The sequence below is a fragment of the Perognathus longimembris genome, chromosome 28 (genome assembly GCF_023159225.1).
Source record: "Perognathus longimembris pacificus isolate PPM17 chromosome 28, ASM2315922v1, whole genome shotgun sequence".
NCBI lineage: Eukaryota > Metazoa > Chordata > Mammalia > Rodentia > Heteromyidae > Perognathus > Perognathus longimembris.
Window position 1 is genome coordinate 18737750 of NC_063188.1, and position 72089 is coordinate 18809838.

At 35.4% G+C, this 72089-nt stretch overlaps 1 protein-coding gene across 1 annotated transcript; it reads left to right on the forward strand.

The window, feature by feature from the left end:
* The first annotated feature begins 26848 nt into the window (after positions 1-26848).
* Positions 26849-27982, forward strand: LOC125343839 (actin-related protein T1-like). The gene has a single exon (XM_048336409.1). It carries the CDS (start codon positions 26849-26851, stop codon positions 27980-27982), a length of 1134 nt encoding a protein of 377 aa, XP_048192366.1.
* The last annotated feature ends 44107 nt before the right edge of the window (positions 27983-72089 follow it).

A 72089-nucleotide genomic window follows, 5' to 3' on the forward strand; every position in this document is an offset into this window, starting at 1 on the left:
CATTGAATCTGTAAATAACTTTTGGCAGTACTGTTATTTTCGCATTTGCCATAGCTGAAGATTCGGAACCAACCCAGATGTGCCTCAGTAGATGAATGGATCAAGAAGATGTGGTATATATACACATCAGAGTTCTGTGACTCCACCAGAAAAGAATGACATTACCCCATTCATAAGGAAATGGAAAGACCTGGAAAAAATTGTATTAGGTGAAGTAAGCTAAATCCAAAGAAAAGTAGATTGCATTTGTTCCCTCATCTGTAAGAGGTAGACGATGTCTATGTTTTTCTTACCATGGGATCTCAATAAACCACTTGCTTAATGCATAGAACCACATGTAAAGAAGTGTAATTAACATGAATTTCAAGATATGGAAGCAAGAGGTTCTTATTATGTCCTGTATGTAGTTTTTTAATTTTATTTTTTTCTTTCATTTCTCTTTATTTTCTTGGACTTATGTCTTGTATATAATATCATTTGACCAGGGGAAAGGAAAGGGAATCACAGAAATAGCAGGTCAAAGGATTAATTAATGCAACAATGACACTTACTTAGCACTAGGTTGGATATCAACTTCACAATTTGTGGGGAGGGCAGTAGGGAGGGGTAAGAGGGAGAAAATGAAGGATGGGGTAACAGTGTTTAAAAATAAACATAATCTTTACTTATGTAGCTGTAATCCTCCTTTCATCATCCTTTCAATAAAGATTTTTAAAATCCGTTAAAAAAGAGTACCAGAAATAAAGGAAAAGAATAAAATTAAAATAAACAGAAAGGAAAACAGAAAAACAATACAAAAATAAAGGAGAGAAAACAAAAGACTAAAAAATAAAAACTAAAAAATGAACAATAAAAATATAGCCACTCTTAAGTATGCACACTAATGAACAGGGTTTTCAATCACCATAGACTAAGCAAAGCAACAACAATAAAACAAAACAAGAAAAAATACACAAAAGGAGTTTAAAAAATGAGACTCCCCCATTTTGTTAAGGAGCCTTGTGTCCAGTATTCAGTCCCTTAGTAGAGTATCACTTTTAGTTGCTGTAATCTGTAGTGTCATTTAGCCAAGATCTGGGCAGCACCAGATGGAGGGGGGCAGGGTCCCTTATACAAGTAGGAAGTGTCTCTGTTGCTTTTATGTTGAGATCCACCCTTCTTAAGTGCATAAGGTTGGTATAGCTTCTTAAATTGCATAGGTTGATATGGTGGTATAGCTGTCACCTAGATTCCCACGCGTAGTACAATTGGGAAATAGCTAGGATTTTAAATCCTGTCTGTACATTGCTAATTATGAATGCATTTACTTGACACTAACATCAACGAATGGCCAGAAAAATGTACTGCCTTTATAACATTGGAGTCTCGGTAGCTCTCCTCCCAATCTAGACTAGGCAGCAGTTGGGAGGTGGCTTGGCTCTGTGAACGAAAACTGGTAGGATATGTCTCTTATCTGCAACCTAGAGTCTACAAAGAATTTGGTTTTAGATGTCGCTGTGGCATATCTGGAATCTGTATCATTCCTCCATATGGACAGGTAGCTAGTAACTGAGTTCCTGCTCTTAACACAGCCTGGAAACACACTCAACTTTTAAGACCTGTCTGTTTGTTTCTTTCACAGAGATTTTAGAGACTTTTGGCTTTGTAATTCCAAGCTTCTCAGCTGGCCATGAATTGTGCTGGAATTTGGCAGGAACACTGCCCTTGACCTTGCTCACTGCTGTGAAGCAGAGCTGCTTCTTACTTGTTGACCACCAGAGTGGAGTGGTGACAGGGTATTATACTCTGCTGCCCTTTTCAAAAATGGTGCTATTTCTTCAGTAAGTGGAACCATTTACTGAAGTAAGTGGAACCACAGAACTGTTTAGGTGCTTTGGCAGCCTCTTTGTCAGTTTCAAAACTGGCATTCTTCTCAGGTAGGGGGTGAGTTTTCTTTGCAGATGCTAATCTCTGCAAGGGAGAGTATATCTTTTATGAGGTACTCACAATTCCTGGTGATGTATGGACTTTTCTTGTGGCCAATTGTTTCTGTGGCCAACTCAGCTAAGGGCTCCGTTTCTTCATTTTCCAATGCAGGCTATTTAAATCCAGTGGTGAAGTTAATGCACAAACTGCAGGTTTGGCAACTGCCACCAGGGCTGTCTGTGTGCCCTGGTTTCTGTCTTCTTATGCAATCAATTTATAATCTTCTTTGGTGTATATCTCTGTATAATTATAGCTTACTTGATGTGACTATCTAGATCTGGAGTACCTGATGGGACCCTAAAACTCTGCTTCTTCAAAGACATCTTAAGTTGTTCCCTATTCTCTTTCCGCCATCCTCCTCCCAATGTACCTATTTTAAATTACATAACTTGTACTTTTTGTGTCACAGCTAGGGAACTCGTATGGTACAAGATTTGAAGAAAACATATCAGTATTTATTACCCAGATTTATATAGGTCTAGATATTGTATTTTCATCCATTTGTATTTTTTTGTGTGATATAGGTTTTGAGTGCAATTTCAGATTTTTATGTTGCTGCCTACATGTCAAAGCAGTTTTGTTGAGACTACCTTCCCCCCAATGTATTTGTCCTAATATCCATGTTTAAAATCAGTTACAATGATCATGAAAGTTTAATTCTAAATGCCTGATTCTTTTCCATTAATATATGAATATATTGTTATGGAGTTACTCTTGTACTGGTTAATAGAGGTTTCTGGTAAATTTTGAAATAAAAAATTAAGAGTTCTCCATGGCAGGGATTTCCACTCTCTCCCCTGGTCTTCAACATAGTACTAGAATTCCTAGCCAGAGCAATCAGGCAAGAAGAAAATATAAAGGGGATCCAAATAGGAAAAGATGAAGTTAAACTTTCTCTCTTCGAAGATGACATGGTCCTATACCTAAAGAATCCCATAGACTCTACCCCCAAGCTACTAGAGCTGATCCAAAACTTTGGCAAAGTTTCAGGATATAAAATAAACCCTCAAAAATCAACGGCCTTTCTCTATGCTAACGACCCAAAGACCAAGGCTGATATAAGGAAAGCAACTCCTTTTGCAATAGCCCCCCGAAACATGAAATACCTAGGAATAACCTTAACCAAAGAAGTGAAAGACCTCTTTGAGGAGAACTTTAAAAGCTTGAAAAATGAAATTATGCCAGAACTAAGGAAATGGAAAAACCTCCCATGCTCCTGGATTGGGAGGATTAATATAATCAAAATGGCAATATTGCCAAAGGCTATCTACAAATTCAATGCAATACCCATTAATATCCCAACACCATTTTTTGATGAAATAGAGGAAGCAATCCAGAAATTCATATGGAATAATAAAAGACCTAGGATAGCAAAAACAATCCTAAACAGAAAAAACAGTGCTGGAGGAATTACAATACCCAACTTCAAGCTGTATTATAAAGCTATAGTTATAAAAACAGCTTGGTATTGGCACTAAAACAGGCCTGAAGACCAATGGAACAGAATTGAAGACCCAGAAATTAACCCGCAGAACTACGCCTACTTAATCTTTGATAAAGGAGCTAAAAGTAGTTTGGAAGAAAGATAGCCTCTTTAACAAATGGTGCTGGCAAAACTGGCTCAACACATGCAACAAACTAAAACTAGATCCTTATATATCACCCTGCACCAAAATCAATTCCAAATGGATTAAAGACCTCAAAATCAAAACAGACACCCTGAAAACACTAAAGGAAGGAGTAGGAGAAACACTTAGGCTCCTTGTCGCAGGATGGAACTTCCTTAACAATGACCCAGAAAGGCTACAAATCAAAGAAAGGTTGGAGAAATGGGACTGCATCAAAGTGCAGAGCTTTTGCACGGCAAAGGACATATCTCGCACGATAAACAGAAAGCCCACAGACTGGGAGAAGATCTTTACCGGCCATTCGATGGGCAAAGGCCTCATCTCTAAAATACATGCAGAACTAAAAAATTACCTTCCTCCAAAACAAAACCGCAAAGAACTAATAGCCCTCTCATCAAGTGGGCTAAAGACCTACAAAGAGACTTCTCTGATGAGGAAATGAGAATGGCCAAGAGACATATGAAAAAGTGCTCTACATCACTGGCCATAAAAGAAATGCAAATCAAAACAACATTGAGATTCCATCTCACCCCAGTAAGAATGTCCTATATCAAAGAAAACTAACAATAACAATTGTTGGAGGGGATATGGCCAAAAGGGAACCCTACTTCATTGTTGGTGGGAATGTAAACTGGTTCAGCCACTCTGGCAAGCAGTATGGAGATTCCTCAGAAGGCTAAATATAGAACTCTCCTATGACCCAGCAGCCCCACTTTTGGCTATCCAAAAGACCACAAACAATATCACAGTAATGCCACCAGCACAACAATGCTCATCGCGGCACAATTTGTCATAGCTAGAATCTGGAACCAACCCAGATGCCCCTAAGTAGACGAATGGATCAGGAAAATGTGGTACATATACACAATGGAATTTTATGCCTCTATCAGAAAGGATGACACTGCCCCATTTGTAAGGAAATGGAAGGACTTGGAAAAAATTATACTAAGTGAAGTGAGCCAGACCCAAAGAAACATGGACTCTATGGTCTCCCTTATTGGGAATAATTAGTACAGGTTTAGGCAAGTCATAGCAGAGCATCACAAGAGCCCAATAGCTATACCCTTATGAACACATAAGATGATGCTAAGTGAAATGAACTCCATGTTATGGAAACGATTGTTATATCACAGTTGTAACTACTTTTAACATCCCATATGTATCTGTAGCTTCTATTATTATTTTTTTTTTGGCCAGTCCTGGGGCTTGGACTCAGGGCCTGAGCACTGTCCCTGGCTTCTTTTTGATCAAGGCTAGCACTCTGCCACTTGAGCCACAGCGCCACTTCTGGCCATTTTCTGTATATGTGGTGCTGGTGAATCGAAACCAGGTCTTCATGTATATGAAGCAGGCACTCTTGCCACTAGGCCATATCCCCAGCCCCTGTAGCTTCTATTATTGATGATGTTTTTGTATCACCTTCCTGTGGTTGTACCTACACTATCTCTGTAATCTTATTTGAGTATATTGGAAACCGTGTATACTGGTATTAGAACTAGGAAATTGAAAGGGAATACCAAAATTGAGAGACACAGGGTAAAAAAAGACAAACAACTGCAAAAGCAATACTTGCAAAACTGTTTGGTGTAAGTGAACTGAACACCTCAGGGGAGGAAAGTGAAAGGGGGAGGAAGGAGGGGGGTATGAGGGACAAGGTAACAAACAGTACAAGAAATGTATCCAATGCCTAATGTATGAAACTGTAACCTCTTTGTACATCAGTTTGATAATAAAAATTTGAAAAAAAATTAAGAGTTCTCAAAATTTATTCCTCCTTTTTTGAAAATTGATTGTGCTTTTATGTATTGTTTGGAGTTTTGTATAAAATTTTACATCAGATTAACCAATTTACTTTAAAAAGTAGTTAATATTTTGATGGTGATTATATTTACAGTATTAATCAGATTTTCCATTTTGTTTTGTAATAGAATATTCAATAGATTGAGGAAGTAATATCCATTTTGAAGTTGGCATCGTACTGTCTTTAAATGACTCTGTACATTCCTTCTCCAAGCTACTGGAACTGGTTCAAAATTTCAGTAAAGTACCACAATATAAAATCAAACCATAAACTTCAGTAGCTTTTCTGCATGCCAACTATGAGGAGATTGATGCTGAAATCAAGAAAACAAGAAAATTAGAGTAACCTCAAAATATAAAACACTTAGTTATTAACTTAGCCATAGGTATAAAACGATCTCTATAGTGAAACCTTTGAAAAGTTAAGGTAGAAAATTGGGGACAATTTAAAGAAATAGACTTTCCATAATTTTTAGTTGGAAGAATTAACATTGTAAGAATGGCAACAGAGTCAAAGATAATCTACAAATTCAGTGCAGTACTCATCAATATCCCAGCATCATCCTTCAGTGAGATAAAGCAATACAAAAATTCACACAGTATAAAAACATAAACAACAACAAACTTGAATAGCAAAAGCAATCTGTAACAGGCAGAACAGTGATAGAAGAATAACAATACAAAACTTCAGTCTCTATTACAAAGCCATAGTAATGGAAACAGATTGTTACAGAAACAAAAGGAAGAATGAAGGCCAATGGAACAGAAGACCCAGAAATGAACTCACAGATCTACAGCCATTTAATATTCTATAATAAGCTGCCAAAAAGACAGCTTCTTCAACAAATGGCACTGACAAAACTGCATATACACATGCAGAAAAATGAAACTAGATCCTTATATATCACCTTGTACCTGCATCAACTCAAAATGGATCAGAGACATCAATGTTAGACTTGAAAACCTGAAACTATTATAGGAAAAAGTAGAGGAAATATTAACACTCCTTTACATAGGTAGAGACTTTCTGAATAAAGATCGAAAAGAACAACAAATCAAAAGAGAACTTGATTGTGGTATTTTGGGTTGATGCCCAAAAGTGGGGCTGCTGGGTCATAGGAGAGCTCTATGTTTAGCCTTCTGAGGGATCTCCATACCGCTTTCCAGAGTGGCTGAACCAGCTTACATTCCCACCAACAATGAAGTAGGGTTCCCTTTTGGCCACATCCCCTACAACATTTGTTATTGTTAGTTTTCTCACTAAAGCCACCAGCACACCAATGTTCATCACAGCACAATTTGTCATAGCTAGAATATGGAAACAATCCAGATGCCCCTCAGTAGACGAATGGATCTGGAAAATGTGGTACATATACACAATGGAATTTTATACCTCTATCAGAAAGAATTACATTGCCCCATTCGTAAGGAAATGGAAGGACTTGGAAAAAATTATACTAAGTGAAGTGAGCCAGACCCAAAGAAACATGGACTCTATGGTCTCCCTTATTGGGAATAATTAGCACAGGTTTAGGGAAGTCACAGCAGAGGATCACAAGAGCCCAATAGCTATACCCGTATGAACACATAAGATGATGCTAAGTGAAATGAACTCCAGGTTATGAAAATGATTGTTATATTACTGTTGTAACTACCTTCAACATGCTATGTGTAACCATAGCTTCTATTATTGATTATCTTCTTTTATCCCCTTCCTGTGGTTGTACCTGCACTATCTCTGTATCTTATCTGAGTACAATGGAAAATGTGTATACTGTTATTAGAACTAGGAAACTGAAACGGAATACTAAAATTGAGAGACACAGGGTAAAAAAGAGAAACGACTACAAAAGCAATACTTCCAAAACTGTTGTAAATGAATGGAACAACTCATTGGGGGGAAGGGAAAGGGGGAGGGGGAAGGGGGGAATGAGGGAGGAGGTAACAAACAGTACAAGAAATGTATCCAATGCCTAACGTATGAAACGGTAACCTCTCTGTACATCAGTTTGACAATAAAATTTAAAAAAAAACAAAAACAAAAGAGGACTTGATAAGTGGGACTACATCAAATAAAAAAGTTTCTTCATGGCAAAGGACATTAACAAAAGCTAAAAAAAAACCCTGTAAACATGGGCAAAGATTTTTGTTAGGTACACGTCAGATGCTGACCTGATATCTAGAATATACAGATAACTTAAAACAAACTCTCAAAGAAACAACACCCCAATAGGCCAATGGGCTATTGACTTAAAGAGAGATGTCTCAGAAAAAGTAGTAAAATTGGCTGATAAACACATGAAGAAATGCTCAACACTTCTGTCCATAAAAGAAATGCAAAAACTTGAGATTCCACCTCACCCATTATCAGGAATTCATACCATAACTGATGAGTATCGGGCCCAAAGGGTTCCTAATACATTGTTGGTGGGAATGTTAAACTTGTTCACCCACTGTAAAATGCAGTGTGAAGACTTTTTAAAAAATCAAATATAGAATTGCCCTATGATCTAGCAATTCCAGTCCTTGGCATTTCTCAAAATGTCTACATACCAGGGTACAGTAATGCCACTAGTACAATCATGTTTATTAGAGCACAATTCACCATATCCAAGGTATAGAGTCAGTCCTGATTCCCCTCAATGGACTAATGGATCAAGAAATTTTCACAAGATATACTAAAAGCATTACTGAAAAAATTAATTAATGAATCGATCAAATAAATTCTTGAGCATGATGAGTGTAACAAAAGAATAATGGAAGAATTCAGGGCGACCACAAACAAGAAGTTAAATGAAATCCAAGAGGTGACAAAGCAGTCCAATGAAAAACCAGCCACCCAGTTAAAGGAGATTAATGAAAATACAAACAAATAAATAATAGAAAGAGGTTCTTAGAAATCAGAAAACAAGACTTCACAAAAGAGGTAGAAGATCTCAGAAATGACCAAATGGAAGACACAGAATAAAGTACTAAAGTGGAAATCCTCTGTGGCCAAATAGATGAAGCAGAAGACATAGTCTCAGATCTCCAAAAGAGAGCAGATCATATTTCATGACAGGTTATTATATAGAAAAAAATCCAAGCAAGAAACATTCAAGAATTGCAGGAGTCAGTCTGAAGGCCTAATTTAAAGCTATTAAGTGTCCAGGAAAGGGAAGAAGAGATAGTCAAGGGGATAAGAAACATTTCACAAAATTCTGGCACAGAACTTCCCAAATACCTAAAAAGAAAATACAAGAGGCATTTAGAGTACCCAACAAGCCGGATCAGAACAGAAAATCCTACCTCTACATTATAATTTGCACAGGATCATTTGACACCAAGGAAAGGATCCTAAAAGCCATCAGATATAAAAAAGGATGATTATTTGGAAAGGAACATTAGTCAGAATAAGCACAGACTTCTTAGCTGAGACCATGAAAGCAAGAAGACACTGGCATGATGTTTTCCAAACTCTAAAATCAAACAATTATTAACCCAGAATACTGCATGCAGAAAAATTCTCCTTCGTAACCGAAGGACAAATTAAAACCTTCCATAAGAAAGAAAAATCAGAACCAATTATATCTACCAAACCAGCACTTCAAAAAATACTTAAAGATGTCCTCCATACAGAAAATCAACAACAATATTATGTTCTCAGAGAAAATGCCACTCACCAGAGAACCATGTAGACAAAATAACTGAGGAGTCACAGCCCCTAAAGAGGGAAATGACAAGGCAGGCATTACCAGGAACCTCTCAGTTTTAGCCATATTAAGACTTAACTCTCTAAAGAAAATATATAGATTAACTACTAGGATCAAAAAAGCAAGATCCATCCATCTGTTGTTTACAAGACATATATTACTGACAAAAGCAGACACATTCTCAAAGTGAAGGGGTGTGATAAAATGTTTCATGTAAATGACACCAATAAAGAGGCTCAAGCAGCAATTCTAGTATCAGATAAAATAGACTTCAAATTAAACTCTGTAAAGAAAGACACACAAGGCTGGGAATGTGGTTTAGTGGTAGAGTGCTTTGCCTAGTGTGAACAAAGCCCTGGGTTCTATTCCTCAGTACCACATTCACACAAAAAGCCAGAAGTGGTGCTATGGCTCAAGTGGTAGAGCGCTAGCCTTGAGCAAAAAGAAGCTCAGGGACAGTGCCCAGGCAGTTCTACACCAAGGTCTGGCAAAATAAAAAAGAAAGATAAAAGAGGGCATTACATACTTAAAAATTAAACTATACTACAGGCAGGTATGACAATTCTAAATATCTACACACCAAATTCTGGACCACCCAACTTCATCAGACACATACTACTTGAATTAAAAGTACACACAGATCAAAATACATTGACTGTTGGTGACCTCTGCATAGATCATCTAAACAAATATGCACCAAAGAAAACTCAGACCTAATAACTACATGGACCAACTAGATTTCACAGACATCTACAGACTCTTTCAACCAACAGTATCAGAATATAGACTCTGCTCAGCAGTCCATGGCACATTCTCCAAAATAGATAATATGTTAGGTCACCAAGCAAACCTGTGCAAATTTTTTTTAAATGCATCCTATCAGACCACAATGGAATAAAATTAGAGCTCAAGAGCTAAAGTCATTACAAAAATCTCTTGATCTCATGGAGACTGAACAACAAATTTTTTGAATGATCAATGGATCATCAAGGAGATTAGAAGGGAAATTCAAACATTTATGGAATTTAATAAAACAAACACTCAAAGTACCAGCTCCTCTGGGACACAGCAAAAGCAGTACTCTGGGGAAAATATCTCTAGGCACTTACATAAAAATATTGTAGAAAACTCATTCCAACACTTCAATGATGCACCTTAACGTCCTGGAAAAAGCAGGAACAAACCAAACCCCAAATTACTAGGTAGGAACAAATAATTAAATCAGAAATTTAAAAAATAGAGAATAGTAAAACCATAGAACGAATCAACAAAACAAAAATATGTTTCTTTGAAAAACATTAACAATTTTGACAGACCCTTAGTAAACTTGACTCAGAAAAAGGAAATATGAAAAATTCAGAATATTGGAATACTGCCAACAAGTTTGAGAATCTGGGAAAAATGGAAGTATTCCCAGATAGGATTGATATCACCAAAATGAAGCAATAAGACTTAATTAAACAGATCTGTAACAAGTAATGAAATTGAAATGGCAATAAAAGACCTCCCATCCAAAAAGAGCCCAGGAACAGATGGATTCACAGCTCAATTGTATAAGGACTTCAAAGGAGAACTCACTCTTATACTCCTCAGATTCTTCAATGAAATAAAAGAGATCACTAAAAAACTCATTTTATGAAGCCAGAATAATGCTCATTCCAAAACCAAATGGGGACTCATCTAAGAAAGACAACTGTAGACCCATTTCTTTGATGAACACTGATGCAAAACTTCTCAACAAAATTCTGGCCAACTGAAACCAACAACTAACCAAAAATTTATACATTATGAGCAAACAAGATTCATTCCAGGCTTGCAAATCTGGTTCAACATGTGCATCAACTAATGTAATTCAATATATCAACAGGAGAATAGACAATAACCTCATGATTATCTTAGTAGATGCATAAAAAACGTTTGACCAGATTCAACATCCTTTTATGATAAAAGCTCTGGAGAAGCTAGGGATCCATGGAACATTTATCAATATAACAGCTGTATATGATAAACTTACAATGTTATACTAAATGGGGAAAAGTTAAAAACATTCCCTCTAAAATCAGTAACAAAACAAGGATGCCTACTTTCTCCACTCCTCTTCAACATAGGGCTGGAATTCCTAGGAAGAGCAATGAGGCAAGAGAAACACATAAAAAGAATCCAAATAGGGAAAAAAGAAATAAAGCTATCCCTCTTTGTGGACTACATGATCTTTTATTTAAAGAACCCTATAAATTCTTGTCCCAAGCTACTTGAGTTGATTTGAAACTTTGGAAGTAGTGGGTTGTAAAGTTTATTACATGCCCTGGCTGGATAAAGCATACCACACACATCCAAGAGGTGTAGAAAAGTTTAATGCCAGAAAGAGACTGGCAGACTGACTCCATCAGGACAGAGAGCAGCAGTTGTCATTGAACTATGTAGGGGTATTTATAGGGAGGGAGCCTGCAAGAAGAAGGGAGACTGTGTTGCAAGTGGGAGGTGGGGTTAATGTTAGTGGCCAGGCCAGGTGGCCAGGCCGGGCTAGGATAATCTTGAAATATAGACAGCAAAGCAGAACCTTGGCCATTTGAATATTGGCCCTCAGAATTACTTCATACCAGCTAACAAAATCAACCCACAAAAATCAGTACCCTTCCTGTATGCCAACAATGAGAAGAGGGATGCTGAAATCAGGAAAGCAACTCCATTTGCGATGACATGAAAAATACTTAGAAATTCACTTAACAAAAGATGTAATGGACCTATATTTTGAAAACTTTAAAGCTCTGAAAAAAGAAATTGGCAATGACCTAAAGAAATGGAAAAACATCCCATGTTGGGAACATCCCATGTTCCCAACATTTCCATGTTGGGAAGAATTAACATGCTAAAAGTGGCATTTTTTTTTCTCAGAGCAATATACAAATTCAATGCATTACCCATCAAAATTCCAACAACTTCCATAAAAAAAAATAGAGAAATCGATCTAAAAATTCATATGGAATAACAGAAAGACCCACAAGAGCAAAAGCAATCCTTAGCAGGAAGAAGATCCATGAAGGACTATCGATACAAAACTTTAACCTTTATTACAAAGATATAGTAATAAAACCAGCTTGGTACTGGCACAAGAATAGGTCTGAGGACCAATGGAATAGAATAGAAGACCCATACATAAGCCCACAAACATATAGCTACCTAATATTAAATAAAGGAGCCAAAAACATAGATTGGAAGAAAGCCAATTCCACAAATGGTGCTTGCAAAATTGGCTATCTACATGCAGAAAAAGGAACCTAGATACCCATATATCATAATCAATTCTAAATAGATCAAACACCTCAATGTAAGGTCAGATCCTGTGAAAATATTATGGGAAGAGGTTGGGGAAAATGTAAGAATTCTAGCCATGGGAAAAACTTCCTAAACAAAAATCCAGAATCACAATGAATCAAATAAATACTGGATAGATTGGATTATATCAAACTGAAGAGCTTCTCCTTAACAAAGGACATATGTAGCTAGCAATATAAATAGAAAACTCACAGAAAATTTTCACTAGCTATGCAACATACAAGGGGCTGATATCCAACATGCTCTTAGTGGTTAAAAAATTAAATTCCCCCAAAATAAACCCTCAAAAAAACCCCAAACCCAATTATTAAATGGGCTAAAGACCTAAAGAGGGACTTCTCAAAGGAAGAAAAAAGAATAGCTAGTAGACACATGAAGACGTTTTCAACATTTCTGGCCATAGAAGATATGCAAATCATAACAATATTGGGATTCTACCTCACTCCAGTCAGAAAGGCCATTATCAGGAAAACTAACAATAATAAATGCTGGCAGGGATGTGGCCAAAAGAGAACCCTATTACACTGTTGGGATATTGTAAACTTGTTTAACCACTCTGGAAAACAGGATGGATGTTCCTTAAATGACTAAACATAGAGCTTATCTATGACCCAGCAATTCCACTCATGGATATTTATCCACTGGACCACATACCAAGTGAAACTAAAGCCACCAGCACAACCATGTTAATTGCAGCATTGTTTACTATAGCCAAGTCATGGAACCAACCTAGATGTCCTTTATTAGACATATGGATCAAGAACATGTGGTATATATACATAATGGAATTCTACTCATCCATCAAAAAGAATGATATTGTATCATGTGTAGAGAAATGGAAAGCCTTCAAAAACATTATATTAAGTGAAGTAAGCTAGACCCAAAGAAACTTAGGCTGCATGGTTTCCCTCATTGGTGGTAACTAGAGTGTGCCTCTAAATCTAAAAGTAAACACACTGAATGACCAAAGCAAATAAAGCCAGGTCATGATCGATTATAGAGGACCCTAGACATTAACATACAGAGTCTAAAGGAGGCTAAGCATAAGAGTAGTGGGCAAAGGATCAATAGCTATGGACAGATAATCTTATAAAATAATATTCTATGAAATGAACTAAAAAAAAAGGAAACAAGAGACACTCTCTAGTTTCCATTGTTGCTGTTTTTGTTCTCTTTTATTTTTGTATTGCGTGTTACTTTGTATTGGGGAAGGGAAGAGAAGGCACATAAAAGGTGGAACAAGTATGAACAAATACAACAGTGACACTCACCAGATACTATGTAGAAAATGAACTGGATATCTTATGGGTGGGGCTGGGAGGTAAAACTGGGAGAGAGTTATGGAAGGGAGAAATGGTTCAAGAAGAATAGTACTTAATTTGTGTAACTGTAAACAGTGTATCAACTACACAAAACAATTAAAAACTAAAATCCTAAATTAAAAAAAAAAGTTACAAGGCTCAGGAGATACACTTTTTTTTTTAACATACTGGGTATGTAACTTTATTTTTTTTCTCTTTTTTAAAAAAATGTTTTGTTATAAAACTGATGTACAGAGAGTTTACAGGTTCATACGTTAGGCATTGGATACATTTCTTGTACTGTTTGTTACCTTGTCCCTCATACCCCCCTCCCCCCTCCCCCTTTCCCCCCCTGAGGGGTTCAGTTCGCTTACACCATACAGTTTTGCAAGTATTGCTTTTGTTGTTGTTTCTCTTAATTTACCCTTTTTCTCTCAATTTTGGTATTCCCTCTCAATTTCCTGATTCTAATACCAGTATACACGGTTTCCAATATACAAAGATAAGATTACAGAGATAGTGTAGGTACAATCCAAGAAGGTGATACAAGAACATCATCAACAGTATAAACTACAGATACACATGGGATGTTGAAAGTAGTTACAACTGTGATATAACAATCAATTCCATAAAATGGAGTTCATTTCACTTAACATCATCTTATGTGATCATAAGGGTATAGCTAATGGGCTCTTGTGATCCTCTGCTGTGGCTTGCCTAATCCTGTGCTAATTATTCCCAATAAGGGAGACCATAGAGTCCATGTTTCTTTGGGTCTGGCTCACTTCACTTAGTATAATTTTTTCCAAGTCCTTCCATTTCCTTACAAATGGGGCAATGTCATTCTTTCTGATAGAGGCATAAAATTCCATTGTGTATATGTACCACATTTTCCTGATCCATTCGTCTACGGAGGGGCATCTGGGTTGGTTCCAGATTCTCGCTAAGACAAATTGCGCTGCAATGAACATTGTTGTGCTGGTGGCATTACTGTGATTTTGATTGTGGTTTTTTGGATAAATACACAAAAGTGGGGTTGCTGGGTCATAGGAGAGTTCTATATTTAGCCTTCTGAGGAATCTCCATACTGCTTGCCAGAGTGGCTGAACCAGTTTACATTACCACCAACAATGAAGTAAGGTTCCCTTTTGGCCACATCCCCTCCAACAACTGTTATTGTTAGTTTTCTTGATATATGACATTCTTACTGGGGTGAGATGGAATCTCAATGTTGTTTTGATTTGCGTTACTTTTATGGCCAGTGATCTAGAGCACTTTTTCATATGTCTCTTGGCCATTCTCATTTCCTCATCAGAGAAGTCTCTTTGTAAGTCTTTAGCCCACTTGATGAGCGGGCTAATAGTTCTTTGCGGTTTTGTTTTGGAGGAAGGTAATTTTTTTAGTTCTGCATATATTTTAGATATGAGGCCTTTGTCCGTTGAATGGCCGGTAAAGATCTTCTCCCAGTCTGTGGGATTTCTGTTTATCTTGCAAGCTATGTCCTTTGCCGTGCAGAAGCTCTGCAGTTTAATGCAGTCCCATTTGTCCAACCTTTCTTTGATTTGTAGCCTTTCAGGGTCTTTGTTAAGGAGGTTCCGTCCTGTGCCAAGGAGCCCAAGTGTTTCTCCTGCTTCTTCCTTTAGTGTTTTCAGGGTGTCTGTTTTGATTTCAAGGTCTTTAATTCATTTGGAATTGATTTTAGTGCAGGGTGATATATATGGATCTAGTTTTAGTTTGTTGCATGTGTTGAGCCAGTTTTTCCAGCACAATTTGTTAAAGAGGCTATCTTTCTTCCAAACTATTGTTTTAGCCCCTTTATCAAATATTAAGTAGGCGTAGTTCTGTGGGTTCATTCCCGGGTCTTCAATTCTGTTCCATTGGTCTTCAGGCCTGTTTTAGTGCCAATACCAAGCTGTTTTTATTACTATAGCTTTATAATACAACTTGAAGTTGGGTATTGTAATTCCCCCAGCACTGTTTTTTCTGCTTAGGATTGTTTTTGCTATTCTAGGTCTTTTATTGTTCCATATGAATTTCTGGATTGCTTCCTCTATTTCATTAAAAAATGGTGTTGGGATATTAATGGGTATTGCATTGAATTTGTAGATAGCCTTTGGCAATATTGCCATTTTGATTATATTAATCCTCCCAATCCAGGAGCATGGGAGGTTTTTCCATTTCTTTAGTTCTGACTTAATTTCGTTTTTCAAGGGTTTAAAGTTCTCCTCAAAGAGGTCTTTCACTTCTTTGGTTAAGGTTATTCCTAGGTATTTTATGTTTTGGGGGGCTATTGCAAAGGGTGTTGCTTTCCTGATATCAGCCTCGGTCTTTGGGTCGTTTGCATAGAGAAAGGCCATTGATTTTTGAAGGTTTATTTTATATCCTGCAACTTTGCCAAAGTTTTGGATCAGCTCTAGTAGTTTGGGGGTAGAGTCTACGGGATTCTTTAGGTATAGGATCATGTCATCTGCGAAGAGAGAGAGTTTAACTTCATCTTTACCTACTTGGATCCCCTTTATATTTTCCTCTTGCCTGATTGCTCTGGCTAGGAATTCTAGTACTATGTTGAAGAGCAGGGGAGAGAGTGGACATCCCTGCCTTGTTCCTGATTTTAAAGGGAATGGCTTTGGTTTTTCACCATTTATAGTTATGCTTGCTGTTGGTTTGTCATAAAGTGTCTTGATTATATTCAGGAATGTTCCCTGGAATCCCAGTTTTTCCAGGGCTTTTAGCATAAATGGGTGCTGGATTTTATCGAACGCTTTTTCCGCATCCAGAGATAAAACCATGTAGTTCTTTATCTTGCTCCTTTTGATGTGGTGGATTACATTAATTGACTTGCGTATATTAAACCAACTTTTCATCCCTGGGATGAATCCAGTTTGATCGTAGTGTATGATTTTTTTTGATGACCTGTTGAAATTGATTGGCCAGAATTTTGTTGAGAATTTTTGCATCTATATTCATCAGGGAGATCGGTCTATAGTCCTCTTTCCGTGATGAGTCCCTGCCTGGTTTTGGGATGAGGGTTATACTGGCTTCATAGAATGAGACACTTTTTTTGTTTTTAAAGTTACTCCAGAGGCTGAGTGTGGAAGATCTTGGTTTAAACTAAGCCTGGACATGAAACCTGTGAGTCTTATCTACAAATAGGCATCTAAAACCTGGATGTAGGGCTGTGCCTCAAGTGGTAGAGCACCAACCTTGAGCACAATAAAAACAAGAGACAGTGCCCAAACCCTGAGTTCAAATCATAGTACTGGAGAAAAAAAAGGAAAGAAAGTATGACATCTTGAAAGAAAACTCAAAGTGCTGTTATTAAAAATAAAGAACATTCTAAAGGAATTTTAACATGATTATTAAGAGACACTACACCATTGGTATGATGGAAAAATTTATATTTCTGATATACTTAGGAAAGTATTAAAATGAAAATTACTTTGGAATTAACATTTTAGGTTACTTATGTAGAATAAATACTTTTTTATATAAGAGAAATATGCCATTGACTAGGAATAATGATACAATGCAACCCTTTGCCATAATTGTTTTCTATTTTGCCCAAAAGGGAAACATTTTATTGTTTCACTAATTTATTATTTTATTCATAAAATATATTTTTAAATCACAAATGAACATTGTACAGTATGAAGACTTTTACATATTCTTGTTAATTAATACTGTGTAGAACCAAATAAAGCAATGTGAAGAATAAGCACTTCATTTTGAGGTCTTCAATATCTACAGTAATATAATTATTTATGTTGATGGAATTATTGTAAGAAATTATTCCAGCTCATGCTGGGTAAGCAATATTTTAGATTTTCCTATTAAAGCACAATGAGCAATTAGTTCATATTCCAATCATTGTGGGGATAGTATTTTTTTTATTTTTGTCAGTCCTGGTGCTTGAACTCATGGCCTAAGCTTTTTCACTCAAGATTAGTGTTCTACCATTTTGAGCTACAGCACCACTTCCAGTTTTCTGATGGTTAGTTGGAGATAAGACTCTCATGGACTTTCCAACCTGGGTTACTCAGCTTCCTGAGTAGCTAAGATTACAGGCATAATCGACAGGTTCTCAGCATAAAGTATATTTTTAATTACAAAAGAAAGCATATATGTGTATGTATACAGTATTAATGTTTCATACTACATGGTAGCCATGAGCTCTTCTATTTGAGGCCCGCCTTAGCCCTTACTTTGTTATGCAATATAATATATACTACGTACTGCACTTCTTAAAGTAAATCATTATTTATAGTGCGTCTTTTTTTTTTCCAAATTTTTATTATCAAACTGATGTACAGAGAGGCCACAGTTTCATACGTTGGGCATTGGATACATTTCTTGTACTGTTATAGTGCGTCTTTAAGAAGAAAATATATAGAAGATGTGACTGAATACAAATTCCATAATTAATAGAAGGGCATTTTATATTATATATTCATAGTGAGAGGTGAAATTGTTTCATAGGAGTTTTCATTGCCCCAAATCTCCAAAATTTCCAATTTTATAACTGCAATTAGTTATTAAAATATGTTAACATTTAAAAAAGTTTAAAAAAGTTAACATTTTCAGTGACATAGTTACATACTTATTAAAACATTAAATTAATATTCATGAAATAAAAGGCTTATGGATGGGCTTGGAGCATGGCCTAGTGGCAAGAGTGCTTGCCTCGTATACATGAAGCCCTATGTTCAATTCCTCAGCACCACATATATAGAAAAGACCAGAAGTGGCACTGTGGCTCAAGTTGGCAAAGTGCTAGCCTTGAGCAAAATGAAGCCAGGGACAGTGCTCAGGCCCTGAGTTTAAGCTCCAGGACTGGCAAAAAAAAAAAAAAAAAAAAAAAGAAAGGCTTGTTGGTATATCCTATGAAATCCATTGAGCTATTGCATCACTTCAACTTTCAAGATTTGAGATTTGTCTCCTGTACATTACTCCCTGGTAATTCAATTCCATGACTTTTCTCAAGCACTACTTGAAACTTTTGAATATCATCACTTTCAAACAAGTTGACAACCCCCATGACCTTATTTATAGATTTTCAATACCACATTACATCATTATGTTAGTTGTATGTTATTGTGTAATCATACTTTATTTGATCACATGGTTCCTACTAAGTGAATTACAATTTATTTGTATTTTGTAGGAATGACACATATAACAACATTAAGATTATGGTACTAATTACATAGTATCTGGGAAGCAATAATTATAAAATTGAATTTATATGAGAGAAAAGTATAAAATAATTTGGCTAACTGAAATTAAATTGAATAAGTCTGCTAAGATCACCTAGTTAAACCAATTAATAGTTGAAATTCAGCTCCAGTATTAAATCTTAGGAAAATATATTCCATATTTTTAAATTTCTGAGGGATTATTTGGCTTATTTTCTTAAAAGAAAATTGATAATAGAAAGTGTTTCATGCTTATTTTAAAGTAACAGAAGTAAAACATTGCATCAAAGAATACTCACAATTTAACATCTGTTTAAAGAGAAAAAGGTATTTCCATTGTAGGATGACCTACTTACTTGGAAATATTCACAAATGAAACAATGTTTCAGTGGGCCTCAAATTCTTGTTTTATATCCATGCACATCCTTCTGTGTAAAAATCTGCTAGTTCTTCCAAAAAATAATACATTTATACAATGTAAAAACATAATTATATAAAATATAATACAGCATTAGTTAGCTGGCATGTAAAGATAAAAAATTCTAGGCATGATCATTATGTATTTGTCTAGCTGTAACTGACAAAAATCATCACATATGCTATTCCAGGAGGTCTTATGTAGTTCAGCTATCGAATTTCACTATCTTTCTCCAACCCAGTGATATCACTTAGCAAATGACATAAAATTCTATTGTTCTTATAATAACTATGTTTCCAACCCTTCAAACTCTAAGATACAACATGTATAGTAGGATTCCCCTTCAACAAGGTCTGATTGTATCTCATAAATGCTTTCAAAATGAGTCTCTAAAGCATGTCAGGTGCTGTCTATTCTGCTCTTCATACCAATTTGCTAGTGAAGTACTTAGACAAAAACCTATTTTTAGAGAGTTTTTCCAGACCTCTGGTAGAAACAATACTTTCATTATGTTGGACAGAAGACAGATATTAAAATAGATACTTGAATATGGGAAGTATGTTCGTGAATACAGTTAGCAGTCAATAGAGAATAAAAGCTGGTCAGAACCATCAGTATTATTAAGGTCTCTTAACTCTTCAACTAGTGACACTGAAAACTTCGGACCTGGATAGGTCTTTGGCTTTGCTGCAAATTGAATCAATGGAACCAAGAAAATAGATGTGCTCTTTATGTATCAGTGGTCAAACTGAACTGTTACATATCCAAAGAAAATCATGCAATTGAACAGAAAGTACATAAAAGGAGGCTCAATATTATAAATCATTAGGAAAATATATTATCATTCCAACCCCTCTCTCATTAGAAAGACCATTTTCACTAAAATCTCTACAGGTTGCATGGAATTTGAAGCCAGTATAGTTCAGTTAAAGATTCTATGAAGAAAAATATGATAATAGATAATAACCTAAAAATTAAAAATGTAAAACCTCACCTAATTTAACAATTATATTTCTTTGTATATGTTACAAAAATGTGAAAGCAGAGACACAAAAATATTTCAATACCATGTTCAAAGCCAAATTACATGCAATTGATAAAATATATAAACAATGAAACAGATGAATGGATAAATTAGAATCGATATATAAAATGGCATACTATTGATCTTGATGATAGAAATAAATTCTGACACATGCCACAAGATGGATCAACCTTGAAGACCTCAGATTAAGGGAAGTAAAATGTCCACTAGCAGAGAAATGTTGCATGATTCCATAAAGACAGAAAGTATACCTATTGTTACCAGGGGTGGGGAACTAAAATAAATTAAAAGGTCTAGAAATGGACATTGATGGTGACATCGAACTATATCTATACTTAATGTCATAGAATTATGCACTTAAAATTGGATAAAATGGTTATCTATGTATTATGTCTGCTTTACCACAATAAAAAGGCAGTGCTAATATGGAATGTATTGAGGGAGAATTTAATCATGAGAATGTAGCTAGGCACTAAATTAAATTACCAACAGGAGTTCTTTTGCTAACTTCAGTGAACTTTAAGATTGTTTTTTTATAGTTTTAAGGAGAAATTATTATATCAGAAATGTTAAAGCACATACAAAGTAGATCTTGAAGATCTCTTCATTAAGCCAATTGCTAAGGCAAATTAGAGTAAATGTCCAATTACTTCTCAAAGTACAATTTATTTAAATTAATATTTCTCTAAGCTTGAAGAATTTAAAGTTATTTACTGGAGAAAATTCTAAGAGCCATTTCTCACTGAGCTCTTACTACAAAATCACAAAGCCTGGCTTCCCTGGCACACTGAAAGACAAGCATGTTATTTGATTCTTTTCAGACTTTAATTTCTCTGGACATTTGAGGCAGACAAATGAAAATCATCTGTAGAGAGTACTTCCTCTAACTAGACTAATGAATATGAGCATGCAAAATCACAAAACCATGAGAAAAATCTAACAAGAACTAGGTGAAACTATAGCAAAATTAGACTAAAAGATGAAGTCATTAGAGAAGTTAAAAGTGGTAAAATATAGGGCTGGGAATATGGCCTAGTGGCAAGAGTGCTTGCCTTGTATACATGAAGCCCTGGGTTCAATTCCCCAGAACCACATATATACAAAATGGCCAGAAGTGGCGCTGTGGCTCAAGTGGCTGAGTGCTAACCTTGAGCACAAAGAAGCCAGGGACAGTGCTCAGGCCCTGAGTCCAAGACCAGGACTGGTAAAAAAAAAAAAGTGGTAAAATATAGACAAATTGACTTGTTGTGTTTGTTTAAAGAAATACCAGAAGAGATTAAGCGGAAAGTGATTTTGAAAATAGCCAAGGAAATTTAAATAAATGAAGCAAAAATGAATAATTTGCAGAAATAAAATTTATGTATCAATATTAAAATCTCAAAGATATGTTTAATACCAGCTGCACATTAATATATACTTCATTTACTAAAAGATAATTATAAAGGAATTATTTACAATGAGGCATATAAGGCACAAAGAAAGCATTCAAAATACTATGAAGTTAAATAATACAGACAACATCATGAGAAAGACTACTTTCTTATTGGATTTGAACATGAGAATGACAGAAAAACATAGCTTAAAACACTTTCAGAGAACTACAGGAGCAAATAAGAATTTTACTTTCATTAGCATTATAGTAAAACAAAATCAAATCTCTACAATGTTTCAAAGAATATAGGGAAAAATTAAAAATTATGTTCGTAGAGTAGTGTTAATTCTTTAATAGCAAGGCTAGTATTTAGTAGTGCATCCCTGGCACTACTTACCATTATTTTAAATGATAATTACAAATTTTATTTAGAACGTTACTAGTTATCATATAAAATAGCATAAATAAACATTTTAATTGTGCTGAAGGATGCTTCAAAAATTAAGTATAAACTATATACTTCTATTTATATACAATTCCAGAAAGTGTATATTAACAAGCAATGACAGGAAAAATATTAGTGATTACCTGAATAATAGATGGCCAAGCAGGAAGACTTATAACAAAAGTATAAACAAATTTAAGTTGAATTTAGATAGTTTGATAGTTTATAGTATTTGATAGTTTTTCAGCTATTTCCACATGGCGGAATTTAAAATTTACCCTTAAGTACATTCATTTAATGCTCAAATATTATATTAAAAATCTGATACAAAGGAATTCTTTTTCTTTAAATTTCTTATGTTCTAGGCAGTTTTAAAAGCCAGATTAACAAATCAAAGCTCATATTTAGACCCAAAGTTATCAGTTAATTTTAGAAAAAGGAAACCACAATGTACTTTAAAAATCTGCATTTGTAAATATTTATGAAAAAGTTGAAGAAAAATTAAGTATGTCTATCTTACAAATATTGATATAGACATGCTTTATAAAATATTTTTAAAACTAAAATAAGAATATTTGAAACAATGTATTAATTTTTATTATGTTTGTTCCAAGATTAGTGTAGATTGTTTTAAAAATAGGGTATTAATTCATTTAAATAAATACAGTATAGGTAAACATATACTGCTTTTATTCTTTTTTTTTTTTTTTTTTTTTTTTGGCCAGTCCTGGGCCTTGGACTCCGGGCCTGAGCACTGTCCCGCTCAAGGCTAGCACTCTGCCACTTGAGCCACAGCGCGCTTCTGGCCGTTTTCTGTATATGTGGTGCTGGGGAATCGAACCTAGGGCCTCGTGTATCCGAGGCAGGCACTCTTGCCACTAGGCTATATCCCCAGCCCCTGCTTTTATTCTTGACAGACATTCTCAGATATCATTTGATAAAATTTAATGAATATTAGTGATAGACATTTTTAGCAAAAGAAAAATGGAAGGTAGTCTTTTAACCCTTACAATGGATATCTTTCAAAACTTCTTCACAACATCAACCAAAAATAGAATAAAAGTGATTATATTCATTTTAAATTGAGGAAACAAAGTTGTCTTGTTATTTCTGTTAATCAATGTGCTGTAAGTTAAGAAGATATGATATAAGAAATGAAAGCTAACTGAGCACTGGTATCTCATGCCTATAATCCTAACTGCTCAGAAAGCTGTGATCTGAGTATCACAGCTCAAAGCAGCCTGGGCAGGAAAGCCTGTGAGACTCTTATCTCCAATTAACCACCAGAAAACCCACAGTGGCACTGGGACTCAAGTAGTAGAGCACTAGCCTTGAGCAGAAGAACTCAAGGACAGTGCCCAGGTTCAAGCCCCATGACTGACCAAAAAAAAAGAAAAGAAAAGAAAGCTAAACATCAAACTTAGTCACAGATTATAACTATGTAATCAAAATATGATAGTACAAATACAAATGAGTATAATTAATTTTCAGTTTACCAAAATTTATAAACAACCTTCAAAAAATCTTCAAACAACAGTCATGATCTCTTGTTGCTATTTTAAATTGAGTATATAATGAATAAAGTTTAAAAATAATATACAGAAATAGGATAATGGGAAGATTTAGGTTGAAGCATATAAGTAACAGTGTTAGAGGCTATTTTTCAATATCCTTATTATACTCTTATCTTGAAACATTTCCAGATGCAACAGAAAATATTAGGAACCTCACATTTGATGATCCTAAATATTTACCTAGGAAGTAAGAAAAATAATAAAAAATATTTATGTAGTGTATTTTTATGCTTATGTTATATCTTAATTTTTGATTGTGTATACATCTACTATATTTACACAGTTCATTATCTGTCCTAAAATGTCATTATTGTAACAGTTAATGATCAAAACTAAAACCAAAATACTTCCAAGAATTTTTTTTCCTCAAAATATCCTGGGGCTTGAACTCAGGTCCTGGGTGCTGTTCCTGAGCCTCTTTGTGCTCAAGTCTACCACTCTACCACTTTAGCCACAGCTGTCTTTTTCTGAATACTATATTGGAGATAAGAGTCTCACAGATTTACATTCCTGGGCTGGCTTGGAAGTCCAAACTTCAGATCTCAGCCTCCTGAGTAGCTCAGATTAGAGATGTGAGCCACCAGAGCCCAGCTCCAAGGAGAATTTTTAATGGGATATTTTAAAATTTCTTATCCTGTTTTTATAGTCTAAGTGCTGAATATAGCTCATAAAATTCAAGGAAAATAGTACTGAATTCTAGGTAAATATTAACATGTATTTAGATAAAAATAATTTGTATTATACTTTTATTTATATATTTTTTGCCCTGTCCTGAGGTTGGGACTCAGGGCCTGAGCACTGTCCCTGGCTTCCTTTTGCTCAAGGCTAGCACTCTACCTCTTGAGCCACAGCACCACTTCTAGCCTTTTCTGTTTATGTGGTGCTAAGGAATAAAACCTAGGGTTTCATGCATCCTACGCAAGCACTCTACCACTAAGCCACATTCCCAGCTCCTGATTATACTTTTAAAAATAACATTTTATTGGCCATGTTTCATTGGGTCTGGCTCATTTCACTTAGTATAATTTTTTCGAAGTCCTTCCATTGCCTTACAAATGGGGCAATGCCATTCTTTCTGATAGAGGCATAAAATTCCATTGTGTATATGTAACACATTTTCCTGACCCATTCATCTACTGAGGGGCATCTGGGTTGGTTCCAGATTCTAGCTATGACAAATTGTGGTGCGATGAACATTGTTGTTCTGGTGGCTTCAGTGTGATTATGTTTGTGGTCTTTTGGATAGATGCCCAAAAGTGGGGCTGCTGGGTCATAGGGGAGTTCTATGTTTAGCCTTCTGAGAAATCTCCATACTGCTTGCCAGAATGGCTGAACAAGTTTACATTCCCACCAACAATGAAGTAGAGTTCCCTTTTGGCCACATCCCCTCCAACAGTTGTTATTGTTAGTTTTCTTGATATAGGACATTCTTGCTGGGGTGAGATAGAATCTCAATGTTGTTTTGATTTGCATTTCTTTTATGGCCAGTGATGTAGAGCATTTTTCATATGCCTCTTGGTCATTCTCATTTCCTCATCAGAGAAGTCGCTTTTTAAGTCTCTAGCCCACTTGATGAGGGGGCTATTGGTTCTTTGCGGTATTGTTTTGGATGAAGGTAATTTTTTTAGTTCTGCATATATTTTAGATATGAGGCCTTTGTCTGTTGAATTGCCGGTAAAGATCTTCTCCCAATCTGTGGGATTTCTGTTTATCTTGCGAGCTATGTCCTTTGCCCTGCAGAAGCTCTGTAGTTCGATGTAGTCCCATTTGTCCAACCTTTCTCCCTTATAGGAAATAATTAGCACAGGTTTAGGCAAGTCAAAGTAGAGGATCACAGGAGCCCAATAGCTATACCCTTATGAACATATAAGATAATGCTAAGTGAAATGAACTCCCTGTTATGGAAATGATTGTTATATCACAGTTTTAAATACTTTCAACGTGCCATATGTAACTGTAGCCTCTATTATTGATGATATTCCTGTATCATCTTCCTGTGGTTGTACCTACACTATCTTTGTATCTTATCTGAGTATATTGGAAACCAGGTATACTGGTATTAGAACCAGGAGATTGGAAGGGAATACCAAAATCGAGAGGCACAGGGTAAAAAAAGACAAACAACTACAAAAGCAATACTGTTTGGTGAAAATGAACTGAACTGAACAACTCCTGGGGGGGAGGGGGAAGGGAAAGAGGGAGGGGGAGGGGGAAATGAGGGACGAGGTAACAAACAGTACAAGAAATGTATCCAATGCCTAATGTATGAAACTGTAACCTCTCTGTAATTCAGTTTGATAATAAAAATATATATAAATAACATTTTATTTTATAAAACTGTTTAGTTATATTATTTTCAACACATATATAAAGTACTTTGAACATATTTATCTGCTATACACTAGTTATCTTATCTTGCTCTCATTTGATTCCCTCCAGTTTGCCCCACACAGAATGGCATTCACCAATACAATAATCAACAAAAAATAACAACATTTTTAAGTCTTCCCATGACAGAACATGGCTAACCTTGAAGCTTCATTTCTTACCTGTAATTATTTTATATATTGTTTATTTGTGTTGTCATTTCTATGGTCTGTCTAATGAATTGTGAATGTAAAAGCTTCATATACATTACTTAATAGAAATTGGCAGTCTTCATCTAAATTTGTTGTTAACCAAGGTCTCTACTTCGGGATTTCAGCTACTTAAAGCTTCCTTCACCTTAGTGTACTGCCCTAGCTTCATGTCTTACCATATAAGGAGTGCAGGAGGCTCAGAAACCCCGCCCCACACTGAGCCTGAGGACAACCGTTGTCATAGCTGCATTGTTATGTAACTGGCAAATACCCTGAAAAATGTGCCTCCAGCTGGCACTGAACCACCAGAAAGCAGACAACATCCATGGGGTAAGGACAAAAGTATTCTGGTAGATAAAGCCAGCCTCCCACTTTCACCGGGGCAAGAAGTTTAAAGCTTTAGAAATCTTGGGGCTTTTGAAGTACCAGAAACATCCATTAAGCAGAAAGCATCCTTAATACTCTTGGTGAATTTTGCTGAAGTGTACATCAGCGGCAGACATGTTTAATTCACGTCTTTTGGATGTTCCAGCTGTAATTTTTGACAACGGATCGGGATTATGTAAAGTTGGCCTCTCGGGAGAGATTGGACCCCGTCATGTCATCAACTCGGTGGTGGGTCACCCGAAATTCAGCATACCTTCAGCAAGAGCAAATCGTAAAAGGTACATTGTAGGTAAAGAAGCCCAGAACAGATATGATAGCTTGTATTTGCACTACCCCATTGAGCGTGGGCTTATAACCCGATGGGATGACATGGAGAAACTCTGGTACAATCTTTTTGCTTTGAAACTAAAAGTTAGACCCACGGAACAGCCAGTGCTGATTACAGAACATTCATTGAACCCAAGGAATATTAGGGAGAAAACTGCCGAAATTATGTTTGAAAAATTTGGGGTTCCTGCATTGTACCTGCTCAACCATGCTGTAGGAGCACTCTCTGCTACTGGCCTTGTTACCGGCCTGGTATTGGACAGTGGTGATGGTGTCACTTCTACTGTCCCCATTTATGAGGGCTACTCTCTGCCTCATTCCATCTCCACGCTCTATGTGGCAGGGAGGGATATAACTGAGCACCTCATAAGGCTCCTCCTATCTCGAGGATATATCTTCCCGTGTCTTCTCAACAAAGCAGTGGTGGATGACTTAAAAGAAAAACTCTGCTTTGTCAGCTTGGAGCCTAACCAAGAATATCAAAACAGACAGCACGAATTCTACAGACACTACAAATTGCCAGATGGGAATGTCATCCACATTGGGGACCATCTGCGCAGGGTTCCGGAGGTTCTTTTTGCCCCAGGGAGGCTAGGAACACATGACCCAGGACTTCCTAAAATGGTCTGTAACAGTGTTGAGAAGTGTGACCCTGACATCCAGAAGCAACTCTTTGAAGAGATCGTATTCTCTGGAGGCAACACTCTCTTCCCAGGTTTAGAGGAAAGGCTCATGAAGGATCTGGAACCACTAGTTCCCATGGGAACCCCACTAAAGATAACAGCTTCTCCAGACAGATGTTTCTCTTCCTGGATTGGTGCATCCGTCCTGACATGTTTGAGCACTTTCAAGCAGAGATGGGTCACCTCTGCCGAATTCAAGGAATTTGGGAAGTCTGTTGTTCAGAGAAAATGTTTTTAAAGAACACAGCACTTAGGTTTCAGTTTAAATTGCAAGATAATCAGGACTACCGGGGTCGTTCAGTAGAAGGTTCAATAAAAGTGTTGTCTCATTTCAGCTTTCAGCTCTTTCTTTTAGTTCTAGATTTACTTACCACATATGTCATGAATTTTTAAGTGATTGTATTCTACCCTTCTTTTCTTATAAATAGCTAAGTTTTTCTTTTGAAAAAAAATTTTAGGTATGCTATTCATCCATGTACAGGGTATTCAGCAATAGATTAATCTCTAGCCTAGAATCTCAATCCAACTGGAGTTTCTGCAGTTGTATTATTTTAACTTGCTGTCTTTTATAGGTTTGGTGCTGATAATAATCAGAGAATGTATGTACTGGGCGTATAATTAGTAGTAAAATTGTCATTTCATCTTTTAGTAATTAAGAAATTATTTCCATTTGATGGGTCTTTAATATAATGGATTTCTTTCTCTGATATGGAATAAGTCAGGTGTTCTTGAGGAAGAATATTGTGTACAGGAATTTTTATTTGTTGAAGGTTTTCCCAACTCCACATTTCTGCTCTCATTCAAGGAATTGATAATCATCTTTTAAACATAGTTATAATATTTTTCCCATTTACTTTTATTTTCAAGAATATTTACTTCCTAACTAGTTATCTGAGGCCTAGAGGATCTTGTTGAGAAGCCATCTTGGAAGAAAGGTCCATGAAATTCCATCTCCAAAATAACCACCCCAAAGCTGTCTTTAAGGCATTGTTCAAATAGTGCAGTATCAGTACATACATAGACAAATACATACACAAAATTAGAATGAAGAAATATGAAGAAATATTTTGAAGCTCCTGTAATAGCTCAAATAGAATTTTAATTTATGTTCTGATGTTAGCAGAGCACAAAAGAGATAAGTAGCCTACAATTTATGCCTGATAGGAGTTTTCCAATATAACACTTCAACTCTTTAAGTCGATGAAATTATTTATAATAGAACCTCTGTTTTTAAGATTTTTAAAAAATTTTGTTGTAAAGGTGATGTACAGAGAGGTTACAGTTACATGAGTCAGGTAATGACTCCATTTCCTTTGAAACAGTGTCATCCCTACCTTCATTTGCTCTCAGTTGTAAAATTGATTTCCAACATACTCTTAGTGGGTTTCACTGCTGAATTGATTCACCCTTTGTCCCACCATTTATGTTTCCTCTTTGACTCCCCAAATCAGATAAAATTAGAAACAAAATAAAGATTAGAGAATTCAAAAATAGGGACATAAGGGAGTAAACCAAAGAAAAAAGGGAAGAAAATAAGAAAACCACAAACAGTATAATAAAGAAACTCTTGCTTCCATTTCTTGGAGTTCATTTTGATAAGCATCGTTTTATATGTTCAAATGCTACTGAGCCTTTTCATATCTCTCCTAAGAATATCCTCACTGTATGAATGTTCAGACTGTTGTTTAAACATGTCCAGTGTGATTATTTGTCTTTTGCTATCCATTGTGTTTATTTGTCAATTCAAAGGCACATTGTAATTATTACAGATGAGGGAAACTATACAGTCTGTTTCCTTAGGTGTAGCTTACTTCACTTAGTATAATTTTTACCCAACTGTTTCTATTTTCTCACAGATGGGATAATGTCATTCTTTCTGATAGACACATAGAATTCCAATGTGTGTGTGTGTGACATTTTCTTGATCTATTTGTCCACTGAGAGGCATCTGGGTTGATTCCATATCTTGAATGTGATAAACATGGCTGCAATGAACATGGTCATGCCTGTGGCTTTAGTGTAGCCTGCGTTGAATCTTTTTTGATCATGGTGTATGACCATTTTTCTTAGTTCTTGAAGTTGGTTGGCCAGAATTTGACTGAGAAGTTTTCTTCAATTTTCATCTAATGGATGGGTCTGTAATTCTCTTTCTCATTTGGGGATAAGGGTTATGCTGGTTTCATAAAATGAGTTTGGTAATGATCTTCCCCTTTCAATTTCATTGAAGAATTTGAGGTGTATTAGGATGAATTTTCCTTTGAGGGCCTTATAATATTGGCCTATAAATCCATCTGACCCTGGGCTTTTCGTATGTGTGAGGTCTTTTATTGCCATTTCAATTTCATTACTTGCTATGTGTGTATTTATTTAGTTTAAATCTTGACTTAGTTTGGTCATATCAATATTTGCTAGAGAGTCTTCCATTCCTTCAAGATTCACCAATTTGTTAGGATAAAGGTTTGCAAAGTGTTTCCTTATAGTCTTCTGAATATTGCTTATTTCTGACATAATGTTTCCATTCTTGTCTCTAATTTTATTTATTTGCATGTGTTATCTTTTTTAGGACAGATATGGTAAGAGGCTCACTTTTGTTAATTTTCTCAAACAAGCAACTCTTCTTGGTTTAGTTAATTCTTTCTATGGGTTTTTGGTCTCTTAGTCATTTATTTCTGATTTAATTTTGATTATTTGTTTCCATCTACTTGTTCCTCTTTATTAAGGAGCTTGAGGTGTATAATTAAATTATTGGTTTAAGATCTCTCCAATTTGTTAATGATAATTTTTTTTTTTTTGCTAGTCCTGGGGTTTGGACTCAGGGCCTGAGCTCTGTCCCTGGCTTCTTTTTGCTCAAGATTAGCACTCTGCCACTTGAGCCACAGCACTACTTCTGGCCATTTTCTATATATGTGGTGCTGGGGAGTCGAACCCAGGGCTTCATGTATACCAGGCAAGCACTCTTGCCACTATGCCATATTCCCAGCCCCTCCAATTTGTTAATGTAGGCCCTCAGAGCTATAAATTTTGCACTGAGTACTACCTTTGCTCTCTCCCAGAGGAGATGGTATTTTTTTTGTGGAGGGGGTTCAGTCATAGGGCTTGAACTCTGGGCCAGGTCACTGTCCCTGAGCTCTTCAGCTCAAAAACAGTGCTCTATCACTTTGAACCACAGCACCACTTCTGGTTTTCTGTTGGTTAATTGAAGATAAGAGGCTCATGGACTTTCTTGCCTGGAATAGCATTGAACTATGATCCTCAGATATCAGCCTCATGAGTAGCTAGAATTACAGGAGTGAGCCTCTGGCATCTGGCAGGAGCTGGTATTTTGTGTGTTCATTTTTCTTAAATTTTATAAACATTTGAATTTCCATTCTGATGTCTTCAATGACTCACAGGTGATTAAATAAGGTCTTCCTTGATAGATTTCAATTCAGCCTTTCACTTTCAGAATATGTTTATTTTTGTGGGCAAGAAGATGGATGGATCATGCTTTGTGATCCAATTAACCAGTCTGTCATTTAATTGGATAGTTAAGTCCCTTAATATTCAGAGATATCACTGAGAAGTATTTGATAGTTCATGCCACATTATCCACCTCCTTAGGGGCTGTGTTGTGACATTTTGTACTCCATTTATCTGGTTCTCTTGCAAGGGGCCCTTTCTTTTCTAATACTATGCTCTTGTTGGTTTTCTATATTAAGTATGTCTTTAAGTATCTTTTCTATTTCTGGTTTGGTAGAGATAAATGGTTTCATGTTTTACTTGTGCAGGTTTTTATTTTTCCACTGGTTATAAAGGAAAGCTTTTCTCAGTACACGGTGCTTGATTGGTAGTTGTTTGTCTTTAAGGTGTAGCATACCTTATTCCAGGCCCTCCTTGCTTTCATGCTCTTGGTATAGAAATCAGTAGATATTCTGATTGATTTTCCTTTATATGAAATTAATCTTTTCTCCCTGACAGCTTTAAGGATCCTTTCTTTGGTCTCTATTGATCCTGTGTGGTTTGTAATATGGGAGTGGGATATCTTCTTCTGGTCTGGTCTGTTTAGGGTTATAAAGGCTTCTTGTATCTGAATGAGCCTATCGTTTTGGATGTTCTCTGCTAGAGTTCTATTAAATATATGTCCTTCTTCTTTTGGTTCCTTCTCTTAACCTTCTTAAATATCTATTACTCTTAAATTAGGTCTACTGATTGAGTCCTGAATCCCTGTAAGGACTTTTCTTTCTTCTGATTTTTTCTGAATACTTGTTTGTTGTTCCTCTATAATACCTACTCTATCTTCAATTCCAGAAACATTGTCTTCTAGGTCACCTAATCAGCTGTCAATGATTTCTTTTGTTTTTTATTTTCCAAGTCTCTAATTGGCATTTTTTATGTTTTTAGTCCCTTTATCAAAGCTTTGTTTTATGTCTTCTTTTTACTTCTTCCTTGATTTGATTTTCTGTGTATTCTCTCATATATATATATATGGACATATATATATATATATATGAATAATAAATCTTAAAAATAAACAATCAAGTAGTAGAAAACAGACCAAATAAAAAATATAACCAGAATTATGTATACATGCAACTAAGAATGAGGCCTAATAATCACCATAGAACATAAAATAGAAAGAAATAAAAAAAACAAGCCCTAAGAAGAATAAAAAAAAAAGGTCCTGTCCATTAATTTGTTTAGAGGACCTCATATCTCCCAACGTATGTTATGCCATCTATTAAGTGGAGTATTTGATTTCCTTGCTTGTGATCAACTTTCTTTGTGGCCAAGATCTAGGCAGCATGAGAAGGGGTGGTGGTGGAGTCCTTATTTCACAGATTGGAGCCATCTGTGGTGTGTGTAGGTTGGGAACTGCACTGCTTTCTTATACAGGGTTGGGCCATAGTTGGATTTGGAATCTTTCTTGATATTAGGGTGTGATTGTTACCTAGATTTCCGCCCCCCACCCCCACCCAGGTCTGAACCTTCCTTACAATTCAAGGGAAACAGATGAATTCTCGAATCAGTTTGTTTGAATGGCAGAACTCTGCCTTATAAAATTTGCATATTAACCTCTAGCCTAATGCTGCACTGAGGAGTGGGGAGTTGCTTTGCGTGACAGAACAGGAAGGAGGTTGCTGTTTATCTGCTGCCTAGTATCTCCACAGTGCTTTTGGGTTTGGATGGTACTTGGGTATATGTGGAATCAGTGGCCTTCCCCGGTGTTCTGTCTCCTGAGACCCTCCTTAACCCAGACTGAAATTGCCCTCAGCTTTTAGGACCTGTCCAGTTTTTGTTTTCAATGAGATTTTAAAGACTTCTGGTTTTGTAATTCCAAGGTGCTTGACTGGCAGGGAGCTGAGGGGCATTATCTCTGGAATGCTGAGTTTGTCCTTGCTCCATGATGGTCTTCCTTCTCTAACCCCCATCCAGTACAGCTGCCTCCTCTGCACTGGCCTTTTGATTTCTTCCAGAGAGTGGTGATGCAAGAGCATTAGGTTCATTTTTCCTTTTCAAAAATGTCACTGCTTCACTCGGCAGTGTTTCTAGGCAGATGCTCTGCTAGGCTCTTTGCGACTTTCAAAAATGATGTTTTTCTTGGGTAGGAGGAGGAGTTCCCTTCCAGATTCTGTTCCTGGGAACGAGAAAGGATATCTCTTTGGGGTTGCCCATGCTTTCCCTTTGTATTTCAGACTGTCCATGATGTGATGAGTTGTCTGTGTACAAGTACGGCTGGCTGGGCTGTGAGCTCCCTGTTCCTGTTCTGTAAATTTGTACAGAAGGTATGTGGAAACCCTGCAGGCTCAGCCGCCACCACTCTTGTTGCTTCTGCCAGTAGGCACTTATTCTGTCTTCTTATGCAGGCAGTTTACAATTTTCATCTTTAGTATAAATCTCTGTACACTTACAGCTTACTTGGCATGACTCTAGATGTGGACAATCTAGTGGGATCCTAAAACTCTTTATTTGGAGAGAGCTTAGTTGGTTCCCTCTTGTCTTTCTGCCATGTTTTCCCTCCACTTCTAATCCTACCTCATTTTTAGCTGTTAATGCCTATACAGCTCAGGAGCTAGATATATAGGGTTTTGTTTTAGATTTGTTTAGGTACAGGAATGTGATAAGAATCTCTAATCCACCATCTTGAATATCAGTTCTTCTTTCATGATTATTTTTCTATTGAGATCATCTATGAAAGAATGCTGTATTTTTATTTATTGTGTCATTATTTTCTCTTCATCTTTTGAAAGAACTTTATGTAAAGTATTCAACTCTTACTTAGCAGTTTATTCTTCCTAACATGTTTAATATTTTATTTTAGTTTCTTCTTTTTAATTTATTTTCTTATTTTCTTGAAGCACGACTATTTCCACAGTCATCAAACTTTTTGCTTCATCCTTAATATTATTAGTTTACAATGCTAGATAACTTCTCTGCAATCAACATCCCTAGATATCTTGATTTTATTACTTTGTATTTTTGTTTCTTTACATGAGAAATTGTTCCTATATATTCAAATACTTGATCTATGATAATAGATCTGGCTATTTGATATACATTAATTTGCTTTAACTTATTAATTAACATAGTTACATCATCTATCCATGCCTTTGACCTTTGTTTCAAGTTTGTTCTTTACTCCCCATTAATTGAATTTTAGGATTTTTTGTATCCATTTTCTCGAATAGTAACACTAATGAAAGGCTCATTGAAAAACTTCTATGTTTAGTCCCAAAAAACCAATTAATCATTTTTAAAAAGATCAATTTCTGGCATTACTGTGATTTTGTTTGTGGTTTTTTGGATAGATACCCAAAAGTGGGGCTGCTGGGTCATAGCCACCACAACAATGTTCATCGCAGCACAATTTGTCATAGCTAGAATCTGGAACCAACCCAGATGCCCCTCAGTAGATGAATGGATCAGGAAAATGTGTTACATATACACAATGGAATTTTATGCCTCTATCAGAAAGAATGACATTGTCCCATTTGTAAGGAAATGGAAAGACTTGGAAAAAATTATACTAAGTGAAGTTAGCCAGACCCAAAGAAACATGAACTCTATGGTCTCCCTTATTGGGAATAATTAGTACAGGTTTAGGCAAGTCATAGCAGAGCATCACAAGGCCCAATAGCTATACCCTTATGAACACATATGATGATGCTAAATGAAATGAACTCCATGTTATGGAGACAATTGTTATATCTCAGTTATAACTACTTTCAACATCCCATATGTATCTGTAGCTTCTATTATTGATGATGTTCTTGTATCACCTTCCTGTGGTTGTACCTACACTATCTCTGTAATCTTATCTGAGTATATTGGAAACCGTGTATACTGGTATTGGAACTAGGAAACTGAAAGGGAATACCAAAATTGAGAGACACAGGGTAAAAAAAGACAAACAACTACAAAAGCAATACTTGCAAAACTGTTTGGTGTAAGTGAACTGAACACCTCAGGTGGGGAAAGGGAAAGGGGGAGGGGGGAGGAGGGTATGAGGGACAAGGTAACAAACAGTACAAGAAATGTACCCAATGCCTAATGTATGAAACTGTAAACTCACTATACATCAGTTTGATAATAAAAATTTGAAAAAAAAGATCAATTTCTCTCTTTAAATTTGTATTAATTCTGTTTATAGTTTCTGTAAAGTTTTAATGTATGTGAACCTGGTTTAATTTCCTTCTACACTAAATTGTGACCATATCATTATCTTTCCTCATGTTTGAAAAGTGATTATTATAAACTGGTTGTAATATATATAAAATCATACAAATAGTTTGGGACTCTAAGTAATGTCATAATTAATTATCCAGAAGGGAATTTTATCTGGTGCAGTGAGAAAATATTCTTATAGTGGTAAAATAATTTAACAGAAAGAGAATTTGATGTAATTTTAATAATGTTTATATACCATGGATGGGCTAGTTATTTTCATTGATGTTTTCTCTGACTCCTACCTTCCATTTCTCCCTTATTTCCCCAAGTTCTTAAACGTTAACCTTACAGCTACAAGTATATATTATGATTAATAGATATCCATAGTAGACATATTTTAGTCTGATATCATAACTTTTTCCTGTATTAGAAATTCAAAATGATTTTATGTAGTTAGCTTTTAGATGCCTTCCAGTCATTACATATAGATAGACAAATGTATTAATAAAAATGTATACCCAGATCTTATGCTTTAATCTACATCCATGAGTGCTGTCAATCTCAAAACAATTCACTTGATAGCTTTAAAAAATATCAATATTAGATTACACAGGCTTATAGACAGGTGCTTGCAACCTGTGATTATAATCCTAAATATTCAGTATGCTGTAGTCTGAAAAATTTTGGCTTCATGTCACCCTTGAAATGACTGGAAGCATGACTCAAGTGATGGAGTGCAAGCCAAAAGCAAGCAATTCCCTATGTGAACACATGGGCGTTAAGCTCAAGCCCCAGTATCAGGAAAAAAGAAAAAGAAAAACAAACTGCCCCTATAAGTTATTGTGCTATGTAAAAAGTGTATTGAGACAGATTTTATACATCCTTATTTAACAATTATATCTGGATGGTCATTATCTATGTTTTTCCAAAAATAATATATGAAACTTACGGTAGACTTGATAACAAACATGGGAAAACCATATGATAACTTTGAAGGATGATCACTGTCACAATATTTTTACTGTTTTTTTAATGAGTAGTAAAATGGGATTACAATTCAGGTCATGAATGTAATGCCTTTGGGATTTTTTTCACTTCTTCCTCTGCTTTATTACATTTTTTTTCTACCAACTCTATTCAGAAGTTACGTAGTTTACTTTAAAACATACTATATATTGATTACAATATCTGCATTTTTCACCCATCTTGGGGCTGTTTTAAAATTTCATATACATTTGATTCCTCTTAGGAAGCATGAGAAACAGGTTATTTGACCTCCTAAGCATCTCAATGATAAAACTGAAAAAAGATCCTCAATTTAGTATTGTCATTACATTGCACATTTTTGTGTGAGTTAGTGAATTAGAAATCTTTCCACACGGAAAGCTGTGGTTACATTTATGTTAATAATTGCTTCAAATTTGTACTTAAATAAATCCACAGAGAAAAGCATCTTGTCATCCTCAAACATATACTTTACAATTATATGAAAAATACTGTTTGTTTCCTATTCTGCTTCATTGGAAGTACTGTATTATATCTAGCAACCATACTTAAAATCACAATACTTGCTTTGCCCTTTTCCATGAAAGAACTGACTGATTTTATTCAAGCTCCAAAAGTCAAATACTTAAATAAATGGGAACAATTTGAGTCAATGTAATATCTGAGAGGTTAAAAACAAAGAAATGACTGGAAGATTGATATGAGTTAAGAAGTCAAAACATAGTTAGAAATAAAATAAAGAGAAAGGAAAATAAGTCTAATAAATAGTGCAAAAAGCATAAGAATAGAGTAAAATAGAACAAAGAAAACAAAAAGCACAAAAGTGGAATGGAAATATCTGCTCTTATTTGAAAACAGGACTACATGTGACATATGTATTAGTGAACTTTCACTTGCTAAATGTAGCCAGTTAAAATACTTTAATTTCAATTTTTCCAATTTAACATGTATTAAAAATAAAATACTAAACAAATGTAATATTCACACTACCATATAGTTATTTATTTTTTTAAATAAATTGGAATAATTAGAGTAGAAAATGGTTTTACACTATTTTATTACTTGTTTAATTTTTCACATGGCCAAGAGATATAGCAGTAGCAAATGAAAGCTGTTAATTTTTACTAGGACTTGTTGTTATATATAATTATCACATACAATTAAATGATGAATTTGTAAGGAGGAAATGAAAATTGATATTAAAATATTATCTATGTCTTTTGGAGACCAGTGTATAAAATAGTTCTAATAAACTACAAATAAATCAATAAGACCTTTTACTATATTTATTAAATAAAATACAGAATATTATGCATTATATATGAGAGAGAAACAAGCATGTTTATTGTAATTCAGCCTATATATACTTAGTTTTATCCACAACTTGTGAAATTTTAATATTAAATTTTATATAGTATTTTTATTTCATCATAAGAGGACACTGCTTCTCCTTTTCGCTTTTCATATAGAAAAGCATCTGAATATGAATCTTATTTCTTTGGATTTATTTTCACATTGTGAGAAAATGTTCTCACAGCCACATTCTTATGATAATCCTAGAAAGGATATGAATACATATACTTTCTAATACACTTGTTTACTATGTTGTTCTCATTCATTTGGTTTAAAATTAGAATAGGTCATCCAGAAACATAAGTAACAAAACTAGTCCTTATATTTCACTGCCATACTATATTCTATTGCATTTCATATGCATAGTTATAAGATAATATAGATTCCAACTGTTAAGTATTTTAGCTTGCCATCACTGTTATATGCACAGCAATATTTTCAGTATATCTTTTAGACAAGACTTATACCCAAATAAACAAAATCAGAATTTAATGTGTAACTATAGCTTCAGTTGTGAATACATTATTAATGACTTTTTTCTCCTGCTGTGTCTTCTCCCTATGTGCTTAAGTCTTGATTGACTGCTAATTTTTCTTTTATTTCTTTTACTTTGACTTCCCCAAATATGTTATTAACAGCTTAAGTCTTTTTCCATAACCCGTTCTTTGCAGAAATCCATCTCATGAATATTGATCCTATTCCTTTAGAAATGTTTTTATTTACTCTCTTGTCTAAAAATTCCCACATTCATATTGTAGAGCCAGATCCCATTCTGTACCTGACTGACCTTACCGTAAGTCCTATCCCCCACCCCTCACTTCCTGGTAAAGACCATATCCATCTGTGAGTTATGAGTGGAATTTTCACTATCTAATCGTGAGTGTGATTTTCAGTATTTGTGAGAGGGATTTCCAGTATCCAACTGTGAGTGCAATTTCCAATATCTAATCAAAACCCTGCAGTTGTTCACACCCCCCCCCCCTTGCTACACTCCTATGCCTTAACCAATCAATTTTAAATGTGTCGGTCCCTTGATCTGACCAATGACCTTTTCCAGATTCCTTCCAGCCACAAAATGTGCCAAACATGCTTTAGGATTATTTTTAAATTTTCCTGCGGTGTGTGTTGATTTGTTAAAAGATGCTATGATGTATACTAATTCCCTGCCTTCCCCCAAAAAATGTATAAAACAGCTGGGAGTCCGAGGCTCGGGGCCTCTTGTGTCACCAGCGTGCTGAGTGCCCCAGGACGGAGCTAGCTCGAAATAAATGCCCTTTTTGCTGCTTGTATTGGTCGTGGTCTCTGGTGGTCTTTGGGGGATCCGAACTTGAGCATTTCAATATGATCCAAATAATCTTTCTTGAGTAATTTTATTTTCAAGTTAAAAAAGCTTTTTTTTTCTATGAGAAGTCACATAAAAGTATTAGATTTCAATTTTTCTGATTAATAGCAATACATAATTAATATAGATAGTGGAAAAAAATCTATACAAAGTAGAATTAGTATTGTTTAGATAGTAAATATTGAATATTGAGAATAGTAACAAAATGGCAAACTGAAAGTTCCAAGCTCTTTTTCTCCTATGGAGAAATGAAAGTGAATACAATTTTTGAAGCAATTTGCCTTTTTAATACTAGGCTTCAAAACGGGCACCAGTAGCTCATGCCTGAAATCCTAGCTCCGCAAGAGGCTAAGATCTGAGGATCACGGTTTGAAGTCAACCCAGGCACAAAGTCCCTGTCAGATTCTTATCTCCAGTAAACCTCTCAAACCTGGAAGTGGAGCTATGGTTCTAAGTGGTAAAGTGCTAGCCTTCAGCAAAAGAGCTCCAGAACAGGGCCCAGGGCCTGCATTCAAGCCCCACAGCTGAAAACAAGAACAAACAGGAGAAGCTTCTGCTTCTCCACCAACTATAATGTCAGGAATGGTGTCAACACAGATACGACATTTGTTGTATTTAATACTCCTTGACAGTACAATATAACATGACAGAGACATAATTCCAACTCATCGTTTCTGCTTCAATAGAGAAAGAATGGAATGTGCATTGAAATGTTGGAGTTGAGGGGTTGGGGACTATAATAAGTACTAGTTCTAACTGAATAGCTTGCATTCCTGAGGTAGGCAAAGAATGATGGCATGCCCACGTGCTCTTGTAGCATCACAAAACTCTATTGGAATTAAAAAGACATAGGATTAACAAAACGTTATAACCTTCTAAAAGTAAAATTGAGTCAAGGCTCAAACTGAAAGATTTCATGTAAAAGCCTATAAAAGATACATCCCTAGAGAAAAGTTTAAAAAGCTCCTAAACACTAACTGGACACATTAATGAAAACTTTCTATTGTAAAATGTCACTCAGTCCTAACACAAGTTTTAAAAATAACTGTTTTGTGAACTGTATGCATTTCAGAGGTAGATTATAAAGTGTACAAAACCGAAACAGAAATGAAAACAAAAACCCTGTCCTGAACAAAGGTGTCAAATAAATTTGCAAAAATCAACACAACATATTTGAAGTTTTGCGTTCAATTTCCAATACTTCATAGAAAGGAGAAAACCACTGTAATAGCAATAAACAATAATAGATCAGACACACAACAAATAGAAACCACATAGAAAGTATGTTATCCACATCTTCTTCTACAATTACAGAAAAAGAGAGGGCCGAGATACAATGGGAGGTTTTGAAGATGATAAGAAAACAGAGACAAAAAAAATTAGCAGAAAACGTAAAATGGAAGACAAAAAAGAGAACTGTATATACACACAGTGGAAAGGAAAAAAGTTGGTTAAATATGGACAAGAAAAGGTATAATATTGGTATTTATAACATAATATTGGTATTTAATGAAATAAATGAATATTACTTGAATAATACAACTAGGAGAGAAAATGGAAACCACATATAGTTGTGGAGGGGGAATATCTATTTGAAAACCCTGTCTGGCTCCAAACATAATGCATATATGTATGTATATTTATATCAACATAATAATACAAGAAGTTTTCTCCAATCTATTTTTTCAGGGACTTGATAGATCATTTTTAACCTTACATGGCATTTAATGTTTGTATGTATTCCAATTTATTTATTCATTCACTTATTGAATAATTTATTGTAATTCCATAGTTTGAAATTATAAATGAGAAGGTTTTTTGGTTAAAATAAGCTATAAATAACACATTTGGGTAAATAGTAAATTAGTGTGAGGGCTGGCTCATATAGTAAGTGTATGTTAATGTTTGTGAGAAATTAATGAACTTTATTCCAAAGTGATTATACAGTTTTTTTTTCCTTGTTCCTAATTTTAAAGGGAATGGCTTCAGTTTTTCCCCATTTAGAGTTATGCATGCTGTTGGTTTGTCATAAACTGCCTTGATTATATTCAGGAATGTTCCCTGGAATCCGAGGTTTTTCAGGGCTTTTAGCATAAATGGGTGCTGGATTTTATCGAACGCTTTTTCCACATCCAGAGATAAAACCATGTGGTTCTATACCTTGCTCCAGTTGATGTGGTGGATTACATTTATTGACTTTCGTATATTAAACCAACTTTGCATCCCTGGGATGAATCCAGTTTTATTTTGGTGTATGATTTTTTTGATGACCTGTTGAAGGTGATTGGCAGAATTTTGTTGATAATTTTTGCATCTATGTTCATCAGGGAGATTGGTCTGTAGTCCTCTTTCCGTGATGAGTCCCTACCTGGTTTTGGGAAGAGGATTATACTGCCTTCATAGAATGTGTCTGGTAGTGAACGTTCTCTTTCAATTTCATTGAAGAGTTTGAGAAATATTGGTGTGAGTTCTGTTTTGAAGGCCTTATAGAATTCTGCAGTGAATCTGTCTGGACCTTGGCTTTTCTTGGATGGGAGATCATTTATTGCCATTTCTATTTCAATACTGGATATGGGTCTGTTTAGAAGGTTTAAATGTTCATGGTTGAGTTAGGGTATATGAATTTTTTCTAGGAAATCATCCATTTCTTCCAAGTTCTGGAATTTGTTGGAATAAAGGTTTGCAAAATAGTCCCTTATTATTTTCTAAATTTCGGTTATTTCTGTGGTGATGTTACCTGTTTCATTTCTTATCTTGTTTATTTGAGTATGCTGCCTTTGTTTTTTGGTTAGGTTTGGTCTGTCTATCTTGTTGATTTTTTCAAAGAACCAACTCTTTGTTTTGTTGTTTCTTTCGATGGTTTTTTTCATCTCTAATTGATTTAATTCTGATTTGATTTTAATTATTTTCTTCCGTCTATTGACTTGGGGTTTGGCTTGTTGTTCTCATTCAAGGAAATTAAGGTGCTTCCTTAAATTTTTGAGTTGCTGTTTCTCCAGTTTGTTGCTGTATGCACTCAGAGATATAAATTTTCCTCTGAGTACTTTCTTTGCTATTCCCCAAAGGAGCTGGTACTCTGTGTCCTCATCTTGGTTGAATTCCATAAACATTTGAATTTTCGTTTTAATTTCTTTAATGACCCACTGATGGTTCAGCAGTGTGTTGTTTAGTCTTCATGTATTGTAGGATTTTCTGTAGTGGCTGTTTGAGTTGAGCTCTAATTTTATTCCATTGTGGTCTGAGAGAATGCAGGGAATGGTTTTGATACTTCTGAATTTGTACAGATTTTCTTTGTGCCCTAAGATGTGATCTATTTTGGAGAATGTTCCATGTGCTGCCGAAAAGAATGTGTATTCTGTCCTTGCTGGGTGGAATATTCGGTAGATTTCCGTTAAGTCTAATTGGTTTATGCAATTATTTAATTCTGTGATTTCTTTGTTCAGTTTTTGGCGTGCTGATCTGTCCAGAGGTGATAGTGCAGTGTTAAAGTCCCCAATTATCAATGTGTTTGGGTCTATGAGTGTTTTTAGATTCAGTATTGTTTTTTGGATGAAGTTGGGTGCTCCTGCATTTGGTGTGTAGATATTTAGAATGGTTATATCTTCCTGTAGGAGAGATCCCTTTACTAGTATTTGGTATCCTTCTTTGTCTCTTCTTACCTTTCTAAATTTGAAGTCAACTTTGTCTGATACTAGGATTTCAACTCCAGTCTGCTTATGGGGGCCATTTGCTTGATAGATTTGATTCCAGCCTTTCACTTTTAGAAGATGTTTACTTTTGCTGGATAGATGTGTCTCTTGGAGGCAGCAGAAAGATGGATCTTTATTTTTAATCCAACTTATGATCCTACGTCTTTTGATTGAAGAATTAAGTCCATTAATGTTGAGAGTTAGGATTGAGAGATGATCGTTTGTTCTTTTCATTGTCACTATCTTGTTAAAAGCTGTGTCTTCCCATTTCTTGATCTGATGTTTACTATTTAGGGTTCATTTCTGTCTGTATTGGGATCTTGATTATTTTCCCTGTATAGTACATCTTTGAGGATTTTCTGTGAAGCTGGTTTGGTGGAGATATACTGATTCAGCTTTTCCTTACTGTGGAAGACTTTTATTTGACCTACGACTATTAATGAGAGTTTGGCTGGGTACAGAATTCTTGGTTGATAGTTATTTTTATAGAGAGTTTGGTATACTTCATTCCAGGCTCTCCTTGCTTTCATGGTCTCTCCTGAGAAGTCTGGGGTAATTCTGATTGCTTTTCCTTTATATGTGATTGTTTTCTTTGCCCTAACAGCTTTGAGTATTTTTTCCTTGCACTCTGCTAAAGCTGTTTTGATCACAATGTGTCGGTGCGAAGTCCTATTCTGGTCTGGTCGATTTGGGGTTCTAAATGCTTCTTGTATCTGTACAGGCCTTTCCTTCTGGATGTTTGGGAAGTTCTCAGCTAATATTCTGTTAAATAGGTTGCCTATCCCATTAACCTCTTTCTCCAAGTTTTCCTCAATTCCTATTATCCTTAAATTGGGCTTCCTGATCGTGTCTTGTATCTCCTGTAGCGATCTGTTTTGTTGCTTGGACTGGATTCGTATTGATTTTTGATCTTTCTCCATAGAATCTAAGGAATCTTCAGCTCCTGAGATTCGATCCTCTGCTTCAGTTAGTCGGGACTGTAGGCTAGCTACTTGATTTCGAATCTCTTTTCCTTCTGACTGGTCTTTCCTGATGATTTCCATGTCATTTCTTAGGTCCTGTATGGACTTCTTTACTTCATTAACTTCATTACTTTGGTTTTGAGTCTTGTCTCTCAAATCTTTAAGCTGGGTAGCTATCTTTTCATTTGACTCTTGAAGCTCATTTATCTTTCTATTTGTGGATGCCATGAAATTCTCCATTAATTTTTGCTTTGCCTCCTCACGCTCTAACATAATTGACTGAAGAGATTCAAACTTTTCATTTATCATGTTTATCAGTAGACTTTGTAGAGCATTTTGGGGTTTTTCTTCTACGTTTTTGATTGACTGCTCTGCTTCCTGCTTGTTTTGAGTGGGGGATAAGACTTCATTGTTTGCCATCTTTCTTGTGTTTCTTCTGCCCATTTGAATTGGGAATGCCAGTCTACCAGCACCTGTGAGCACCGTTTAAGACCCAAAGCAGCCTTTACCAAGCACTGTTGTGTAGATATTACAATTTCACAATTATATACAGATAACTTGTATACCTGTCTATAAAGTTAGATTTGGTGTTCCTAAAGAATACAATTTCAATATAACAATTGATCTTGGGCCCTGTATTCAGTCGTTACTTTTTTACTGTTACAACCCTATACGCAATTCTTGTTTTTATATTAAGTTCTTTTAGGACTGGCTTTCTCTGTGAACCCCTTTGATTAACTCGTATTAAGCTGGGATACCCTCTATCCAATAACCAGGAGTCAATGGAACCTGGAGGTCCAGGCAGTAAGTCAGGAGGGTAAGTTGGAGGTAGTAAAGAGAATAGAGTAAAATGTATTGGGGGTGGGGTGATTTTGGTTTAGTTTCAGTGACGTGGAAATGTGGAGAAGTGTAGAATCAGTAGAAATAACAATGTTAAAATGACAGACACTGGAGAGTTAGCAGAAAAGGGTGGAGGTGTTATTTATAGGAAAGTAACTTTTAAAGGAAGAGGAGGCGACGAGAGAAATAAAGTAAAAATACTGGAAGACAGATACACAAAACAGAGAAAAATTATTTAAAAAGGAAGAATAAGTAAATAAAAAGGAAAATAACAGAAAAGGAACAACCCAAACAAATAAACAAACACAAAAAAAACTTGATAAAACAAACTGGTAAAAATGGAAAACAAACAAACAAAAAACAAACAAACCAAAAAAAAAAAAAAAACCAATGATGTTTCACATGTGAAAAAATTAAAAAGAAAATTTAAAAAAAAAGGTTTAAAAAAATGTTTGAAAAGAAAAAGAAAAAGAAAAAAAAAAAAAAAGGAGTCCTCCTTGTTTGGGTGGTCTTTCCCCAGTCTCTGGTTTCCCTGCAATGGACTGCAATCTCTTTTCCTAATTGGCTGGTTTGACTTGATTTCAGTTGGCAAGGGGTGGGTCTGTTCTGACCCCTCTCCCCTGTTGGTGCAGTCGTGGGTCTCTGAGGTTCGCACAGCTTGCAGGCAGGCCTTGTGCATCCTCTGTAGATGGGGACGTGAGCGTTCTCAGGAACTGTGGCTCCTCTGTCTGCTGTGGGGCCGCTGCCTTTGATGCCTGGTCTTGACTAGACTGTGAACTCAGCAGGGCGGGGCGCCTCTGGCCTATTTTGCTCCGCTGAGAGTTGCTTGCCTGAGGGAGGCGGCCTCCTTGGCGTAGGTGGGTATGGAATGCAGCTCTGTTTTGGGCTGGGAATTAGCTTCCTCTGTGATGGGACTGTTTAGCTGTCCTAGGAACTGTTTGTTCCTCCGTCTGTTGTTTCGGTGCCCCTGGTAGCTGCTCGCAGCTTTTGCTTTAAGTTTAGAAATTCTGGCGGGCAGGGCGGGGCATCTCTGGCTAAGCCTGGGACTCGCCTCCCGCCAGGGCAGGGGGCATTCTTCTGGGCGGAGCTGGTTCTCACTGATTCCGCCCCTCCTGCCCTTTTCAAAGATGGCTTTTTTGACCTCGCTTTCCCCAGGCCCGCTTCAGTTCCAGTCTGGTCTGACCCTATGCCAGTGGCAAAGATGGCGCTTTGCTCTGGCGGTGGGGACAGGGATGCCTTCCAGAAGCTGGACTGTGGGCACAAGTGAGAATAACTTTTGTGGGGTACTCACGCTGTCTCTGCGATGTCAGGTCCTCCGTGCTCAGCTGCCGTCTGGAGTATTTAATGCTTTAGCTGTGCGGAGTGCGGGGGGGGGGGGGGGCTGTGCCGGGCACTGTGCCGGAGCCGGACGCCGCCCGGAGCTCAAATCTGTGTTTTCAGGCCAGCAAAGTCGATTTTTCCTTCCTGTTCAGAATCCCTCTACTGTTAGAACTTACTTTGGCTGTCTTTCTAGGAGTAACAGTTTCTATGGGGTGAGAAAACTACGATATCGGAGGGAGCTCTGCAAGGGCTCTGCCTCTCCTCCGCCGTCTTCTTCCCTGATTTCTGTTTTATTATTTTTTAAATTGTCACTTAAGGGCTGGGGATATGGCCTAGTGGCCAGAGAGCTTGCCTCGTATACATGAGGCCCTGGGTTCGATTCCCCAGCACCACATATACAGAAAACGGCCAGAAGTGGCACTGTGGCTCAAGTGCCAGAGTGCTAGCCTTGAGCAAAAGGAAGCCAGGGACAGTGCTCAGGCCCTGAGTCCAAGGCCCAGGACTGGCCCCCAAAAAAATAAAAATAAAAATAAATAAATTGTCACTTAAGTGAAGCATTTAACATTTGTTTTCCTATTTCTTGTCTTATTTATCACAGTTTTAATATACTTTATGAACTCTAAATTTTAAAACAAGTTCCATTAAACATGCTTTGTGTTTTATAGAATTTAAATATGAGTTGGAGAAGCAATAAGCTAATGAATTTCAAGAACATATTTTTAAACTTAGAGGAATATGGTAGATAAAATCATAACTGAATCCAATTGAAAGATAAATGTATCTGAGTAGAGGGAAAGTACTCGAACCTTTAAAAGTATGCTCAATCCAGAATAGAATATGAAAATGAAATAGTTTCCATTTAAATGCCTTGAAATAAGTAAGTGATAATTTATCTATCAAACTTGAGCTAGTTGTCTATAAGTTCTTCCTCTATATTTATTAAAAATTAAAATAATATTGAAAATATAAGATGAGTTATTCATTTCAATTTCAGGGTTTAGAAGGAGTTAACCTGTTGCTCTTCTAAATACTTTCTTGATATTTAAAATTAATTTTAGTAGATATAACTAAATCATGGAATTACTGTACTCATTTCAGAATAAAATGAAGTAATTGCTCAAATAAGAAAGGAACCACAAAATTAGGAGTGTAGTCTTAGCAGATGCTCACAAAGGCTAAATAGCTACGTGCATATGACCACATAAAATGATTCTTATTGAAATGGACTGCAAGAAATGAAAACTAGGGGATTTTTTATTGTTCTGATTTCTGTTTTTTTTTTTTTATTTCTTTCTTTTCTTTGGCTTATTCCCATTTGTTGCTCTTTTGTGATTTCTGTACCCTTTGTCTTGTGGATAAGTTCATTTGATTTGGGGAGAGGAAAGGGAAACACAGAAAAGGTGAGATAGAGTGAACCAGTTCAGCAGTGATAGTCACTAGACAATATGTTGGAAATGAACTATACATCTTAGGGAGGGGGAGGGAAACTGGAGCTGAAAAATTGGGAGAGAATGAGGGAGGGAGTGACAGTGTTCAAAAGGAATGTCATTACCTGACTTATGTAACTATAACCCCTCTGTACAACACCTTTACAATAAAGTTTTTTAAACAGATGAATTCATAGACAATTTGACAAAAATGAGAAAAGAAAGCAGCATCCAGATACATACAATTAGAAATGAACAAGGGGATATTACAAGAATACAATTAAAATCAAGGACATTGTGAACGAATACTTCACAATACTTTACTCAAATTGAAAAATCTAGTGTGACTGGACACATTCCGGTACTCTTAATTTACCAAAATCAAGTCAAGAGGACAAAAATAACTATTTAAACAGACCTATATTAACTTTTGAGATAAAACCAGCAATAACATATATTCCTACAAATAAAAGCCTGGACTCAAATAATTGATAGTCGAATTCTACAAGGTAAGACCTTTAAAGAGCTAATAAATAATCTCTAAAATATAGAAATAAGTGGTTTAGCATTGATGTTGTTTTCAATGTAGTATGTGAAATTATTTGTTTTTTCTTCTATTTATCTTCATTATTTAGTCCCTGCTGTCAGTGTATTTGATTCTGGTACCCTAGGTATTTTATATATGTCTGTGTTAATTAGGGAAGGGATGGGGATCATTAACATGGCAAGACAAAGGGTAAAAGACAAACCAATGCAACAGCAATATTACAAGACAATATATTGTAAAGCCTCTACAACTTGGGTGGGTTTGGGGAGTAGGGAAGGTGGGAGAAAATGAGGGAAGGTAACAGTTGGACAAGAAATATGCTTATTACCTAACATATGCAACTGTAATCCCTCTGTACTTCACCTTGGCAATTAAAATTTAAAAAAAAGAAAAACAGAAACCCCAGCATTTCAATGACCATATGACATTAAAATTGAATAGTGAGAAAACAAGAACTAATTCATTGCAGATTGCAAGGACTGTAAATAGAACTTTGAATGAACCCTAGCCTTCCTGAAATATAATAATAACTGATAAAGAAAGATAGCAAACTTGAAAGTATGTTTAATAGTACAAATGAAAAAAATGTACTAAATGAAGTTATAGTGCTCTGATTAATTACAGCCTCTCCTTCTGTCATACTAGGTATAGCTGTTGTCCTTGGCCTAATGGTTTACAATTGTCTTCTATGAATACTATCTTGTGATGCGTTATACAAATCATGCTCACATCAAGAAAAAATAGGAAAGCTTTCCACAAGCTATGTAATCACAGAGGCTGAAAATTTTAAAGACAGAAATTTTTCTTCTGCCAATATTTTAAAGGTATACATCCAATATAATGACCCTTGTATGCTCCAAGAAAATTCTAATCCAGTGAAAAGTTGCATACTCTAATAACTCAAATAATTGAATGGAAAGTACTTGGCATGTTAGTAATATAAATTTTTATAATTTAGAGTAAAGGAAAATTGAAGCCTATCTTTGACAGGCTGATCTAGAAGTTGGGCTTCGCTTCAAGCATACCAAATCATTTGAAATTCAGTTATAAGACAATTTTATTTCATGGCAGTTTTCAGTTATGTACCAGCATATGTATGTTATTTAGTATGATTAATTGAATGGCCAGTAATGAATTCTCTTATAACAAAATAATGGGAAAGGGAAGAGAATCTGTAAAAATTTTCCAATTTTTTCCTTAAATATGATTGATTATATGCAAATCACACATCAAGTATAATAGCATTTTTGGCTAGTTATAAATAGCTCAATTGCTATTTAAATTAATTTTGTTGGCAAATTTTAATGTTTGACCTTTACATTAAAAAATATTTTTTTCTATTTCAAATCACTTAAGAAGTAACATAGCAAATAACCAATAAAATAGGAAAAATTATTTTATTTTCAGAAGAATTATGATACTAACCATCACATAGTTTTGCAACTCCAACAATGCATGGATTCACACTAATAGTATATAATAGGTTAATGTTGAAGATGAACCAACCTGATAAGGATGACCAAAAGAACTATCTGGTAAACTTCCATAATGTGAACCCCTATGTTCTCCAGGATACATAAAACTGGGGAAATGGTCTCTAATATTTTTATTACAACCTTTAAGTATGAGAAAATATATTAATCTGAAAAAAAGGTTCAGTTATTGCCAATGTCAAAACAAAATAATGTCATTGCTGTGGCTGGGGTATTTTGCCTTGGTACTAGAAATATCAAATAATTTGGAAATTATACAAACAATACTCAACACAATTTTTTTCATTAGTTTCTTTGCATTTAAAATGTTTCATATAGCACTTTAATTTTTTGAACTTTATATATTTATACTACTCAAAAGACATGAATATTCAACCCACTAGAAAAGTCTTTGCATTAAAGGAGGAAAAATATATATTCATCTGAATTATCAAAGTAATATAATGATTTATTTGGCTGTACTGGTGCCTGTTTGTATCTTTAGATAGCAATTTATGATTAAGAGAAGTTTTCAAACTTATTTATAATAGTAGTCCCAAAACTAAGGGATACATTTATTCAAAGGCAAGTCTGGAATACTGAACCATAAGTAATTTATAATTTTAACCTACTCATTTTCCCAGGCAAATACAAAAATGTATGTGATAACATACTATGTTTATTACACTTCTACCATGAAACATTCATAAGTAAATAAAATACAACTCCTTTATATGATCAAAAACAATTTATTAAGAGCCATTTATGAGCTAAATACTGTGTCACAAATTTTTTGGAGGTACTTATCATTTTAGCTTGCCTTTTAATAGTGTTTTCATTTAACTTAGTAATCAAAGACTGAGTTTTTTTCTCAGATGAATATGTGTAGCACAAATTTATGTCACAGAATAAGTCAGTTTCATATTAGCAGGTGACAATAGGAATCTTAATTATAATTTTTAGAATGTGAGGAAATCAGTACTTTTGTTTATGTTGTAAATTTCACATATATAAGAGAAATGCACTTGTTCATACAGTTTTTCATTGGTAAACATGAAATTTTTAATAATAAATTATTGTACAATTTCACATTCGTAATTACAAGAAATACGTCAATGCAAACAAATCAAAATAGCCATCATTAAAAAAATGTGCACCAGGGCTGGGAATATGGCATAGTCGCAAGAAAGCTTGCCTCGTATACATGAAGCCCTGGGTTCGATTCCCCAGCACCACATATATAGAAATGGCCAGAAGGGGCACTGTGGCTCAAGTGGCAGAGTGCTAGCCTTGAGCAAAAGGAAGCCAGGGACAGTGCTGAGGCCCCGAGTTCATGCCCCAGGACTGGCCAAAAAAAAAAAAAAAAAGAAAAAAAAGAAAAAAGAAAAAAAATCTGCACCAAATAAGCCATTAATTATGCATTTAAATAACTGAATATTATTATATTATATTATATTATATATATATAGTCATTCCATATACATATGTATACTCTCTCTCTACATATATATTATATGTTATATTTTATATATATATATATATATATATATATATAACAAGTTTGAAACAAAAAAACAAATGAAAACAAGAGTAGAGGTGTGTATAGATTCTTGTAGTTTGGCAGAATTTAAGTTAACATGCAGTAGTTCTCCAATCACATCTTTTATTCATGAAGGGTACACTGAGAATATCATAGTAGGAATTAAAATTTTAAGGGATATAAACTACAAATTGGGCAGCTGGGACAGTGAAAATCTGAGTATATCTGAAAAATGTAATAGAATTTCTGGCAATATTCGAGGCTTAATAACTTTGACTATAGATTTAAAATGAGTTTATTTAGATAAATAATGGAATACCCTTCAGCAATATTAATCTTTACCTTAAATAAAAAAAAATTGTTATACTTGGAATAATACAGCTTTCCAAAAATCATGCAAAAAATTGTAAAACAATTATGTAAGTCAGTTTTATTAACTGGAGCTCCAACTCTCAAGTAGTAGAAAATAACATGCAAGTGTCGACCAATATAGTATTCACAGCATTTGAAAAGTCACTGTGAATCCCCTGCATTGCATCAAATTCTTCCCTTTCCTTATGCTTTTATATTTGGCTCTCTGTACCATTTCCTAATGTATGCATATCTTTTCCTCTCCTTGTTCATACAGCCATTCTGATTTTCTCATTTCAAGGTGTTAGCAAACACAAACACTCATATCTGATGTCAGGTTTTTAAGAATGTATTTTTTTAACATTTATATAATATTTTCTCAATGGTAAAAGAGGAATGTCACATCTTTTATCATAATCATACAACAGGTAATTTAGATATAGACAAGTAAACATGCCCAGCACGGTACTAAGCAGAACAACAACATATACTATTTTCCACAGTAAAAACGAATGTACCAGATGGTGGAAGGAAATGAGATCTTAATCCATCTTAGCCCATATGTTTTCCAAGTATTATCCAGTCTTTCCAAACCTAACTGGCTAAATTCTATGTCCAATAGCTCACAAGATAATACATTTTCTAACTTCAACTCTTGCTGGATTAATGCTCCAAAGCCCCTTATTTGTATTCTATTATCCACTGATCTTTCTAAGCTTTACTCATGCATGAGAACCATTTTTAACTGTCTGTTGAATGGAGGAGAAAAGTAAGAAGGGATAATTTAGCCTACTTTACTTAAAATATTTCCTTTTATGAAAGATAAAGAATAATTGAAAAATGAAAGCTTTGAAAAGCTTCCCCAAATTCAGAAGATGTTTTCAGTGGAAAAAAATTGTAATGTCAATATTGAATGGCATAGATTAGCCATGTGAGATGACAGCGGATAGTACTTTTCTTGTAACTCAGGTATATCTTGATTGATATTGGACCTTTACAAATGACAAACATTGTCAAGTATATTAATAAGTACAACAAGGTCAGTTTGCAATGAAGTTCACAGTAAGCCAGCCAGTATTCTATTCTGGAATGTATTATGTTCAATTTTCTCATTATTTAGTGATCCTGAAAACTACTGATATAACGAGCTTAATAGAATAAACTGCATACTACCCTTGTTGCAAATGTATATGTTGATTATGAAATAACCTTTAGGAGATGAACTTAATTAGGAATCTAATAAAATATGACCAAAATGAAATTTCTGGGAAATTCTTTTAAAATATTTAGGGGCCAACCTAAGTAACAAGTGTAAAATGAGTACTGGAGTTAATACAAGTGCGTAAACACTTCTACATACTTCTCCATGGTATGCAGAAGGTTTTGAAATAATCATTTTATAATGATAAGAGGTTTTGAATTCTGAGTGTCTAAAAATGGCAAGGGTAGTAGCAGAGGACTTATCAATGATAAAATCTATAAATATTAAGCCTTCTTTGTGCTATGCCAAAGTATGTAGTGTAAAATATCTATGGAAATATATTGCCTGTATAGACCTAAGATACTTCTTAGTCCAAAAGAGAAAGACTATGGAAGATCCACTAGATGTGGAAGATAGTGCAATGAGAGAATGGAATCCATTTCATATTTCTTGGACACTACATCTGGAAAAGCCTTTCTTCAAGAACATTAGCTGTTGCTTCTCTTATACCTCATAAACTATATTAAGACTTTCTGTTTGACAAATAAGTAAAAAGCAGCCATCTATTTTGTATCGTTAAACAAGTAATTGGCTATCACAAATATTTTCATTTCATAATAATTATATTTACCTGGCTTTAAAATAATTCACCTTCATAATTTTTCACTGCTCATTTTGCTGTTGATTTGATAAAAAATGTTTATCACTATAAATATTTTATATCTCAGTTCTTCAATACAATTTTTTCTGATTTTGAGTTTTTGCATTTTTAAGGAGATATCAAATATCTTCATAAATTCTATCTTCATATATTCCATGTTTTGTAGAAATGTTACTACCATGTTCTAAAAATATTTCCTTAAAAAGTATCTTTTGTGCCAATACTTTATCACATGTAGTTTTATTTTTGTTGTTTTTCTATTTTTGATGTTTCAATGTTTCTTTTTACATACTTCTTACAGTTTGCTCCTATGCTATGTATTGTCAGTTGAAGAATAACAGGGTAATGTATACTACTCTTGATTATACTGTTCTTTCTTTTTAATTATATTAGAACATGCAAGCAATAGTTTCTCTCCAGTTTCTAATGTAAGGGAATGACTCATTTGGATTACAACCCATGTGCTAAAAATCTGTCTTCATAATTTTTCCCTCCTAATTTTCACTGAACTTAAAATTCTATACATAATTTCCTTAACCTCACCTAAAGGGTTGCTGTTTGACTAGTCATATTTCAGATTGTAATAAATAATTTTATGACTTCAGTTAATTTGCACTTGAATTAAGATTCATCTTCAGTATTATTCTTAAATATAAACATACAAGGACAACTTTATTCAATGATGCTTCTATCTCATTTCCAGATTACTCCAATCCCATTTTTATGCATATTCTTAGTGTGGAGTAGAGGGTAGTTTTACTACCAGGATATACAATTTGTTTATGGTTGAAGATTTTAATATAAGCTAACAAACTGAAATCCAGTTTCTCCTTTACTCTCCAGTATATTTTTATTTATGACATATACATTGCTTTTATTCTTACGTCCAACCCCTACAATATACTAAATATACACTACTGTACCAATGTTTAAAAGAAACCACCTATCTTTACTCAACTACAAATATCCGACAGATAAGTGAATTTAATTTATTAAGGTATTGTAGTGTTGAAGTAATTATTATTATGCTTTATACTTTCTTGTTTCCATGTCTATCCTTCCACAACAGACAGCAAGATAGAATTTCCTTACTCATTTAAAATTTGTGCCAGAAATTAGTGAAGTAATAGTCCACAATAATATAAAAGTACTGACACTTGGCCATAAATGATTTTATTAATATAATCCACTATAGAAAAATATATCATTAAATAAGCCAAATGCCAAAAATTAATTTGAAAGAAGCTACTTGACATCCATCTCTAATGAAATACTTTCATTCAAGTAGAAATGAAAGCAAAATAATTAAACTGACAAAAGGTTAAATTATGACAAGAAGAAAACTTTAAAAGCTGAATTTTGAAGTAATTTCCACCAAAACCCAAGAATAATTCATTTGTGCCTTCTGTGATAAGTATTATTCAACATTAATTTGTGGGATTTTACAAATGCAATAAGGAAACATAATTTAAAAATTCATAAAAATATTTGAAAGGCACAATAGAATTTATTTGAAGATAACTTTATTTTTCAATTGAAAAACCCAATAGACCACAATGAAAAAATATGAAAATTGACTAACTTTACAGGTTATAAAATTAAAATAGAGAATAATTAACTGCTCTCCACATTGGGAAAAATTAGTTGAAAGCTTATGTAAAAAATCGATCATGCATGATTATAGAAGCTTATATTATAATAAATATTAAATTTAACACAAAATAGGTCATCCACATGAAGTAACAATTTTATTTTACTGGACGGCAATGGGGAGGGGGAAAGGCAGGGGAAAATGAAGGAGGAGGTAACAAGTTGGGTAAGAAATGTACCCACTGCCCTATGTATGGAACTGTATCCCCTCTTACTATCACTTTGACAATAAAGAAATGAAAAAAATAAATTCCATACTGAAAAAAAATTCAACAACAGAAAAACTTGAAATGGTATTCAATGTACGTGAAATGGGAGATCAATTGTGATTGAATTGTCCATTTACATCTTTCTGTATATTGGAGAATGATTTTAAGGTGAATATAAAAGAAGATATACCAAAAGAAGATACAAATATTGACAACTAATACTTGACCAATTAACAAATACAACTCAATGGATAAAGACTAGAGTATTCAATAAATGATTCTAGAACAAGTTGATATCCATGTGTAAAATAATAAGAGAAATTTAGACTTTACATTTGTAAAATTAATTCAACATATACCAAAATTCTATAACATTAACATCAGATTTTCTAGTGACATATTTTGATACAAAAATAAAAGCTGAACAGGGGTAAAAAAATTTAGATTTGACTACATTAAAGTAAAAGCATATGCAATGTGAAATATATTATTCAGAGAAAGAAAATATTAACTACAGACAGAGAAAAAATTATCCAGCAAAAAATCTGAATAAATTAACAATGGAAAAGTACAGTTTGCAAATATGCATATGAAAAGATGGTCAGAATCATATATAAGACAATTGTAATTAAAGTAAAAATAACAATCAATAGAATGAAAATTTCATCACTCATAACATCAAATATTGACAAAAATGTGAAGTTTTCATTTAATCCTTATGTAGATTTAAAACTGTATAATCAAAGACCAGTCAGAAGGAAAAGAGATTCGAAATCAAGTAGCTAGACTATAGTCCCGACTAACTGAAGCAAAGGATCGAATCTCAGGAGCTGAAGATTCCCTAGAATCAATGGAGAAAGATAAAAAATCAATACGTATCCAGTCCAATCAACAAAACAGATCGCTACTGGAGATACAAGACACGATCAGGAAGCCCAATTTAAGAATAATAGGTATTGAGGAAAACTTGGAGAAAGAAGTTAATGGGATAGGCAACCTATTTAACAGAATATTAGCTGAGAACTTCCCAAATATTCAGAAGGATAGGCCTATACAGATACAAGAAGCATTTAGAACCCCAAACAAACCAGACCACAATAGGACATCCACCGACACATTGTGATCAAAACAGGATCAGTAGAGTACAAGGAAAGAATCCTTAAAGCTGTTAGGGAGAAGAAAACAATCACATATAAAGGAAAAGCAATCAGAATTACCCCAGACTTCTCAGCAGAGACCATAAAAGCAAGGAGAGCCTGGAGTGAGGTATACCAAACACTAAATAAAAATAACTATCAACCAAGAATACTGTACCCAGCTAAACTCTCATTAATAGTCGAAGGTCAAATAAAAGTCTTCCACAGTAAGGAAAAGCTGAATCAGTATATCTCCACCAAACCAGCTTCACAGAAAATCCTCAAAGATGTACTATACAGGGAAAATAATCAAGATCCCAATACAGACAGAAATGAACCCTAAATAGTAAACATCAGATCAAGAAATGGGAAGACACAGCTTTTAACAAGATAGTGACAATGAAAAGAACAAACGATCATCTCTCAATCCTAACTCTCAACATTAATGGACTTAATTCTTCAATCAAAAGACGTAGGATCATAAGTTGGATTAAAAATAAAGATCCATCTTTCTGCTGCCTCCAAGAGACACATCTATCCAGCAAAAGTAAACATCTTCTAAAAGTGAAAGGCTGGAATCAAATCTATCAAGCAAATGGCCCCCATAAGCAGACTGGAGTTGAAATCCTAGTATCAGACAAAGTTGACTTCAAATTTAGAAAGGTAAGAAGAGACAAAGAAGGATACCAAATACTAGTAAAGGGATCTCTCCTACAGGAAGATATAACCATTCTAAATATCTACACACCAAATGCAGGAGCACCCAACTTCATCCAAAAAACAATACTGAATCTAAAAACACTCATAGACCCAAACACATTGATAATTGGGGACTTTAACACTGCACTATCACCTCTGGACAGATCAGCACGCCAAAAACTGAACAAAGAAATCACAGAATTAAATAATTGCATAAACCAATTAGACTTAACGGAAATCTACCGAATATTCCACCCAGCAAGGACAGAATACACATTCTTTTCGGCAGCACATGGAACATTCTCCAAAATAGATCACATCTTAGGGCACAAAGAAAATCTGTACAAATTCAGAAGTATCAAAACCATTCCCTGCATTCTCTCAGACCACAATGGAATAAAATTAGAGCTCAACTCAAACAGCCACTACAGAAAATCCTACAATACATGAAGACTAAACAACACACTGCTGAACCATCAGTGGGTCATTAAAGAAATTAAAACGAAAATTCAAATGTTTATGGAATTCAACCAAGATGAGGACACAGAGTACCAGCTCCTTTGGGGAATAGCAAAGAAAGTACTCAGAGGAAAATTTATATCTCTGAGTGCATACAGCAACAAACTGGAGAAACAGCAACTCAAAAATTTAAGGAAGCACCTTAATTTCCTTGAATGAGAACAACAAGCCAAACCCCAAGTCAATAGACGGAAGAAAATAATTAAAATCAAATCAGAATTAAATCAATTAGAGATGAAAAAAACCATCGAAAGAAACAACAAAACAAAGAGTTGGTTCTTTGAAAAAATCAACAAGATAGACAGACCAAACCTGACCAAAAAACAAAGGCAGCATACTCAAATAAACAAGATAAGAAATGAAACAGGTAACATCACCACAGAAATAACCGAAATTTAGAAAATAATAAGGGACTATTTTGCAAACCTTTATTTCAACAAATTCCAGAACTTGGAAGAAATGGATGATTTCCTAGAAAAAATTCATATACCCTAACTCAACCATGAACATTTAAACCTTCTAAACAGACCCATATCCAGTATTGAAATAGAAATGGCAATAAATGATCTCCCATCCAAGAAAAGCCAAGGTCCAGACAGATTCACTGCAGAATTCTATAAGGCCTTCAAAACAGAACTCACACCAATATTTCTCAAACTCTTCAATGAAATTGAAAGAGAACGTTCACTACCAGACACATTCTATGAAAGCAGTATAATCCTCTTCCCAAAACCAGGTAGGGACTCATCACTGAAAGAGGACTACAGACCAATCTCCCTGATGAACATAGATGCAAAAATTATCAACAAAATTCTGCCAATCACCTTCAACAGGTCATCAAAAAAATCATACACCAAAATAAAACTGGATTCATCCCAGGGATGCAAAGTTGGTTTAATATACGAAAGTCAATAAATGTAATCCACCACATCAACTGGAGCAAGGTATAGAACCACATGGTTTTATCTCTGGATGTGGAAAAAGCGTTCGATAAAATCCAGCACCCATTTATGCTAAAAGCCCTGAAAAACCTCGGATTCCAGGGAACATTCCTGAATATAATCAAGGCAGTTTATGACAAACCAACAGCAAGCATAACTCTAAATGGTGAAAAACTAAAGCCATTTCCTTTAAAATCAGGAACAAGGCAGGGATGTCCACTCTCTCCCCTGCTCTTCAACATAGTACTAGAATTCCTAGCCAGAGCAATTAGGCAAGAAGAGAATATAAAAGGGATCCAAATAGGAAAAGATGAAGTTAAACTCTCTCTCTTCGCAGATGACATGATCCTATACCTAAAGAATCCCATAGACTCTACCCCCAAGCTACTAGAGCTGATCCAAAACTTTGGCAAAGTTGCAGGATATAAAATAAACCTTCAAAAATCAATGGCCTTTCTCTATGCTAACAACCCGAAGACCGAGGCTGAAATCAGGAAAGCAACTCCTTTTGCAATAGCCCCCAAAAACATAAAATACATAGGAATAACCTTAACCAAAGAAGTGAAAGACCTCTTTGAGGAGAACTTTAAAAGCTTGAAAAATGAAATTAAGTCAGAACTAAGAAAATGGAAAAACCTCCCATGCTCCTGGATTGGGAGGATTAATATAATCAAAATGGCAATATTGCCAAAGGCTATCTACAAATTCAATGCAATACCCATTAATATCCCAACACCATTCTTTAATGAAATAGAGGAAGCAATCCAGAAATTCATATGGAACAATGAAAGACCTAGAATAGCAAAAGCACTCCTGAACAGAAAGAACAGTGCTGGAGGAATTACAATACCCAATATCAAGCTGTATTATAAAGCTATAGTAATAAAAACAGCTTGGTATTGGCACCATAACAGGCCTGAAGACCAGTGGAACAGAATTGAAGACCCAGAATTGAACCCACAGAACTACACCTATTTAATCTTTGATAAAGGAGCTAAAACAATAGTATGGAAGAAAGATAGCCTCTTTAACAAGTGGTGCTGGCAAAACTGGCTCAATATATGCAACAAACTAAAACTAGATCCTTATATATCAGCTTGCACCAAAATCAATTCCAAATGGATTAAAGACCTTGAAATCCAAACAGGCACTCTGAAAACACTAAAGGAAGGAGTAGGAGAAACATTTGGGCTCCTTGGCACAGGACAGAACTTCCTTAACAAAGACCCTGAAAGGCTACAAATCAAAGAAAGGTTGGACAAATGGGACTGCATCAAACCCCAGAGCTTCTGCACGGCAAAGGACATAGCTCGCAAGATAAACAGAAAGCCCACAGACTGGGAGAAGATATTTACCGGACATTCAACAGACAAAGGCCTCATCTCTAAAATATATGCAGAACTAAAAAAATTACCTTCTTCCAAAACAAAACCGCAAAGAACCAATAGCCCCCTCATCAAGTGGGCTAAAGACTTACAAAGAAACTTCTCTGTTGAGGAAATGAGAATGGCCAAGAGACATATGAAAAAATGCTCTACATCACTGGCCATAAAAGAAATGCAAATCAAAACAACTTTGAGATTCCATCTCACCCCAGCAAGAATGTCATATATCAAGAAAACTAATAATAACAACTGTTGGAGGGGATGTGGCCAAAAGGGAACCCTACTTCATTGTTGGTGGGAATGTAAACTGGTTCAGCCACTCTGGCAAGCAGTATGGAGATTCCTCAGAAGGCTCAATATAGAACTCCCCTATGACCCAGCAGCCCCACTTTTGGGTATCTATCCAAAAGACCACAAACAAAATCACAGTAATTCCACCAGCACAACAATGTTCATAGCAGCACAATTTTTCATAGCGAGAATCTGGAACCAACCCAGATGCCCTTCAGTAGACGAATGGATCAGGAAAATGTGGTACATATACACAATGGAATTTTATGCCTCTATCAGAAAGAATGACATTGTTCCATTTGTAAGGAAATGGAAGGACTTGGAAAATGTTATACTAAGTGAAGTGAGCCAGACCCAAAGAAACATGGACTCTATGGCCTCCCTTATTGGGAATAACTAGTACAGGTTTAGGCAAGCCATAGCAGAGCATCACAAGGCCCAATAGCTATACCCTTATGAACACATAAGATGATGCTAAGTGAAATGAACTCCATGTTATGGAAACAATTGTTATATCACAGTTGTAACTACTTTCAACGTCCTATGTGTATGTGTAGTTTCTATTATTGATGATGTTCTTGTATCACCTTCCTGTGGTTGTACCTACACTATCTCTGTAATCTTATCTGAGTATATTGGAAACCGTGTTTACTGGTATTCGAAGTAGGAAATTCAAAGGGAATACCAAATTTGAGAGACACAGGGTAAAAAAAGAGAAACAACTACAAAAGCAATACTTGCAAATCTGTTTGGCGTAAGTGAACTGAACACCTTGGGGGGGGAGGGAAAGGGGGGAGGGAGGGGGACATGAGGGACAAGGTAACAAACAGTACAAGAAATGTATCCAATGCCTAACGTATGAAACTGTAACCTCTCTGTACATCAGTTTGATAATAAAATTTGAAAAAAAAATAAAACACTTTATTTCAGGTTTTTCTAACATGCCTGTGTACTCACCATTATACATGTTAAAATGAAATTAAACCACTATATAAATTCTATATTCCTAAAGAGAAATCTGATAGTAGACCAGTTCATACTGTAATGGCGTTTAGGTATAATTGGGACATGAATCTAAGCTAATTTTGTGTGAAATCCAGAATATCTCTTGAAATTTGCCTTTGGATTATATTTTCTTAAGTTTACTTTTCTATTAGCTTTTCTCATATATATTGAAATACTATAGAAATTATTTGAGAATGCTGCTGAACTGAATTTTAGTTAGCAATTAAAACTAAACATTTCTAAGGTATTTTGAAAGCAGTCACAACATTGTGCCAAAAATTTATTTCATTAAGAATTTTTTATGTTACATAGGATGATATACATAAATCATAAAGAAAGATGATCCTTAATAATTGGTTTCAAATTCTGTGACTACAGGAAACCTGTCTTATGAAAAGTTCACCTATTTCTATTTCACATGTTCTACGGTGTTATTATGACTTAATGGGAAAGCTATAAGTAAGTTAGTGAAAGAGTTGATGCTGTGCTATATCTGATTTGGGTATTATGAGTAAAGGTATTTTGCTTGTCAATTCTTGAATCAAGTCACCACAGAAAGGAGACGATAAAATAACAATTGAGAGAACATATGAGAATAAAGAGGCCAGCTCATGATTTAGCTCTTCCAGTCATCTCAGTTAATGATTATTGTTGCCATCTAATATGTTTCATCTCTAAACAAGCTCATTGACAAACAAAACATCAGGGGTGGTATTAGCCCATATGTTGTTAAAAATAACACCAAATGATGAAATAATTTACAGAATCACTAATAAAATTCATTATATTTTTAAAACATTGTATATGAGTTATTTTGTTTCCCTGAAGTAGAAATTAAATGTTAAAGGAGAATATGCCCAAACAAAAGCATGAAACCTATGAACTGATTTTGAAACCAAAGGTCGGTTCAAGGTTGATAGGCAGTCAGAAGCCTGTTAATGAAGATCAGAAAAATAAGGAAATTATTGCTATAAGAGAGTAGGAAAAATTTAATGTATATTATCTGTCAATTTCAACATAATATGCAAAAGACAAATTATACCTAACAAATATGAGAATCTGACAATTTTCTGGCCAGAATATTGGACCGATTTGGTAGCTTTCTTTTGTCGAGCACCATATGGTAATTTAAGAGAAAAATGAGATAAACAACATGTCTATATTAATGTAAAATATGTAAGGCAATATAATTTTTATAAAGAATAATGAATGTAATGTGAAACTATTCCAAATAAGTCTCATAGAAAACCCACAAACACATATAGGCATGAGGTTAACTACTTTTTTCACTTTAGGAATCAATATGGAAACATTTTTTTTAAAATCATGAAAATTACTGGGCTCCAGTGTTTCTTGATGGTAATCCTCACTACAGACTGAGATCTGAAGATCATCCATCATTTGAAGTCAGCCTGAACAAAAAAGTCTGTGAGACTTTATAGCTCTAATTAATTTTAAAAACCCACATGGGGAACTCTGGCTCAAGTGGTAGGGTGCTAGCCTTGAGCAAAGATGCTCAGGGACAGAGTCCAGGTCCTGAATTCAAGCCCAAGGACTAGGAAAAGGGAAATTAAAACAGAGCTGTGTGTCAGTGGTTCATGTCTATAGATAGAACTATTTATAAAGATGAGATATGGAGAATCAAGGTCAGGCTGAACAGTCCATGAGAAACCATCTCCAGTTAATCAGCAAACAATATTGTACAGGAAATATACTCATTACCTTACTTATGTAACTCTAACCACTCTGATATCACCCTTACAATAAAATAAAATAAAATAAAATTTAAAAACATAGGCTAGAGTCATGGTTGAATGCCAGTTGTGGGCAAGAAAGCTGAACTAGCACAAAGACCTAAGTTCAAGTCACAGTAAAGTAGAAGAAAAACTAATACAGAATTTCTATATGGTAAAGTTTCACTAATTCTGAGTACATAGGAAGAATCAGCTTCCTATACAGGTAGTTGCATATTCATTATTATGACTACATATTCAAAATGGCTAAATGTGATTAGTCTAGGTGCTCATCAGTGGATGAATATATGAAAAAAATGTATATACCAGGATTACTATTATTCAATAAAGACAATTAAAATTATGTTATTTGCAGAAACATAAATCGAATTGGATACTACTATGTAAGTTTAATAACGAGTCTCATAAAGTAGTATACTTTCTTGTATGTGTAGAGTCCAGGGCATGAAAGTAAAAGAGGTACCATTAAAAGATGGAAAGAGAAAAAAGATATAGTGTAAAAGACACAAAACCGATCACAGAAGGGGAAAATACAAAGTACATTATATGCATGTATTAAAATTTTATAACAAATTGATTGCTTTGCACAATTAATTTACTCTTTAAAATTATGGTAGTAAAAGATGGAGGCCAAAGTGGCAAATCAAAAATCTCTATGAACAAAAACAACTCACTGACACAAAACCCAGTACCAGACTCATGAAGATAAGGAAAGATATTAAAATCTATAAATTATTTTTGTAAATTTGAGGCTACACAGAATCAATCACGAAGGAAGAAATTTCAATAAGGAAGGAGAAAGTGGCACATTTCATGCAGTTGCCTTTCTCAGCCTAAGACAGCAACCAAGAAGTTTGAAGGTAAACTCAGCAATGGAAGAACAAACAAAATATTGGAGGGGGCAGATGTGCTAGGCTGAGAGCTAGGACTGAGAGTAGGATGTGAATCAGGGCGTCCCACATAATACTGTGTATCACCTGACTCCTGGACAAAGGCAATAATTTGGCCCAGTGGGAGTATTTCTCTGGAAGACAAGAGAACAACTTCAGAAAGTGCTATGGAAACCCACACAAGTGTTTGTTGTATGTCCTAGGATATTGTCTATTTTGGAAAAAGCTTCCTGGCTACTGGCAAGAATGTGTATTGTTTGTTTACTATTGAAATACTATGTAGGTGTCTGCTAAGTCCATTTGGCTTATCGTGTCTTCTAATTTAGACATTCTTTGCTGATCTTGTTGACTTGTCTTTTGGTGAGAATGTGGTGCTAAAGTATCCCACTATCATTGGTGTGCTATCAGTTCTTGTAAGACTAAGACTGTTTAATGTATTTCTTTACACCACTATTATGTGTATATACACATGAATCACTTGCTTTATTAATAGGAAGTCACCCTATCTTTCTTTTATCCTGAAGGCTGTATTTACCTTAAAGGTCTTTTTCTGTCCTTTCACAGAATGTGTATATCTTTGTCAGTGGGGTATGTTTCCAGGACACAGAAATAGTTGGCTCTCAGTTTTGATCCAGGCTGTTGCTTTACACATTTTTATTGTGAATTTGAAGACTAATGTTTAATGTCACTACTGAGAAATATGCTGTTTTTCATGTAATTTTGTTATTTGGGGGGATATGCTTCTTTACTCTTCCTGCTTTACTAATCTAATTCTCTAAATGTGTTTATACATAGGTATATTTATTGAACATTGATTGTGTTCTTCTGAGTCTAGAATTCATAGTGGTTGTTTAGTAGTGATAAATTCCTTTGGATTTTGTGTATCATGGAAGGTTTCCTTCCCCCATCAATTAAGAATTATAGCTTTGTTGGATATTCTAGATTAGGTTGAGAGTTGTACTTGACAACATCAATATTAATTCCTTAATTTGTATACTCATGTTTTAACAATATATCTAGGTGGTTTCCTCTCTGGTCTTATATGCTTAGAGTTCTGTTTGCCTCTTTCTGACAGGTGAAACTTTCTTGAAGTTGGTAACATTTTCTGCTGTTATTTTGTTGAATAGGTTCTCAATGCCTGTACTTTTTTATTTTTATTCCCTAATTCCTTCCTATACTTACTAATTTTGGTCTTACTTTCCAGTTTTGGTTCCACCCCCACCCCCATGCACCGGCATCCCTCACGGCCTGGGCTCTGTTCCTAAGCCTCATTTCCTCAATGTTAGTGCTTTACCAATTGAGCCACAGCTGTCTGAGTGACTTTTTAATTAGTCTGCTTTATCAACTACTATTATCCTATTTTCAACTTTAGTTCCATCTTCTAGGGTTTCAACTGCTGGAAATAGCAATTAAGCTTGTCATACTTTCCATTATGGAATTCCTCTCATATCTAACAGTTCCATCTTAATTCATTAAAGCTATGTATTCCCATTTCCTTTTTTGCTTTATTTTTCCTGTTTGCATTTACCTTATGGAACATGTTGATTTCATTTCCCTTCTTTCCTTCCTTCCTTCCTTCCTTCCTTCCTTCCTTCCTTCCTTCCTTCCTTCCTTCCTTCCTTCCTTTCTTTCTTTCTTTCTTTCTTTCTTTCTTTCTTTCTTTCTTTCTTTCTTTCTTTCTTTCTTTCTTCCTTTCTCTTTCTTTTAGATGTGGCATACAGCGGGTTTACAGTTACATGATTCAGGTGATGAGTTCTATTCTTTCTGAAACATGTCTCCCCTTTCCATTCTCTATCCAAGTTTTTGCCTTCCTTCACCCATAAGATGTACAGTTCAATTTCCATATAATGTCTACAGAGTACAACTGTGGTGTTTGTTCACCTTTTGTTTCACCTTCTCTGTGCCCCCTTACCCTCCCAAAGACAAACAAAATAATAGAGAAGATGAAAGAAAAATTAAACAAAAGCAGCAACAACACCAATTTTATTTTTAAATTTCTTGTTTCCCTTTCTTGGAGTTCATTTCATAAAATATTATTTTATAGCCCCTTATGCACATAGATATTCTGACTTTGAAATCCACTCTTCTGAATTCTCCTTGGCCTCAATGTGTGAATGTATAGAAATCTATATAATTTATCATGTCCCAGTGTGTGTGTGTGTGTGTGTGTGTGTGTGTGTGTGTGTTCAATGTGTTTACTTGTAGGTTTATAGGAACATTCTAACTACTATAAATGAGGGAAATCATGCAACATGTGTTTCTTTGGATATGAATTACTTCACTTAATATAATTTTTTCAAGTCTTTCCATTTCTTTATGAATGTTATAATATCATTATTTTTGGTGGATAGATAGAATTCCATTGTGTGTATATACCATATTTTCTTGATCCATTCATCCCCTCGAGGGCATCAGGGTTGATTGCATGTCTTCACTGTGGTAAACAATGTTGCGGTGAATTTGGTTGTACTGATCTCTTTAATGTGGCCTGGTTTGTGTCCTATTGGATAAATACCTAGGAGTGGGATTGCTGCATCATAGGGTAGTTCCATGTTTAGTCTTTTAAGAAACCCCCATATTGTTTTCCAGAGTAATAGAACAAGTATACATTCCAAGCCATTGTGTAGTAGTGATCCCTTTCTGCCACAACATTTGTTATTGTTAATTATCTTGAAAATAGCCATTCTAACTGGGATGAGGTGCAAACGCATTGCTTTTTTAATTTGCCTTTCTTTTATGGCCAGAGATATTGAACATCTCTTCCTGTGTCTTTTGGCCATTCTCACTTCTTCCTCAGAGAATCATCTCTTTAAGTCTTCAGCCCATTTATTAATTGAATGGATCCTTAACTAATTTATGTTTTTTAGAATTTACACAGATTTGCTTTGTTACCTAACATATGATCAATTTTGGAGAATGTGCCATTTGCTGCTGAGAAGAATGTATATTCTGATGTTGTTGGGTGACGTAGTCTGAAGATGTATGCTGTCTGTCTGACTGATGCAATTATTTAGGCCTGAGGTTTCTTTGCTGAGTTTTTCCCTATATGATAACTCCAGAGCTGTAAATGATACGTTGAAGTCATCAAAGATCAGTGTGCTTGTATCTATGTGTAATTTAAAGTCAAGTAGTATTTTCTGATGAAGTTGGATACTCCTGCATTTGGTGCGTAGATACTTGGAATTTGCATATCTTCCTTTAGGAGATTTCCCTTTATTAGTATGTAATGACCTTACTTGTCTCTTTTTACCAAGTTTAATTTGAAGTCTATTTTAGCTAATACTGGGATTGCTACAACTGCCTGTTTATTGAGGCTATTTATTTAAAATTTTTATGCCAAACTTTCACATTGAGAATGTGTCTGCTTTTGTCAGCAAGATGTGTCTTTTGTAAACAACAGATGGGCAGGTCTTGATTTTTGATCCAAGTAGTCAATGTATGTCTTTCAATTGGAGAGTTAAATCCATTGATATTGAGGGGTGCCTTCTGTAATGGGGACATTGATCAGTCCAGCAACTGTTACATCTCCCTGTCTGTTTGTTCTGTACTGCCAGTAGTTGCTCACTGCTGCTTTCCCTGTGATTTTAGAAATTCTGGCTGCTGGAGAGTGGGCAGCCGCAGCATTGGTGGGGTAGGACAGAGTGGGGCTTCTCTGTCTGAGTTTACCTGAGTCTGTGGGCCACAGCACTGGGGAATGATCCTCCCACCTGGGTGGGGAGACGTTCTCCTGGTCTAGGCTGGCCCTCATTGTTTAGTTACTCTTGCCCTTTTCAAAGATAGCCCCTTTGTCCTCACGTTTCCCTGGCCCACTTTATTTCCAGTCTGCTCTGGCAAGTCTATGCCAGAGTCAAAGATGGTGCTTCACTCTGGTGGTGGGGCAAGGGCTACTTTCCAAATGCTGCTTTGTGGGCATGAGTGAGAATGTCTTCTGCGGGGTACTCATGCTTTCTCTAGAATTTTGGCCCATCCATGCTCAGCCTGTGATCTGCATCTGTCTGCTGCCCATCTGGAGGATTTATTCCTGGTCGCCTCTGTGTGCTGTGGGTGCATGGAGTGCTGGGCGCTCTACAAGCGTGGAGGCGGGAGCCACCCAGAGCTCAAATCTGTTTTCTCAAGCCAGTTGCCTTGATTTTTCCTTTCTGGCCAGAATCTCTATACTGTTATAAATTACTTGGGCTGACTTTCTAGGAGTAAAAGTTTCTCTGCAGTAGTAAAACTGGCTTCTTGGAGGGAGCTTAGATAGGGATTTGCTGCTCCTCTGCCATTAGCCTGGAACTCTCTTGTTTGGTCATTTTTTTGTCTTTCTTTTTCTGGTTGGTTCATGCACTTGAACTCTGGGCCTGTATGCTGTCCCTGAGCTCTTTTGCTCAAGGCTCTACCACTTTGAACTACAGCACTTCTTTGAGTTTTCTGGTGGATAATTGGAGATAAGAGTCTTGTGGACTTATATGCTTGGGCTGATTTGAGCCACGGTCATCAGATCTCAGCTTCCTGAGTACCTAAGATTACAGACATGAGCCACTGGTGGACTGTTAGGACATTTCTAAGGGTTCCTACCTTGTTATTGAAAAATTGTTTTAGGGTTTCTATGGATATATTTACATTACTGATTAATTTATTTGGGTTTTCCTTAATCTCCTTTAACTATGTGGCTGGTTTTCATGAGAATTTTTGCCATCTTTTGGGCTTTATTTACCATCTTGTTTGTGTTCACCATCAATTCTTCCATTGTTCTTTGGTTAGTCTCATCATTCTCATGAATGCCTCATACATGACTTCCTTAACTAAAATTTATCAGCAATATTTTGTTGCATCTTTTGAAGTGTCATGTCGTTCCCAGTTTACTGCTCAGCTGTCTGGTTGTTTACCGTTATCCTTGTATAACCTTAGATTTGCATATTTATAGTATTTTGTGACATGTTCTGCCCATTTGAAGATCTTTTTTTTGTACCTTTGGGGAATCTGTGATCTAAATAAGGTGTTCTCTATTTTCTTGATTTATTAGACAGCTGTTGTTATTTCCCTTCATTGAGACTTGCTTATCTGGGTTAAAGGCTTGTAGAGACTAATGAGTGAAGAAGTAGACCAGTTATGTTGTGGGACTATAATGTTAAAATTTGACTATCAGATTAAATATTGAGGATGTGAGGTATAGTCATTATGGGGAGGGGTGCTTTTCTAGGATTTATATGAGTGAGAGGGGTTTGAGTTTACAGAGAAGAATGAAAAGAGGAGAGGACAAAGAATAAGTGAGATGAATTATATAAGTGAGGGAGAAGTGTAAAAAACTATAAAGAAGAAGGCAGTCAAGTAAAGAAAATTTGGGTTAAACAATCAGAGCCCTAATGTTGACTCCTCTTAAAAAGTTCAGAGTAATTGATGATTCTGTCCTATATAATTACACCTTTACTTTTAAACAGAGATAAGTAATATGGCAGAGAATATACTATATGTGTGTATAAAACAAATTTATATATATATATATATATATATATATATATATATGAATCAGTAAACTTAGAGCATTCAAGTTGAAGATTCCTGTCTGCTAAAAAGTGGAGAGAAAGAGAAAAAGATAATAAAAGAAAGTCTCTGCTCAGTGTGGCAGAGATCAGGGCTGTTGAATACTTCAGTATCTATGGAATTGGGTCGAGTTAAGCTCAGGTTAGAGGAAGTTCTTCAGTTCAGAGTTGTAAATGTACTCTGGTTATTACTCTATCTATGCAGCTTTGCCTGCCAGCAGATTGGGCTGTGGATGTAAAAGTTTTCAGCCATCTTTCCTTTATGGGGGCAGGCACAGTACCCAGTGTTGTTTTCCTAGGTGCCTCCCTGGCTGCATGCCTCTCCAAGGGGTATTGATCTCTGCTGGGAAATAGTTTATGTGAGAGTTGTAATTTGCTGGCACAGGGGCAGGGTTGTGTTCCAGTGGGTTTTTTTTTCCCCGTTATCCACAGAAAGTATGGAAAAAGAGTCTGCTTATTTGCCCTCTTAAAATATGGTCACTCCCTCTTAGGTGGGGGATCCAGTCTGAGCCCTCTGGGTCACCAAGGGAGCTGGTCGATTAGGGGAGGCATTCCCATTGGTGTACTGGGTTCCCGGTGTTTGTGTTGAGCTGGCCCGAAGTGTCCTTGTGAGTATCTCTGTGTTTGGTTGTTGTGATTTTGAAATCTTATTCCTGCCCCCCACCCTTTGGTTTCCAGCATGGCTCTTCAGGTTAGTCATTCTCCCTGTGTAGAGGAGACCCCGTGTGCCTGAGCCCTGCTCAGCATTTCAGCAGGGATCACCTCTATGATTCTGTATTCTTCATTTTTCTCAGTTCTTGTCCTCTTGGGGAGTATTTTCTTCTTTGATAGAATGTTTCTGTTCATAGTTTGATGGCGAAAAATCCCTTGAGGAAAAGTGTATGCTGGGACCCTAAATCTCCGTTTGATCTGAAACACCTAGGGAGTTTACCTGTGGTACTGCCATCAGCTTCCCAGAAATCCATTTATTTAACTAATTTCTTGGAGACTTGTTCTTTCATTTGATAGTCCATTTCTCTCAACATTGCTTTGATGAAACCATTGTTTGGCTTTCCTCCTTCTTCATTCTCACTTAGTCTTTCCTTGTGCCATTGTTAGTTTTTGAAGGTAATAAGTAGCCTTGTATACTCATGAATTTTTGTGATCTTTAGCTGTGATTTACACATTTGGGTTCAGAATTTTGGGAGGTTTTGGACTCTTGAATACTGCAGCTTTGTTTAGTTGAGGTGTTGATTAGTGCTATATGTGAACGGGTAGATATCAGTTGACAGTTGTCATGTGGAACTTTTTCCTCTCTAAATGAGAAAAGATTGAATTTAAAGATTTTTTGGATAGAAAATGACCATTCTCTCTAAGGTTCAAAACATGGACAGGACAGTACTCTTCTTTCAATTTCCAGTTGAATTTAGGGGGTAAGGTTTATCTTTGGTTTTTATGAGGCCTTCCTTTAAAAGAGTAGTATTTCAGAGATCAAGGAGGAAGTTCAGTTGAAATATTTTAGGTTTTTCGTTATATAGGGAGAGGAAAGGGGAGAAGCAGGCTTTGTAGGAGGGATTAATAGGAAGGTAGACTGTGGTGATCTTGGCGGGGAATACCTAATGTTGGGCTATCATACTATGAAGGTGATGTTGGGTGTAATGACTAAGTGTCCTACACATGTGAGAGTGGGGAAGGTACCAATGATGGTCAAGAAGGAGGAGAGATTGGAAAGGATAAAAGAAAATGACTGGCTAATTAGAAAAAAACACAAACAGTAAACTGACTAATAGATTAATGTAGAAGCAGAAGACAGAAAAAGCAAATAGGATCAAAACAAACTATTGTTATTTGAATAGATTAGTTACTAGGAAGTATTGTAGTATTGAAGAAGATTAAGTAAGGAACTATGGTTAGATTTTCATGAGGAAGAAGAAATTTCACTAATTTGTCTCTGTGTGAGTATGTGTGTATGGTTAATATATATGAGGAGGCGTGTCTATGAAATGGAATGAAAATGTAATTTGAAAAGGAATTAAATAGTAGGAACAATGGTTCAGATAAGATGGTTACAGTTTCAAAAAGAAAGAAAGTGAAGGAAGGAGTATGAAGAAGAATAAAGATGGTTGTACAAAATTTGAGAACCAAATGGAGAAGGATGATTGATGAGATTAAAAAATAGCCCTTTCCTAATTTACAGCTAGCAAAAAACAGAGTTAAACAAGTACAACACTGAATAAAATTGAAGCAATACAAAGTAAAGGATGGTAAACGTATGTACAGGAAATGTGAAGCAATGTTAAGTTTTTCTACCCTGTAAGGTCCCTTAAGTGGAGGAAGGGATGTAGAGATTAAGCTAAAGGGTGCTACTGACTGTGGCTTTTGTTTGGTTCTGCAGGGAGTTCTGAGGTTTCATGGTTGGCAGATCCCAAGCTCAGTCTCTATGAACTCTTATTTCTTGTTGTAATCTGATTTTCTAAGTTGGAATTTCCTTTGCAGAGCTTGCAGTCACCACCCTCTGGTCTTTGCTCTCAGTCTCCACGGGTGTTCTCAAGACTGGGCACCTTTTATTTTCGAGTATGTGGCTCTCAAATGTAGCTATTATTGTTGAAGCACATCTGTGAGAGGCTGAACTGTGTTTCACAAGTACTTTGTTAGTAATCCTATTTAGGCTGCTGTGGGTTGGCTTTATATCCCACTTGCTGGGTTTCTGGGTTTTTCTAGTAATTTCTGCAGCAGGACTCATAGCCAAGACCTTGTGGCCTCTGCTATCAGACTGTAAGAATCAGGGCTTTTTGATCCCATGTCTGCTGATGGACTTTTCCTGAGCCTGTTAATTCTATGGGACTGTGTCTGCATTTTTGGCTACTATGAGTATTTCTTGTTCTTTGGGATCCTGCAGATATATACATAGCATTACTGATGGAAAAGGAATCAATGGTACTGGAGCTTGGTATCAGTAAGCCTACTAGTACTTTTCTTTCTTTCTGGGTATGTGCATGCAACTTTTGTTG

Excerpts from the sequence above, each read along its gene's own strand:
- LOC125343839 (XM_048336409.1), top strand. The coding sequence starts at position 26,849 with ATGTTTAATTCACGTCTTTTGGATGTTCCAGCTGTAATTTTTGACAAC.